This window comes from Rhincodon typus, chromosome 35 (genome assembly GCF_021869965.1).
Source record: "Rhincodon typus isolate 14 chromosome 35, sRhiTyp1.1, whole genome shotgun sequence".
In the NCBI taxonomy this organism is placed as follows: Eukaryota; Metazoa; Chordata; class Chondrichthyes; order Orectolobiformes; family Rhincodontidae; genus Rhincodon; species Rhincodon typus.
Window position 1 is genome coordinate 24,163,238 of NC_063366.1, and position 71,556 is coordinate 24,234,793.

General features: G+C 43.2%; 4 protein-coding genes across 8 annotated transcripts in view; 2 read left to right on the forward strand and 2 right to left on the reverse strand.

Moving 5' to 3' along the window:
- Positions 1-13,046, forward strand: part of kifc1 (kinesin family member C1) — a 26,307-nt gene extending 13,261 nt beyond the window's left edge. For 3 of the 4 annotated variants that reach the window (XM_048616627.1, XM_048616628.1, XM_048616630.1), the window contains 11 exons: positions 28-226; positions 824-991; positions 2,309-2,437; positions 2,839-2,955; positions 4,044-4,217; positions 5,224-5,391; positions 7,089-7,227; positions 9,096-9,235; positions 10,476-10,549; positions 11,435-11,510; positions 12,182-13,046. In XM_048616627.1, coding sequence (XP_048472584.1) covers positions 28-226; positions 824-991; positions 2,309-2,437; positions 2,839-2,955; positions 4,044-4,217; positions 5,224-5,391; positions 7,089-7,227; positions 9,096-9,235; positions 10,476-10,549; positions 11,435-11,510; positions 12,182-12,226 — 1,429 coding nt within the window. In that variant the 3' untranslated portion in view covers positions 12,227-13,046. The remainder of the gene's footprint in view (positions 1-27; positions 227-823; positions 992-2,308; positions 2,438-2,838; positions 2,956-4,043; positions 4,218-5,223; positions 5,392-7,088; positions 7,228-9,095; positions 9,236-10,475; positions 10,550-11,434; positions 11,511-12,181) is intronic. The other variant, XM_048616629.1, reaches the window with a different exon arrangement.
- A 4,645-nt stretch (positions 13,047-17,691) lies between these two features.
- On the reverse strand, positions 17,692-24,305 carry c35h11orf98 (chromosome 35 C11orf98 homolog). The gene is made up of 4 exons (XM_020537043.2): positions 24,173-24,305; positions 23,078-23,202; positions 20,682-20,779; positions 17,692-18,074 (listed from the first exon to the last, which is right to left on the reverse strand). Exons 1-4 carry the CDS (start codon positions 24,206-24,208, stop codon positions 17,956-17,958), a joined length of 378 nt encoding a protein of 125 aa, XP_020392632.1. The 5' UTR covers positions 24,209-24,305; the 3' UTR covers positions 17,692-17,955.
- A 25-nt stretch (positions 24,306-24,330) lies between these two features.
- LOC125486970 lies at positions 24,331-48,910 on the forward strand. Its single transcript, XM_048616632.1, has 7 exons — positions 24,331-24,597; positions 30,810-30,917; positions 32,083-32,184; positions 33,945-34,061; positions 40,957-41,040; positions 42,830-42,922; positions 47,568-48,910. Exons 1-7 carry the CDS (start codon positions 24,522-24,524, stop codon positions 48,908-48,910), a joined length of 1,923 nt encoding a protein of 640 aa, XP_048472589.1. The 5' UTR covers positions 24,331-24,521.
- A 12,454-nt stretch (positions 48,911-61,364) lies between these two features.
- LOC109938698 (death domain-associated protein 6-like) overlaps positions 61,365-71,556 on the reverse strand; it is a 25,005-nt gene continuing 14,813 nt past the window's right edge. Inside the window, exons 5-6 of one of the 2 annotated variants that reach the window (XM_048616633.1) lie at positions 66,682-66,862; positions 61,365-65,821 (exon numbers count right to left, since the gene is read on the reverse strand). In XM_048616633.1, coding sequence (XP_048472590.1) covers positions 65,762-65,821; positions 66,682-66,862 — 241 coding nt within the window. In that variant the 3' untranslated portion in view covers positions 61,365-65,761. The remainder of the gene's footprint in view (positions 65,822-66,681; positions 66,863-71,556) is intronic. The other variant, XM_048616634.1, reaches the window with a different exon arrangement.

A 71,556-nucleotide genomic window follows, 5' to 3' on the forward strand; every position in this document is an offset into this window, starting at 1 on the left:
CCTTGACCATTCACTTGTTCTGCTTAGGGCAATGGAATTACTGCTGAAGAACAGAGAAGAGGAGCTGGAGAAGTGCCGAGCTGAGAATTCTGCCATGCAAGGAGTGTTGGAGGTACGGGGAACTGAAATAGAACACTTAACTGCTCAAGTTACAGAACTGAAGACCAGCAGGAGTGAGCTCCAGAGCAACTATCTGACACTCTCCATGGTGGCTGAGAATACTGAGGTAGTGTCATGTTCTGGATGTTTGACAATTCTTACCTCCACTCCTCCTCTTCAAGGGATCCAGGTGCTTTGAAGGCTGTCAAGTTTAGAGAGTAGCTGGATCTACGAGTAGGTCACTAATCTGATCCCACCAGTGACTCAGTTCTACCACCTTGGGCCGGTCCATTTGGCTTCTATTCACCTCTAAATGGGTACCAGAGAGGCAGTATGCTGCCACACCTGAACCAGCCCTCCAAAAGATTGCAACTGATAATGGGACATGGCATTCATCGGACCAGACTCTTGGGGTGTGTTAAGAACATCTCTGGGTGTTACACTATTACAGAGAGAGCAGTGTTAATTGTGAGGTCCTCATAGGTCAGTTCTAGCAAGCCTTGCAGCTAGAATTAGAAATAGCCTCAAGTGCAGCAGATTTAGTTAGTGTTCTCTTTAGTTCTAATCTTGAATGACAAGCTAAGAGGGATATATCATTTCAGTTCATGGTGACTAAACTGGTCTTGCATTCTTTTACTTGGAGCAAATGATTTGGGGATAGTTGCATGTTGTTTATAAATGTGCCCAAAATAGTAACACTGTCTTTGTTTCCACATTCTTCTAGAACAAGCTGAAGTTGACAGAGACTGAGCTTGCACAAAAGGTTGCCTGCATAGAGGAGCAACAGTCGACCATTGCATCTCTGCGTGATGTGATTGTGGATCGTGAGGAAAGGCTGCACCTGACCGAACAGGAGAGGCGCAGACTGCACAACACTGTGCAGGAACTCAAGGTAGATCAGGGCCACTGCAACCAGTGTCATTCCCATTCTCTTCTACAGATAACTTGGCATGTTGGATACATGGCTATTTGAGACTTGAAAACTGGGGAAATGGGAGCAGGGCCATTGCAAATGGGTAGATGACGGATGGAGTAGACGGTTGGGGGGAGCGCGGTGGCACAAAGGAGTTAGGCTGTAGTAGGGAGGGATGGCCTTGGGAAGAAGGCAGCAGTTTGGTGGGGGGATCAGCCCTGGGGAGCGGAGGGACAGCTAGTGGCTGATGAATGTGTACAAAGCATTGACTGACTGATTTAAGATTGGCCATGAGGAGCTGTCCCCTGTTGTAGCTCTGTCTCCACAAGTAGAAGGTCGCTTGAGGAATACTTCCCCTTTGTCCAGTGTGTAACCAATGTAAAATCCGTATCTTTTTATTGTTCTGTAGGTTGGATTATGGACTGAAATAGGGAAAGTAATGTTTTAAAAACCAAGGGTTGTGGAAAGGATTACTGAACTTTTTAAAAACAAGTTCTTGTTCTCCCAGTGAGCCAAGGTTCCTGCAGACAGGCTGGTACTAGGGGCTGTGTATGAAGTAAGATTCGGCTGACAACAAGAAGCTGATTGGTCTGTGCAGTAGTGACCAGTGGTCAATGACAAAGCCCTCAGCCTCCCAGCAACTATGTGTTTGGTTGCTGGGTAGCTGAACACCATTATGAATGTGAATGATATGGTCAGAAGCCTTCAGACTTCTAAAGAAGATGGCATTTCTCCCTCTCTCTTGGCAGTAAAGCCTGAGAAAAACCAGATTATCTTCCCCTCACCTGTAGCTGTAAACTGTGATTTTTAGCCTGTAGCTAAGGGACTTTGTGAATCCGTTGTTCTGTGCCTCCTGTGTGGAAGTGAAAAGCATTTGGAGAAGAGAGATCAATGAACAGCAAATCTTGACGATCTAAAATCATCATCTCGGTGAACCCTGTGAGCAGGAGCCATTGAACTATCTTCCCAGTGTTTTCACTCTGCCCATAACACCAATTTCTTTTTTCACGTGTGTGTCTGTCCCTGTGTGTGGTGTGAGGAGTTTTGCAAGGGATTTAGATTTTAACCAGACAACAGTTCATGGTTGTTTCCCTGTAGCTAGAATCTATTTGTAATAAATGGTAATTCTTGTTGAGTACTGACCCATGTTTTCTGTTAACCTAGGTCTAAAAAGATAGCTATATTGGGGAATGTTGCTCACTTTGTTAAAATCTTTTAACTTTTGTGATGACTTCAGGAACAGTGGGACTTAATTTCCGACGTGGCCCCCAATAATTTGTTCCTCTCGTCTCACAGGGTAACATCCGTGTGATCTGCCGTGTACGGCCAGTTCTCGATTCAGAGAAGGAAGGTTGCGGTGAAATTGAACACGTTCAGTTTTCTCACGATGATGACAAGGTGATCACTCTGACCAAAAAGGAAGAGGTGAGATTTCCATTTACAGTGCATTTGATCCTTCAAACGTGGTGACCACTTCATGGAGCTGTGGAGAGTCCGATTCAGACATAGAACAGGAAGGTTCTTCTCTTTCAAAGTGGAAGAATTGCCCCACTGACTTTACTTGGCCTATGAAATGATGTGAAAGTACTGTCCACTTCTTGCAGAGAATTTGAGCTAGTGGAGGGCATGCAACCTATATGCAGCCTGCTCGCTGTGCTTCCGTAATTTCCATTGGATTGTGAGACCTGCTATCTCATGGCAATGGGAATTATTTCCAAAGCAGATGCAGCAATGGGGTCAGATTCTGGTCGTAACTCTACCGCCTGCTGTCTTCTTTTTCTGGTTTACAAACTTGACATTTTCCCCCTCTCTGTCCCTGTTTATAGTCTCACATTGGTCGTGATCGGAAAGGCGAGGTGAAATATGACTTCAGTTTTGACCATGTATTCCAGCCAATGGCAAAGCAAAACGATGTATTTGAGGATATCTCACAGCTGGTCCAGGTAACGTTGGTGGAGAATGGCTCACTACCAATAATTGGTGGCAATTTATTACTTCAGTCTGTTTAATCTGAATAATCCTTCACATCTCAAGTATTTAAACTTTCAGAGGGCTTTCTGTGCATTGGTATACAAATTTAACTTTTCTATTAAGTTATTTGATTAAATCAGTATTATGAATGCTCATAGCAAACTTTATCACTCTTAGTGTCACAATAGTCAAGGAGGAGGCTGTGCAGCCCTCTGATCCTGTTACATAAAACACTAGGAGCAGGAGCAGGCCATACAGCCTTCAAGCCTGCATCATTCAATATGATCATGGCTAATCTCATGTTGGCCTCCACTCCAATTCCCTGCCCGCTGTCCATAAACCATTAAGCCGTTACTAACTAAAACTCCGCCCACTCTTTAAGGGTTAGAACAAAAGTGCATTACTGCAGCCTCAGTGGTAACAATATCAATCACTCCTCCAGCTTCCATTGCCTTGGTTGGAAGAAGTTCTCCCTGAGTTTTGTTTCCTTCATTATATGATATGGGCTTTACTGACTGCGTCAACAATTATTGCCCATCCCAGGTTGCCTTTGAAATTTCACTGTGACCCGGGGCTGTCTGCCAGACTACAACTACTTATTTCCTGTATCTACCCTATTGAATCTGTTTATCCTGTTAAAATTGCTGTGGCTGATAAAGGCATCAGTGCAGAATCTGAAAGCTCAGGGTTTGATATCCAAGCCCTGCTAAGTTACAGCAATACAGACACTACCACTGACCTCAGTACAGCCCAGGCTTTGGGAGTACAGTTGCCCCGGTTCTTTGTGTTTGCACACGTACTGCCGAGTCAAATTTCAATCAGTCACATACCTCCCAGTGTTTCTGCCACTCATAGATAATGGATGGTATCCATTGCATCTCTGGTTCTGTATGCAAGGAGTTGGTGTTTTGGACGAGGACAGGACAGAAAGCTGAGCTATTGGCACAGAAAGTTAGGCAGTGAACAGAGTGACTGGCCTGAAGTGGCAATGCCAATCCATCAGAATGGAGGGGATATTCTTAATGAAATAACTTTTTTGCCTTTCTTCCTTTCTTTTCAGTCTGCCTTGGATGGATACAATGTGTGCATCTTTGCCTATGGGCAGACAGGCAGTGGAAAGACATTTACAATGGAAGGGCCTGATGACATGACACCAGAGAACATGGGGATGATTCCTCGAGCTGTTGATCAAATCTTTGCAACAGCAGAGAAACTGAAGACCATGGGATGGACAGTGAGTTACCACAGAGATTGCACACAACAGACTGTATTTGGGTGCAAAACCACAGTCAACCCTTTCCTGGTAACTTCTACAGCTGCCAGGCTGAGCAGGAGATATTAGGACCCTGTAATTAAACAATGTGCAAGGTTTTCTTTTCATTTCCTGTGGGAGGGCACAAATGGATGAACTTTCAGAAGCTTCCTACTAACCACTCAAAACTAGTGATGAAGTGCGAACGTGAGATTAAGGTGTGTCCGTAGTGGGAGATTTTGTGTTCGAATCGCTTCTCTTTAAATTACGTTCTCCCCATCTTCTCTCCTGTTGTTTCTGCCTCGTGGTTAAATTTGATAGCCACCTGCTACCTTCTGAATCTACAATGAAGGGGTCATGTGTGTGGCTTTTGATATTAACAACCTCTGAATGTTTTGTTGTTCTCCTTTTGCTCCAGTCCGGAGATGCAGGGCCCCAGTGTAGCATCTGTAACCTTGGCTGTCTTGGCAATGTTCAGTGAATTCTAGATGTAGCCTGTGTAACTGTCTTCTTTGATGTTACAGTTTTCGAAGGAAAGAGCTTACATTTCTGTGACTTGCAGGTGTCTCCGAGTATTTGAGCTAATGTAGGAAAGTGCCTTGGGCTAGGGAGGAATTGCTGTGACCTGCTTGCTGCATCATTCCTTCATCCAATATGCATGGCTCTAAAATCCAGAACTTGTAACACATTCATGTAATCTTCTGAAGTGAGGGAAGGAAATGGATCCTGTACCAATTTCAACGCTTTCAATCATTTGGCATTGTGAAATGCTTTAAAAGCACAAAACTTGACTACAGGTTTCCTGAGAGTCTACTTCACAAAGTGATGCCAACAGTCAAAGGCACAAAGGTTAAAGCTTTTGAGGAGTATGGCTATTAATTCACCTTTTTACTTTCTGACCAAGCAAGTAACCGGGTATTTATTGCTTTGAGTCATTTGGCTTCATTGTCTACTTATTCTATGAGCACTTTATTTGGATCTGTTTCAGTATAAATTCACTGCCAGCTTTCTGGAGATCTACAATGAGACACTACGGGACCTCCTTGTGACAAAACCAGAAAAAAATGTCGAGTACGAGATCAAACGCCTCAACAATAAAAGTGAACAGCTTCATGTCACAAACCTCAAATATGTTACTGTCACTGCAGAAGACCAGGTGTGTAATGTTGTGTACTCGATTTCTTCAGCTAAACTGTGTAAATGGTGCACTCTTAATTGGACCCAGTAGCAGGAGCTGACACGACTCTCTCTATCTTTGAGCAGAGCCAGGTAATCTCTTTGACAGTAAAAGTTGCCAAGGGAAGTGTCTTAACTGTGCGGGATCCTCATGCTGACTCCGCACTAACAAATTGCCATTGGTTCAAAACAAATATTGTTGAAACACAGATCACTTGACTGAATGGGAGAATAACTTAAGGGCTCCGCAGTCTACTCCTGTTCCTGTGTTTCAGCAGGTCTTGGGCACCATTTAAATTTCTTTGAACTCATCCACTTGGGTTAACATCTTTGGGGGAGAAATTTGAGATGCAAAGGTGGTGGCATGCTGATATTGTTACTGGATTAATAATACGGAGATCCAGTCTTTTGGGGTATGGATTTGAATCCCAGCAGGGCAGATGGTGAAATTTGAATCAATGAAGATCTGGGATTAAAAGCTAGCCCAATGATGACTGTTGTCATTTTAAAACAACATCTGGTTTACTAATGTCCTTCAGGGAAGGAAATCTGTCATCCTAACCTGGTCTGGCTATGTAGAATCATACAGTACAGAAGAGGCCCTTTGATCCATTGAGTCTCACCAACAAAAAATACCCATCACCTATCTACACTAGCCCCACTTTCCTGCACGATGCTCATAGCCTTGAATGTTATGACATTTCGAGTGCTCATCCACATACTTTTTAAAGGTTGCGATGTGTCCTGCCTCTACTGCATCTCAAGCAGTGCATTTCAGATTCCCATCGCCTTCTGGGTGGAAAAACCTTTCCACAAATAGTCTCTAAACCCCCTGTATTTAACCTTAAAATATACCTCTAATTACCGACCTTTCAGCTAACGGGAACACCTGCTTACTATCCACCCTGTCTGTGCCCCACACAATCTTGCACACCTCAAGCAGGTCCCCTCAACCTGAACCTGTCAAGCTTCCTTTCATAGCTAAAATGTTCCATTCTAGACAAACATCGTGGTGAATCTCCTCTGCACCCCCCTCCAGTGTAATGACATCCTTCCTATATTATGGTGACACACTACTCCAGCTATGGCCTAATCAAAGTCTGTACATCTCCAGTATAACCTCCCAGCTCTTATAATCTATGCCATGACTGATAAAGGCAAGTGTCCCATATGCTTTCTTAACCATCTTATTAACCTGTCCTGCTGCATTCAGAGTTCTGTGGACAAGCACAACCAAGATCCCACCCCACCCCCCACAGTTCCTCTGATCTTCCTAGTGTCCTGCCATTCATTGAGTACTCCCTTGTCTTGTCGCTTCTTCCAAAGTACATCGGCACACATTTATCAAGGTTAAATACCCTCTACCACTGATCTGCCCATCTGTAACCTAAGACCATCCTTTTCACTATTAACCACCTGGCCAATCCTAGTGTAATTCACAAAATTACTTATCCCTCCACATTCAATATAATTTATGTATATAAACATATATATCATAAACAGTAAGGATCTGTGTGACTCCAGACCCATCGATTCTTAACTGCCCGCTGAATGGCCACCCAGTTCAAGTGTAAATTAGGGATGTGTGATAAATGTTGGCTGAGCCAGTGAAACCCACATCCATGAACAGTTCTTTTTAACACATGGCTTCACTTAATCTGATCCTGTTTTCCCCAGGTTCACAACTTAATTGCTATTGCAAAAGCCAATCGCTCAGTCGCAAAAACGGCAGCAAATGATCGTTCCTCTCGGAGCCACAGTGTCTTCCAACTGATGATTGAAGGGAACAACTCTAACCGTGATCTCCAGTGCACATGTGAGTCTATGTCCCATGATCTACCTGCAGTAAATGACAGGCAAAGTTTTAGTTTCAAAATATGGTCATGGTGATTTTATATGCATTTGAAGTAGAGGGGTGATCCTGGCAGCTTCTTCCAAACCAAGTACCTAAACTCCTCACCCTGGAACCCCCTCCATATCCTTTCCAGGAATCTCGTGTGCTTCCTAAAGTGCAGTGACCAGAACTTGATATCTTTGTGGCCTACCTAGACTTTCTACAAAAGTTCAGCATAACTCCCCTCTGTTTTTGTACTCAGTTCTTCTGTTTATAAATTCAGTCCCATGTGTTTTGCTAACAACCCTCTCAATGTGTCCTGCCATTTTTTGAATGATAAATGGTGGAAGTCTGTCTGTTCCTGTTGACACTCAATAAAACTGTGCCATTAGATTTTTGTTACCTGACCTACTGCCAATTTGGGCCACCTAACATTTTCTCTATGAGATTCTATCTGTCCCGACTATGCTCTGCCTTTTCTGCTAGCCTATGTTATAGCATCCCTACACTATAGATAGAGGCCATTTGGCACATCAAGTCTGCACTGACCCTCTAAAGAGCATCACATCCCACCCATCCAGTAAACCCATGTTTACCATTGTCAATCCACCTAACCTGCGCAACTTTGGACTGTGGGAGGAAACCAGAGCACACGGCAGAAACTCGGAAACGGGGAGAATGTGCAAACTCCACACAGACAGGAGCCTGAAGGTGGAATCGAACCCGGGTCCCTGCTGCTGTGAAGTAGCCGTGCTATAACCACTGAGCCATCGTGCCATCCATTCCAGTGTCCTGTTACACTCATTTAGTATCCTTCTCACTGGTCCGTAACAGCATTCAATAATACAATTAGTCAAACACTATAATCTTCATTTTACAAATTCATGCTCCTTCTCCTTAATTAACTCCAACCTTTCCAAGTCTAATTTTTCTTCTCTTACCTGATTCCTAGTTTTAAATTGACATGCCTGTAGTTGAGAGGAATGCTGCTAAACCCTTGAAAGAAGTCTCACATTTGCCATTCTTCCATTCTTCAATTCGCTGGCACTGCTGCCAGACCTGGAAAGATCGAATGTTTATGGCAAACTCTTCAATATCTATCCCCACTTCCCATTGTTTCCATTACATTGTGCATATTAGTTTTAACCCCATCCATTAACTTACCATCTTCACTTGTGTTGATATTGTCAGCATCTTCTTCCTTTGTAATCGCAAAGTGTTCACTCAGTCTCTTAGGCTTGCTGTATACCTAAGTATCACCACTTTGTCCCTAATAGGCTCTAGTCACCTCTTACTACTTTAACAAGGTTTCCTTTTATGTTGACTGATATTCTGTTTTTCTTTACTCTTTATTTTCCTTCCAACTCTCCCTCAAACTATTGAAGAATTCGTCTAACATACACCTTTCTATCTCCATGACTGACGTTACTTACCCTATCTTTTCTTCCTCGTTGGAATGTACCCATCCTGGGCCCGGAAACATCTCCTTCAAAATCACTACTGTCCTATTGTTTTTTTTCTCGTCAGTCTCTGGTGCCACTTTACCCCGGCTGGATTTCCCTTTCATCCCATTAGGCCTCTGCTGATTTCAAAGTTTCAGAAGCAGCACTGTCACTTAAAAAGCACTACAATGGCACTTACTGTCCACCAAATAACTACCACTTTTCTCCATGTGGTACTTCTGAATCCTTTTACTGGTGACCTCTACTGTGACACTGCCAACATAGAACATGGTTCCTGTCTTCTCCAGATTTTAAGTTTGTTACCATGCCTAGCAAGTTTTGATGTTTTCATGCCTGTGCTTTAACCTTACTTTTGTTAATGCTTGTGTTTTTCCTCAATGGGTTCAGCGACTTTGAGCCTGGTGGACCTCGCTGGCAGTGAGCGCCTGGATAAATCTCACTCGAAGGGTGATCGTTTACGGGAGGCTCAGGCTATCAACACCAGCCTTTCCTGCCTCGGGCATGTCATCATGTCGTTGTCGAACAAGGTAAAATGAAACAAGGCAAACTCTCCATTTTAGTCAGGTTAAAATTTAAGGTGGTGTTTCTGTTCCATTTTGCTCTTTTTTTCAGAGAGGTCACAGTTTTAGAATAAGAGGTGGCAGATTTTAATCACAAATGAGGAATTACTTCTGTCAAAGGGTTATGAAAATGGAATTCACCACCACAGAGTGCGGTGGACACTGGACACTGAATAAATTTGAGAAGGAGACAGACAGATTAGTAGCGGGTTAAAAGGAGAGTGGTCAGGAAAGTGGAGTTGAGGCTGAAATGAAATTAGCCACGATTTTACTATTTCATATGTTTCCCTCAACCCAATCAAGATTTTAAGCTTTTCATTTGTATCCAACCCAGTGTTCTGAAAGAACTGTCTGACCCAGTCTTTTATTTAAATTTTGCAGAAGTAATTAACTGTCATGTCATATTTTGAAATTAAAACTCTACTTTTTATACATATGTATAAAATATACATATATAAATAAATTTTTATAAATCATGCTATGAATATCGTGATGTAGATGAACAAACACCTACAATCATCTTTCTTTCGGGTGTTTTTTAAAAAGTTTCATTGTGTGACATTGCTGCTTCTCTTAATGAGGATGGGAAGAAGAGAACCAATCTTATATAATTTTACCTTTTGGGTGCAACAGGAACTTGGTGAATGTTTACAAAATTGAATTGTACATTCAGGAGATTAAGAGCTGAGCTCAAACAGCTTATTTTCTTCCTTGCAACGTTCAGCATTCCTTGTAGTTATGTCTGAAGGGACCTGCTATTTTATATCCATTGCACATAGGTATGAAAAATAAGATTTATGTTTATATAGTGCCTTTCACAGACTTGACATGCCAAAACACTTTAGTTTTAAAAGTACTTAATTGACTGTAGATTTTCTGACTTGTGCACAGTAAGCTCCCACAAAGAACTATATATTTGCGAGGTCATTTGTTTCATGATGTTGATTTGTGGAATAATTGTTGGCCAGGATACCTGGGAGGGCTTCCCTGCTCTTCAGAACAGCGTCCTACAATTGTTTGCGTCCATACGGAGACAAATATTTTATCTGGAAGCCATCACCTCTGTGTGTAGCTCTCCCTCCATACTGCACTGGAGTGTCAGTTTGGGTTGTAGTACTCTAATCTCTAGAGTTGGACAGTGTGGCATATTAGTTGAAGTTATTTCCCTAATAATCTCTCATCACTAAAGAGGTCTTATATTTTCTAGGAATCGCACATCCCTTATCGGAACAGCAAGTTGACTTACTTGCTTCAGAACAGTCTCGGAGGCAATTCAAAAACGTAAGCTGTTATATCTGTGTTCCACAAAGAAGGGAGAAAGAAAACAGGAAACTAGGCCAGGTAGCCTAAGATCTGTCACTGGGAAAATGTCGAAACCCATTCTTAAGGAGATAATGGCTAGAAATTTAGAAAATCACAATAAAATCAAGCAGTCAACATGATTTTGTGAAAGGACAACCATGTCTGATAAACATATTCTGGTTCTTTGAGGTAAAGGGGAATTCCAATGCACAAAAGCCTTCGATGAGTGCCACGTAAAAGGTTACTGCACAAAAACTCATGCTGTGGGATGCACATTTAGCAGCATGACTAGAAGGTTTGTTAGCTAACAGGAAACAAGGCAAATGTGTCATTGTCAGGATGGAACCTGTAGAAGACAGCAAAGGGATCAGTGCTAGGGCTTCAATGGTAAACTTGGACGAAGCCAAGTCTGCTGATGACACAAAGAAATGTAGAAAGGTAGTTGTAAAGAGTTTGCGGAATTATAGCTAGGTTAAGTGAGTGGGCAGAAGGAATATAAACTTAGAAAATGTGATTTTGACCACTTTGGCAGTATTTAGGCTTAGAATAGAAAAGCAGAATGTTTTTTAACTGGAAAAATGCATTGGAATTTTCTTCTCGAGAACATTGAAGTCTAGATCATTGAATATATTCAAGGTTGAATTGGATATATTTTGAATCAAAAGGGGTTTGAAGGTGATGGGGCAGAGTGCAGACAGGAAAAAGGCATTGGGGCCACAATCAGATCAACAATGATCTTATCAATGGTGCAGCAGGTTCAAAGGCTGAATGCCCTCCTCTTCCTATGATTTCCTTTGGTCTGACAATAGTATTCTATTTATTTCACATGGTGGGCTTTATTAATTGGGATCCTTTTCTCCATAGGCTCATGTTTGTGAATGTCTCTCCTTTGGAAGAGAACTTCAGTGAGTCACTCAATTCCTTGCGTTTTGCCAGTAAGGTATGTTGAGAACTCAATCATTTAATACGTGTTACAGTAATTGGCTAATACAAACACACACACATACACTGTAGTGACAGAAATTAATGCAAGAATTCAAGACAGCCACAAATGAGGAGCTGTTTATCTGTGACACAAGGCTTGTGTTAATTGTATAACAGATGAATCTCTAGTTATGCTGTCGTTCTTTGTGATATCTGGATCCTTAAGATCAGTAAAGCATGACCACCAAAGGTTAATGCTGGACTTGCTTATCACCAGCATGCTCACTGCTGTCCTGAATTGGCATGGGTGCCGGTATGTGTATGCTTGCTACTTGAGATTTGAAAAGCTGTTTTGTACCACCCAGTACTAACTAGCGGCAGTGCTGACGTATGAGCTCCACTCTGAGGGTGACCCATACAAGAACTCACCTGTAGGTTAGTTTGTGAAAGTAAGAATGCCACAGCTGTTCTCTAGGTTTGAGTGTGGAACCACATCTAGCATTCTCTGTTATCTGGGAAAGCTGGAATCCAGCTCAGGCTGTTTGTCCTGCCCTGGAATGTTTGACACTGCTTCTCAGCACACCAATTAAACTGCAAAACATCTCAACAAATGGAAGGGAAAGGGGACATAGATATCACTTTGACAATACCTCTGTTCAGCTTGCTAAACTGGATGTTTTCTTTCAGGTCAATGAGTGCGTGATTGGGACAGCGCAGTTGAACCGGAAATAGAATTGGTAACCACAGCCAAAACCTGTAAATAATGTTCAAAGTTTTTTTTCTCAAATCTGCTTTTTTAAAAAATGGTCAACTTCAAATGTTGTAAAACAGAATCAATCGCCAAATGAAATGTTTCAAATGTAGCTAATTAAAAGTTAGTGTAATCACTAGTTTTTCTGTATTTTGGAAAATATAGTGTAGTATATTTTTCAGGTGAGTGAGGTGGGGAATCAGGCTGTCTACAGTCTGATTTGTGGTTAGTGCCTCCTGGAGGTCGTGATGTTTGTTCATTGTCCTTTAGCAGCAGCTACAACTGTTCGAATGGATTTGAGGCACCTTTAGACCAATCCAGTACACTTAGGAATCGGTGCTGCTTGTATGAGGGTGAATTTATTTTACAAAACAAATTACTGATTTTAATTGTGCATTGGCTGTAGCCATTGTTGGACCGACAAGTGTATTTGGACATGTTCAGCTTTAGTCCATCTTAAGAGGTCCTGTCATGTACATTTCAATTATTGTTGATTTTTAACTCTTTATATGTCTAACTAGTAAATGCTTTATTTTTAAAGACTGATTGATTGATTATTATTCATGCTTATGTTCTTTGGCTGTTGCAAAGTCCCTCCTTAGTATTCTGCAGTATACAATGCTTTGTACTATGGATGGCCTTCACTCAATACATGCCATGTCATTGAAAAAAGAAACCCAATGTTGCGAATCTTTACAATCGTGGTGCAGAAGTAAATTGATTATTTTAAATCTTTTCAAGACTATGTCAACTCTCACTGTATTCAATAGGTTTCATTTTCAGAATGTGCTATTAAAGTTCTAATGTCCCTTTGGCATACTTGAATTGTTTAGTCCTGTGTGACCACCACTGTCCCAGCATCCTTTTTAGATCACCCTCTCCCTGTCACAAAGCCTCAACACCTTGTTTTTCTGAACCAGAAAGCATTGTACAGGATCCATAGGTCTGAGCCTGGGAATTCTGTACTGAGTAACCCATCTCCTGTCTCCCGAAAGCCTGTTCACTATTTACAAGGCACAAGTCAGGCAGTCTCCACGAGTGTGGGTGAGTGCAGCTCCAACAACACTCGAACTCCACACCATCCAAGACAAATACAGCCTGCTTGAACTACACCAACACTTTCCATATTCACTCCCTATATTACTGACTCCATGGCATCCACAAGGGGCAGTGCAGCAACTAAGGTTCCTTTGGCGGCTCTTTTCAAATGCAAGACCACTACCACTTAGGACAAAGGAAGTAGATTCAGGGGAAAATACAGCTGGTGATGTTATATTCCAAGCCACTCATCGTCCTGACTCAGAAATATATCACTAATCCTTCAGTGTAGCTGGGTTAAAATCCTAGAATTCTCTCCCTATCGGCACTTGGTGTATCTTTTCCAAATTGATTGCAGTGGTTCAAGAAGGCTGTCCACCATCTTCAAAGGACAATTAGGGACAGGAAACAAAACACTGGCACAGCTAGTTCTTTGGGGTTTCTCATGTTGTCCCTCCACCTAATTCATCAGAATTTGGTTGTCTGAAATAGTCAATAATCAGCTCTATAATTCAGTCAGCAGGACTATGTTGATGGTATTATTAAGTAGTGGATGACCCAACTTGGCTTTCTCCAGTGGTCCACAGATGCCAGTTCGATTTACTCCACATAAGGAGAAACGGTTGGAGGCACTGGATACTGCAAAAGCTACAGGTCCTGACAACATTCTGGCAATAGTACTGAAGATTTGTGCTCCAGAACATGCTGTTCAGGTACACTGGTATCTACCTGATGATGTGGAAAATTGCCCAAGCGTGTGCTATACATAAAAAGCAAGACAAATCCAACCCGGCCAATTACCTGGCCCATCTACTCTCTATTCGTAAAGTGATGGAAGGTGCCATTAGCAGTGCTGTCAAGCAGCACTTGCTCAGTGATGCCCAGTTTGTGTTCACCCAGGCCCACTCAACTCCTGACCTCATTATAGCCTTCGTTCAAACATGGACAAAAGAGTTGAATTCCAGAGGTGAGGTGAGAGTGACAGCATTTGATATCAAGGCTGCATATGACCGGGATCCATTTGCATCCAGGAGCCCAAACAAAACTGGAATGGGTATCAGGGCAAACTCTCCGGTGTCCTACCTGACACATAGGAAGGTGGTCGTGGTTGTTGGAGGTCAGTCATCTCAGCTCCAGGACATCTCTGCAGGAGTTCCTCAGGGTAATGTCCTCGGCCCAGCCACCTTCAGCTGCTTCATCAATAACCGTCCCTCCATCATAAGTTCAGAAGTGGGAATGTTCGCTGATGATTGCGCAATATTCAGCACTATTCGTGACTCCTCAGATAATTAAGCAGTCCATGTATAAATGCAACAAGATCTGGACAGTATCCATGCTTGGGCTGACAACTGGCAAGTAACATTGGTGCCACATATGCCAGGCTATGACCATCTTGAATAAGAGAGAATCTAACCACCACCCCTTGGTATTCAGTAGTGTTACGATCATTGAATCCCTCACTATCAACATCCTGAGGGTTTTCATTGACCAGAAACTCCTCGCAATATAAACACTGGCTACAAGACCAGGTCAGAAGCTAGGACCTCCTGACTCCTCAAAGCTTGTCCACCATCTACAAGACACAAGTCCAGGAGTGTGATGGAATATTTCCCACTTACCTGGATGAGTGCTGCTCCAACAATACTCAAGAAGCTTTACACCATCCAGGACAAAGCAGCCCACTTGATTGGCATTACATCCACAAGCATCCACTCCTCCTCCACTCACGCTCAGTAGCAGCAGTGTGTACTATCAACAAGATGCACGCGGAAATTCACCAAAGATCCTCAGACAGCACCTTCCAAACCCACGACCACTTCCATCTAGAAGGACAAGGGCAGCAGATATGTGGGAACCACACCACCTTCAAGCTCCCTTCAAAGCTACTCACCATCCTGATTTGGAAATATGTTGCCATTCCTTCAGGATCGCTGGGTCAAATCCTGGAATTCCCTCCCTGAAGGCATTGTGGGTCAACCCACAGCAGGTGGGTGGCAGCGGTTCAAGAAGGCAGCTCACTACCACCTTCTCAAGGGCAACTACGAATAGGCAATAAATGCTGGCCAGCCAGTGATGCCCACATTCCATGAACGAATTAAAAAACACCCCATGACCCAGTCTGGAATTCACTCAACTGTTCAACTGTCTCACTCTTCTTATTGACTTGCTCCATGCCTCAGTTCAATTCAGAGGTAAGTGACAGCCCTTCACATCAAGGCAGCCTTTGACTTGTGTGTGTCTTCATGTAGTCTGAGTTCACCTGAAGTCAGGGGAAAACTGGCTGATTGGTTCTGTGGAAAATAAGGAAAGCCCCTTGCTGAGATATTTGTATCATCAATAGCCACAGGAGAGGTGCCAGAAGACTGAAGGTTGGCAAATGTTGTGCCACTATGTAAGAAAGGTGGTAAGGAAAAGCCGGGGAACTATAGACCGGTGAACTTGACATCAGTGGTGGACGAGTTGTTGGAGGGAATCCTGAGGGACAGGATTTACATGTATTTGTAAAGGCAAGGACTGAGAGGGATAGTCAACATGGTTTTGTGCGTGGGAAATCGTGTCTCACTAATCTGATGGAGTTTTTTGAAGAAGTAACGAAGAGGATTAATGAGGGCAGAGAGGTAGATGTGATCTATATGGACTTTAGTAAGGCATTTGACAAAGTTCCGCATGGCAGACTCGTGAGCAAGGTTAGATCACATGGAATAGAGGGAGCACTAGCTATTTGGATACAGAGCTGGCTCAAAGTTAGACAGGGTGGTGGTGGAGGGTTGCTTTTCAGATTAGAAGCCTGTGGACCAGTGGTGTGCCACAAGGATCAGTGCAGGGTCTGCTGCTTTTCGTCATTTATATAAATGATTTGGATGTGAACATAGGAGGTATGGTTAGTAAGTTTGCAGATGACACCAAAATTGGAGGTGTAGTAGACAGCGAAGAAAGTTACCTGAGTATAACGGGATCTTTATCAGATCAGCCGAGGAGATGGAGTTTAATTTGGATAAATGTGAGGTGCTGCATTTTGGAAAGGCAAATCACGACAGGACTAATACACCTTAATGGTAAGGTCCTGGGGAGTGTTGCTGAACAAAGAGACCTTGGAGTGCAGGTTCATAGTTCCTTGAAAGTGGAGTCACAGGTAAATAGGATAGTGAAGTGATTTGGTAAGCTTGCCTTTATTGGTCAGTGTGATGAGTATACAAATTGGGAGTCATGTTGCAATTGTAAAGGACAGTGGTTCAGCCACTTTTGGAGTATTGTGTGCAATTCTGGTCTCCCTCTTATAGGAAGGATGTTGTGAAACTACAAAGGGTTCAGAAAAGATTTACGAGGATGTTGCCAGGGCTGGTGGGTTTGAGCTACAAAGAGAGGTTAAATAGGCTGGGGCAACTTTCCCTGGAGCAGCGGAGGCAGAGGGGTGACCTTCTAGAAGCATATAAAATGAGGAGCAGAGATAGGGTAAATAGCCAAGGTCTTTTCAGAGGGGTAGGTGAGTCCAAAAGTAGAGGGCATTGATTTAAGGTGAAAGAGGAAAGATATAAAAGGGAGCTAAGGGGACTTTTTTTCACAGAGGGTGCTGTGTACATGGAATGAGCTGCCAGAAGAAGTGGTGCAAACTGGTACAATTACAACATTTAAAAAGCCACCTGGATAGGTATATGAATAGGAAGGAAGGGTTTAAGAGAGATATGGCCCAAATGCTGGCAAATGGGACTAGATTTATATAGGATATCTAGTCGGCATGGACGAGTTAGACCGAAGGGTCTGTTTCCATGCTGTATATCTCTGATGTGGTTGTTGAAGGCTAATCCTTTCAGTTTCAGGGTATCTCTGCAGGAGCTCCTTTTGAGTAGTGTCTAACTGTCCTTTGCTGCATCAATGGAATTCTGCTGTCAGACCAGGGTCCCAGTGGCTTGTTACATAATTACATTTAGTATAGCTGAAAAAAAAAGTGCTACCAAAGTTTTTCAAAGTACAGACCACAATTACCATACCAGGAAAAAAAATGACCATGGTGGGCAACAGTTGCTGTTCAAGCTGGGGTGTGCCAATAGCTACACTTGTTATCCAATTTCAAGATCAGTTAACTTTGGAAGATTTAATCAACTGGAAGTGACATTCTTACACTGGTCCATCTTCTTCAAACGAAAGGGATATATTCAAGCCTTATGCCTTTAATTATACAGAAGCTTGGGCTGCTTATTGCTTTTTCCAAGGCAACTGCTCAGCCAAATGGCGTCAACTTGCCAAACAATCAGCACCTTATTTTCCAGTGAGATAATTGTTGAGATTGTTTGAAATTTGACATTCTTGTGTTTGCCTGGAGTACCAGATGACAAGTTGCAGAAATGTCTCCTTTCAGTGATGTTATAATTTGTGCTTCAGTGACTACAGTAATAATATGAGTAGGTGGTTTCTTTGTCATCGATTAATGGTCTTTATTTAAAGTTGCAGTATTTGGTGCTCCATATGCACTTAGTCAGATAAATAGTCATTTGATATACATTCAGACAGCAGAGCTCTATGCAGCCAGTATGTGGACAGTGGGAGCAGTCACACTGACAGTAGATTGTGAAGGACCTTTCTGGATCATCACCATCAAACCCTGTCATGAGCTCTGCACTGCAGCAACTGCCATAGAAAGCAGGCCCTTTGTACATAACTTCCTTCGTTCTTTTCAACCACACTGTTCCACCATTTCTTCATCTTTCATTTCCACATTCACCACTTTGCCTCCTGTCTTGTCCACCTCCCTGCTGTCTGATGGTCTGATCCTCTTCGATGTGGCAGGTTCAACTAGAGACACAAGAAAATAATTTATTTGGGATTGCCAGGGAGGGGCTGTGTACAAATCACCTATGCGGAGCATAAATTAGAAACAGATGTTCTCCGGGAAATGCACGACGGAAATGTGGAGGTTGTTTAGGGAGCAGTTGCTTCAAGTATTTGGTAGGTTTGTCCCACTGAGGCAAGGCAGGGATGGTAAGGTGAAGGAACCTTGGATGACAAGACATGTGGAACATCTAGTCAAGAGAAAGAAGGAAGGTTACTTAAGGTTGAGGAAGCAAAGATCGGACAGGGCTCTAGAGGGCTACAAGGTAGCAAGGAAGGAACTGTGAATAATGGATTTAGGAGAGCTAGAAGAGGGTATGAAAAAGCCTTGGCGAGCAGGATCAAGGAAAACCCCAAGGCATCTATGCTTATATGAGGAACAAGAAAATGGCCAGAGTGAGTGTAGGGCCAATCAGGGATAGTGAAGGGAACTTGTGCATGGAGTCAAAGGAGGTCCTTAATGAATACTTTGCTTCAGTATTCACCAGCGAAAGGGACCTTGACATTTGAGGACAGCACGAAACAGGCAGATGTGCTCAAACAGGTTGATGTCGGGAAGGAGGATGTGCTAGAAATTTTGAAAGACACGAGGACAGATAAGTTCCCTGGGCCAGATGGGATATACCCAAGGTTAATGAGGGAAGAGATTGCTGCCCTTTTGGCGATGATCTTTGCGTCCTCGCTGTCCACTGAAGTAGTACCAGATGATTGGAGGGTGGCAAATGTCATTCCCTTGTTCAAGGGAGGGAATAGGGATAATCCTGGAAATCACAGACCGGTCAGTCTTACTTCTGTGGTGGGCAAATTATTGGAGAGGATTGAGAGATTGTGCTTTTCCAAATAATCAAATACTGTTTGATTAGAAATAGCATGGCTTTGAGAAGGGCAGGTCATGCCTCACAAGTCTTACTGAATTCTTTGAGGATGTAACAAAACACATTGAAGGTAGAGCAGTGGATGTGGTTATATGGATTTTAGCAAGGTATTTGATAAGGTTCTCCATGGTAAGCTCATTCAGAAAGTAAGGAGGCATGGGATTCGGGGAAATTTGGCTGTCTGGATATAAAACTGGCTTTCCAATAGAAGACAGGGTGGTAGTACATGGAAAGTATTCAGCCTGGTGGTTGGTGACCAGTGGCGTTCTGCAGGGATCTGCCCTGGGACCTATGATCTTTCTAAATGACTTGGATGAGGAAGTGGAAGGGTGGGTTGGGAAAGTTGGAGTTGTGGATAGCGTGGAGGGCTGTTGTAGGTTGCAATGGGACATTGACAGGATGCAGAGCTGGGCAAAGAAGTGGACCCAGAAAAGTGTGAAGTGATTCATTCTGGAAGGTCGAATTTGAATGCAGAATACAGGGTTAATGGCAGGATTCTTGGCAGTGTGGAGGAACAGAGAGATCTTGGGGTCCACGTCCACAGATCCCTCAAAGTTGCTACCCAAGTTGATAGGGTTGTTAAGAAGTGCATAGTGTGGCTTTCATTGGCAGGGGAATTGAGTTTAGGAGCCACGAGGTTATGCTGCAGCTCTATAAAACCCTGGTTATACCACCCTTGGAATATTGTATTCAGTTTTGATCGCCTCATTATAGGAAGGATGTGGAAGCTTTAGAGAGGGTGCAGAGGAGATTTACCAGGATGCTGCCTGGACTGGAGGGCAGGTCTTACGAGGAAAGGTTGAGGGAGCTAGGACTTTTCTCATTGGAGCAAAGAAGGATGAGAGGTGTACAAGATGATGACAGGCATAAATAGAGTGGATAGCCAGAGACTTTCTCCCAGGGTGGAAATGACTATTATGAGGGGGCATAATTTTAAGGTGATTGGAGGAAGGTATAAGGGAGATGTCAGAGGTAGGTTCTTTACAGAGTAGTGGGTGTGTGGAATGCGCTGCCAGCAGTGGTAGTGGAGTCAGATACTTTAGAGACATTTAAGTGACTCTTGGATAAGCACATGAATGATAATATAATGCAGGGTAGTTTGATCTTAGTAGGATAATAGGTCAGCACAACATCGTGGCCTGAAGAGCCTATACTGTGCTGTACTGTTGTGTTCTTAAAAGCAGCATTCTAACTGTGGTTCCCCGTTCCATGCTCCTAACTCCATACCGCTTTCTTCTCCACCTCCACCTTCCCCCACCCGCTCAAAACTCTAACTCAGCTTTGAGTAAGCTTAGTGACCAATGCAGATACAGTCAACATACAATACCAAAAGTGAACCCAATACTCCATTTGAGGTTTATACTGGTTTAATATTACTTGCTCCTCACATTCTGTACCCTTGTTAAGACAGTGTAAGATACTACAGCTTTATCAATCGATCCTTTTCTTAAAATGACTGATTCACTGTCCACTCCCTCTGCTCCTGTACCATGAAGAGACAGTCGATTACCTTAAACATGGGGATACATAACTGTGAATTTGCACCTGTCTTTATTAATTAGCCCCACTCTCCCCCCGGATATCACCTCACGTCACCACCAAGATGCACGTTTGTATGTGAAAGTCTGTTCTAGAAGGAAAGAAGTTGCTGGTGAGTTATGAGGTAGAAGAGAGCCCAGAGGTACCGTAACCATACCATCCATGGCTGATCGCTCCTTCTGACTGTGCTGAATCTGTTTCTGTAACTTTCTCCTTTTCTTCCCTGACAGTGTGATATTTGCCCTCTTACTCGAGCTAGAAAGAGAAACAGCGAGTAATTACAACAAACACAGCCACATTCATGGATTCACTATCGACTTTTAATGAACACACACATCCCATCAACGTGGAATCAAGGCAATCTCCAAAGAAGGAGCCAAACGTGGCTTGGGTGGGAGCATCCTTGCCTCTAAATCACAAGATTCCAGTCCAGGGCAAGAGCAAAAACATCAAGGCCAACAAACTAGTGCAATAGGTAGATTCAGCGGAGAGTACACTGCACTGTCAGAGGTGCTGCCTTATGGATCGATGTTCAACACTCAGCTAGATGCAGAACATCACATTATTTCAAAGACTAGCAGGTGAGTTCTTCTCTTTGTCCTCCTCACAAGCCTGTCCAGTTAACCCCATTTCTCCCAACATTCCAGTATCATGAATGCAAACCCTGTTTCCTTTAATTATATGGTGCTGAGGAAGGTCTCACTGCCTCAACAGTGAGCTCCAAAGTCCCCCGGTTTGCCTAGTCCTCATGTTGAGAGCAGACACTCGGATGACATTTTAAATGTGTCTTTTCTGCTTCCCTGCAGTTGGATTCTACAAAGTGAGGTCCAAGCTGCTTTATCGAAGATAACATAGCAATTGAGAATATCCACATTCATTAATGCTATTAATAAATATGTCTGTTAATACAGTTGCATGAAAGGGGCCCTCTTGAAGCACAGTGGTAATATCCCTACCCCTAGGACAGGAGGCCCAGATTTAAGTCCCACTTGTTCCAAGGGTGAGTAATAACATTTCTGAACAGGTTGATTAGAAAAACAGGTTAATTTTTAAAAAAAATACAACTGCATGACTCAATTGTGAAAGTCAACCAGCACAGTGTCAATAATGGTGAGAAGTGACCACTTCAAGACACAGCCACAATCATTAACTATCCATGGTCCAGAGACTGCAGAAACAGAAATGCTGGAAAAAAACTCAGCGGGTCTAGCAGCATCTGTGTTAACATTTCAGGTCCAGTGACCCTTCTTCAGAAGATGGAAGAACCCTGGGAAACCCAACGCTAGAAGTAACATGTCAGCAACCCATCTGCCACCCAAAGCAGGAGGTGCATTACAGCAACTTTAACACACATCACAGGATGGGTCCTGGAGACCCAGTCATTGAGTTGTATAGTGTAGAAACAGACACTTTGGTCCACCTCATCCATGGTAACCAGATATCCCAAATTAATCTAGTGCCATCTGGCCTATGTCCCTCTAAACCCCTCTTATTCATATACACATCCAGATGCCTTTTAAATGTTGTAATTGTACCAGCTTCCACCACATCCTCTGGCAGCTCATTCCATACTCACACCACACTCTGCGTGAAAAAGTTGCCCCTTAGGTCCCTTTTATATCTTTCCCTTCTCAACTTAAACCAATGCCCTCTAGTTTGGGACTCTCCCAACCTGGGGAAAAGACTTTGGGTATTCACCCTATCCACATCCCTCATGATTTATTTCAGACAAGATGGTAGCAGGGTAAGTTGCTCCATTCAGATGTCCACTCTGCTCACCAGTTCCCTTTCTTTTTCCATTTTTATTTCTCCTTCCTTCTCTCTCCTCTCTGCAGTAATTTTATGCCCCACCCTCCGCTCTTTTAACTATCCACTACCTACCTAAGGAGTCAGATCACAACCGGGAACCACGTGGGGGGAGCTAAACGTGCGAGCTACTTCCTGCAGCAGTGGGTGAAGCACGGGCCGGAGCAACAGCAGTGGATCAAGAGTGGGCCGGTTCGGTGGCAAGAGCGGGCTAGTGGGGCGGCTGCAGTCGGCGGTGACGAGAAGCTCAGCAGCCTCCTGGGTGTCCTAGCGATTGGAGTGGTGGCGGCACGGCTCCTACACGATCAGAGGTGGCACCATAAGCACGGTTCCTCTGGGCAGGACTCACAGGCTGGCCTAGATTTTGGTCTGTGGCTGGGCCCTGGTGCCTACATCATTATGGAGATGGGACTTAGGACTCAGATCTGAACTTTTTTTTCCTTTCTTACCTTGGCTCTGTTAGGTCTTTTAATTCTGGTTTTTGTAACCAGGTTGGGCCAGTGAACGGTGACTGTGTGCACTTTTTGCTGTACAACTCTATTCCTATATTTACTGCATGTGACAAAATAAATCTAAATCTAAAGCCTCTGACGCACCAGAGAAAATAGCCCCAGTCTAGTCAGCCTCTCCCTACAGCTCAAACCCTCCAACCTTGGTAACATCCTTGCAAATCTTTTCTGAACCCTTTCAAATTTCACAAAACTCTTCCTATAGCAGGGAGGCCAGAACTGCACACTGATTTCTCACCATCTCTTCTTCAGGTGATGAGAAGTGATGAGTCCTTTGTCAATAACCGCACCAACAATAACATGCCTTTTCCTCTTCTCCTTCCTCGAAAGCCTCCGTCTTTTGAAAAGATTTCTCTGTAATTCCTGCAAACAAAGATCACAGAAGGGTAACAATTAAATATGTTCCAAAAATGACAGCTCCCTGAACTATTTAATATCTTACACAGTCACTCCCTAAATCCTTAATATCAAATCCCCACCAGGCTAAACCCACTCACTCCCAAAACATTTATTACATACACCCCCCCCCCCCCCCCCCCCCCACCACCCACCAACCCCACGCAAATCCTACTCAGTCACTGACCTTTTCGTATGAGAAATAAGAAATAGGAGCAGGAATAGGCCATCTGACCTTTTGAGCCTGCTCCACCATTCAACATGATCATGGCTGATCTTTCTGTGGACTCAGCTCCACTTGCCCACCCGCTCACCATAACCCTTAATTCCATTACTGTTCAAAAATCAATCTCCGCCTTAAAAACATTCAATGAGGTAGCCTCCATTGCTTCAATCGGCACAGAGGTCCACAAATTCACAACCCTTTGGGTGAAGAAGTTCCTCCTCAACTGAGTGGAAAATCTGTTCCCCATTAATTTGAGGCTCTGCCACCATCCCCGCCCTCCCTTCTAGTAATGCCAATGGTGCAGGGAGAGGGTGAATTGGGGTCTCTCCTCATGGGCTGGGAGTGGGAGATGGATGCGGTTCCTGTTGGGTGTGGGGAGTAATGCCGGGGGGGGTCCCTCCTTATGGTCTGGGAAGGGGATGGAGGTTCAAGGGGAAAGAGAAAGAGTTGTTCCTTGTAGTCCAGGCAGAGAGGGGTATAATGGAGTAGGGTTCGCTCTCCTGAGGGTGTAGTGGGAGGGGTAATGGTGGAGAGGGAATCTCCTCACTGTTGTAGTACTTGCTGGGGGGGCGGTGTGGTGTGTGGGTATTGCTCATGTCTGGAGGAGGGTCTCCTCTCACAGTGTGGAGCAGGAAGTGGGATGGTAACAACTTCAGTTCCGGGTAGGGAGCTGGTTATGAGGAAGGGGCAAGGGAGTGCCGCGTTACTCACGGTCCGGGGCCGGTTGATCCTTCCTCCCGGTGCCATCCTCCATCCACGTTGGGGAAGGCCACTCCACCGGAACCGGAAATAACTGCGGCAGCGGCCGGTCAATCCCCGGTGGGAAGAGGAAACTGGGGCGGGGCCACTGACGTTATGGGTCACGTGCCGCGCCGCCAGCCCGCTGTGGGGGCGGGGGTTGTCAGGAGGTGAGGCGCCGTCCTTCTGATAGGCTGAGGGTCACGTGCCCTCTCCCGCCCTCCTTCCCGCACGTGCCCGCCTGTCGGGCCGAAGGTGACGGTTGGTGGCCGCCATTTTTGTTTTGGCACCATCCGACTAAACACAATCACAGAGACTATCAATGGCCGCTGGGGGCTTGGCGCCTCGTTATCTCACCTACCAGGCGCTCTGCTCTCTTTGCCTGATGAGCTTCAAAGGTAAGGGCAATGCTCAGCTGCTCCCCCATACACCCACTATCTATTGGACCAAAGTCACCCCTTCCTCTTTACATCCTCAATTGGGGGGATCCAACATGTCCTAGACCTGGTCAACGGATACTGCTACCGCTGTCAGAGACCTCACGAAGGTTCATCGCAGAGAAAAAGGGCCCGTGGCACTCAGCCCAGTAAGGACTAATTAGCCCTTTCACTCCCTTCCAGGAGGCACAGAGCGACTGGCTCACACTTTGCAAAGTCTCTTGACGCCTACTTGGAAGTCACAGCCTACAGCAACTGGCCGCAGAGGTCTACAGCACAGAACAATGGCCCTTTGGCCGAGCGAGTCAGTGCCGGGCAAAAATGACTAAAAACAACAGATGCTGGAGATCACAGCGGGCCAGGCAATGCCCATCAGGAGAGAGCAAGCTAACATTTTGAGTCTAGATGACTCTTCATCAGTGAAAAACTAACCACCTAAATATTCTAATCATAGCCATGGCATGACAAGTGCATGTATAAATATTTATTGAGTGTGATGACAGTTTTTGCCTCTCCCACCCTTACAGGCAGTGAGTTCAAGATTCCCACCATCCTCTGGGTGATGAAGGTTTTTTTCTTACATCCCCTTCCAAGCCTCCTGCCCTTTACATTCAATCAATGCTATCAGGAACTGCCAGTTATGCAGACGTGTCCATTTGATTTTGCAAAGGTAACCCAACCCCCTCCCACCACTGCTGTCCTTCCCATTCACCTCCATGCTCCAAGAAAGCAATCTTTGCCATTCTGTGTGTTCTCGATTTATGTTTTATTTCCCCTCTTCTTCTCTACCCTCCCCACCCCACCTCCAGTCTTGTGATCTTCCCATGTTTTTAACTGAGTCTTACACTGGGTGCTTGGGAATCAGATAGCAAGGAATCACCCACTCCAAGTCACTGTCCAAAGGGCTTCTCAGCAGAGAATAGATGCCTCGCCGGCATCAGACAAAGTGTCAGATCTTCCTGTACTGCTATCCCCAGAGTCTGTTATCAATGATAAAGATTTGTGCGTTTCGTCTGTTCCTATTTTCCTGTGTCATTCTATTGCCCCCTTGAGCTGTTGCCATTCCTATGTTTTTGATACCATTCAAGAAGGGAAGACTTCAACAACAACAGCCTACATTGAAAGAGCACCTAGAATGTAATCCAGAACGTTCCAAGTGGCTTCACAGGCACATTATAACGCAGAGTGTGAAAGTGAGCCACATAAGGCCTGGTGACACGAAAAGCTCGGGCAGGGTTCAGATTGGTTTGAAGAAGTGTCAAATTGGAGGAAAGTAAAGCATAAGGAGGGAATCCTGGCATCTAGGACCCAGGTATCTGAAAGTATGAGTGGTGGGGATGCTCAAGAGGCCTGAATTGGAGGGCGCAGATATTTCGGATGGCGCAGGACCAGGGTGGGTTACGGGACGGGTGGGGGGGCGGGGGGGGGGGGGGGGGTTGCCAGTGGCGGTGGTGGTGGTGCGATGGAGGAATTTGAAAACAAGGATGATGAGAATTTCATGTTCATCTTGACCGGAATCTTATCTGTGTTAGTGAGCAATAGAATAATAGGGGAATGCGAGCTGGTGCAAGTTCACATGGGCAACAAAGCTCCGGATGACCTCAAGTTTTATGAAGGGTAGAATGTGCGAGAGCAGTCCAGAGTGCATTGGGATAGTTGAATCTGGATGTAATGAAGTCATAGATGAGGGTTTCATTAGCAGATGAGTTCAGATGGGCAAATTTGGACCAGATGTTTTTTAAGCCTGTAGCTCCATTGTTGTCATTACTAATAGTAGCCTTTTCTTTAATTCCTTTAATTTTATTTAGTTAGCTGAATTTAGATTTGACAGCAGATAAAGTAGGATTTTAATCCACACCTTTGGATCATTAGTTCGTGCCATCTGGATTGCTTGGTCAGTAATCAATTATATCTTGGAAGATAACCACTCTACTAATGTATTCCAATCTGGAGATTTATGTAAGAGTCTGGTTACCTTAAAAGGTGTAAAAAAAAGTAATTTACACACAAATAGACAGGAACACTTTAAAAATACATTTTAAAATAATGACATTTATTCTTGCTATTTTAGGTGTAATGGCTTCTCTTAGAATAACAAGCAATAGCACCTATGCTCATCAAATGATTGAACTTAGATGCATTTCTTCAGTTCCTGTCACAAGATATGAATGGATGAAAGGCAATGTCAGTGCTGTGACTATTTACAGACTGTCCAAAGACAATACCACTCTATATATTCCTGATGCTGTGTTCGAGGACTGTGGACTTTATATCTGCATTACAGAACATAATGGCAAATTACAGCAAGCAGAGTATGAATTAATTATTGATGGTGAGTTTTGATATGGCCCGATAATGACTGGTAGCTCTTCAAGTGGGTTGCCCTCCCAATCACACATATAATGGCTCAAGGCCTCAAATGGCCTAGTTGTTCAAAGTGCGATCTTCTCAGCCATTAAATCACCAGGTAAAATAGGAACTGGATGCTGTTAGAAATGCATCTTTTATCCTTGGAAGTTGGATTCAAATCCAGCCCAAACAACTGCTTTCTCTTTATTTTGTAGTTTACTGACTAGGGGCAGTAACTGTCTTTCAGAAATAACTCATTGGATGTGGAGTGTTTGGGGCTTTTGTGAAGATGTGATGAAGATTCTGTATACACATACTCATTCAAGTTTGCTTCGTCCTACACGTGGGAAGATACAGTAGTTCGAAGTAATTTATGTTTAGGAGGAAGAACACCAAGCAGGAGGAAAAACACAAACAGTTGGGGTCCGAATTCATAGCGGGAAAGGGTTTTGAAAATAAGAGGAATCTAAGCAGAAGTGCAAAGGTATAACGTCTAAAAAAGTGACTACCAAGGTGGAGTAGAGGGGACTGATCAAAAAGAGTAGTCAGTGTGGGTGTGTGAGAAACAGCAGCTGGAACATTGGGGTAGGCTATTCAGCCCATTGAAACTGCTCTGCCATTTAATACATTCACTGGTGATCAAACACATAAGAACATAAGAACTAGGAGCAGGAATAGGCCATCTGGCCCCTCGAACCTGCCCCACCATTTAATAAGATCATGGCTGATCTTAACACCTCAGTGTCTTTTACCCACACTATTCACATAGCCCTTTATGCCATTGATAATCGCAAATCTATCAACCTCATCTTTAAATATATTCAAAAAAGGGCAAATTAATAATCTTGTTATAGAAGTACCTTTAGGGAAGAGTGATTATAATGCGACTGAATATTACTTCGGGTTTGGAAGTGAAAGTTCAATCTGAAGCAAGGGTCTTATAGTCGAATATGGGAAATTATGAAAGCATGAGATACAAATTGGCTGAGGTAGATTGGGAAAATGCATTAATAGGCAGTGACAGTCTTTAAATAATTATTATATGGCTTACGGCACTATAGTTTCATACATTCCTTTGAGGTGCATAAAGTTAAAACGTCGCGCAACCATGGTTGACAAAGGAACTTAAGGATTATAAAAGATTCAAGAAAAGTCTTAAAAAGTACCCAAAAATAGCAATAGATTTGAAGATAAGGAAGTTTTTAGAATACAGCAAAGGAGGACCAAGAAACTAATAAAGAAAGGAAGAATAGAATACAATGCTTTTAACAAAAATGGAAATGTGTATGCCCATGATTTCTCATGTATTGCAAGATGTACATTCCACGTGTTCCCGCTGACTCACCATCCTGAACCTGTGGAAACGATTTATCCTACTTATACTTGTTGGTAACTAAACTTCACTTATGTTAACCTTATTTTCCTCTGGTGTTGCTTTACTACTTTAGTTTATTGATTTGATTTATTTAAATCCAAGTAGCTATTTCTCCTTTATAATTTTTTTTAAATTTTAAGCTATTTAGACTCATTTATGGTTTTGTGTAGACCCCAAGCTGCAGTGGTAATGTTGGGGAAAGTACTAAACAGGAAATCAGGGAGGGAAGCAGTAAAGGTACAACTGTAATTATAGGCTAGGGATGGGCAATACATGCTGGCCAGCCAGGGACTCATGCCCCTTGAGTGAATAACTATTAAAGAAAAATAAATGGACGATTTTAATCTACGTATAGATTGCGCACATAAAATCAGTAACAATATCACGGAGGAGGAATTCCTGGAGGGGGTACTGAATGGTTTTCTGAATAATACATTGAAGAACCAACTAGAAAACAGGCCATCCTAGACTGGGTATTGTGTAATAAGAAACGAGTACTTGGCAATCTAGCTGTGTGAAGCCCTTAATTTTTTTTTTATTCATTCATGGGATGAGGGCATCACTGGCTAGGCAGCATTTATTCCCATCTGTAATTGCCCAGAGGGTTAGAGGGCAGTTAAGAGTCAACCACATTGCTGCGGGTCTGGAGTCACATGTAGTCCAGACCAGGTAAGGATGGCAGTTTCCTTCCCTGAAGGACATTAGTGAACCAGATGGGTTTTTCCGACTGAGAGAGAGATAGTAGGTACTGCAGATGCTGGAGAATCCGAGACAACAAGGTTTTTCTGACTGTCCACAATGGATTGATGGTTATCGTTAGATTTTTAATTCCAGATATTTATTGAATTCAAATTCCACCATCTGCTGTGGCAGGATTCAAACCTGGTCCCCAGAAAGTTGTCTGGGTCTCTGGATTTAACAGTCCAGCAATAATGGCACTAGGCCATCACCTCCCCATTCTTCATTAGGATGGAGAGTCACGTGGTTGATTTGGAGACTAATGTCTCACATCTAAATAAAGGACAGTACGGTAGTATGAGGCATGAGCTAGCTATGATAAATTGGGAAATGTTGTTGCCTCCTTTCTTGGCACTGTGTTCGGAATGAAGCCACTATCTGCTTTCCGCGCTTCTTCTAAATTTGCTGCCTCCTCTCTCGGAATGCGTTCAGAATGAAAAGCTGGTGAATATAGTCTGAATTGATCCAGTCTCTCTTCATATGTCAGTCCTGCCATCTCAGAAATTGGTCTGGGAAATACTTGTTGCATTCCCTCCATACTAAAGTATCCTTCCTCATATAAGGAGCCTAAAAACTTTACATAGTGCTCCCAGCATGGTGTCACCAAGGCCCTGAATGGATTAGATAGGGTAGGTGCTGAGAGGTTAATGTCATGGGTCCAGGAATCTAAGAAGTGGGACAATCTCTGGACAAGGGATTGAGTTGAGGAAAAAAAATCTTCATTCCAAAAATGGTGAATCTTTGGAATTCTCTGCCCTAGCAGGTTGCGGATGCTGTGTCATTGAATCCATTCAAGATTGGGATAGACAGATTTCTGGTGTCTCAGGAAGTCAAGGCAGATGGAGAATGGGCAGGTAATTGGAGTTGAAGCTCAGAATCTGCCATGAGAGCATTAATGGCAGAGTATGCTCGACAGGCTGAATGGTCTACTCTGCTCCTCTTGGTTACATGTTCCATCTGTCTGCAAGATTCTTGAAGCCAAAGGGATTCAAGTATAATGCAATTTGGAGAAGAAAGTCAGATTTAATTTAAACGTCTCTATGAAGAACAATGGGCAAGTTTAGGGATGCCCTCTTGTTTAAATTACAGATATTTTCTGTAAAATATGATTCATTGTAGTTGAGCAGTGTTATTAGTTTCAATTGACAAGAAAAGTCATTTTGTGGAAGCATCTGAGAGCAGAAGATGCAGGAGAGTGAAAATAAAGTAGAATACAATAAAAAAAATTGATCAATTTCTTTCAAAATGTTTATAACATTTGTCAACAGATTAAATAGAAATTATTTACTTATTAGTTAATTGGCAACCTAAATAATGGTAACTTTAGAAGTAATCTATTGGTTTAAATACTGTAGGACATCTGATCTAAAAGATGATATATAAATGTATATTCTTTCATTATGTTACTGTATTTAGTCTCACTCTATCCTTTCTCTTAACAATTCCCTTCCTGTGCCAAAGCATAATTATGAAATACAGAATTATTAGTGTTGTGATTATAAAGCAGTGTTTTCTTTTTTTCTGGCATTACGTTACTGTTCTCCTAGGCATTAATGTACATTTTTAAAATATTACACAAAGAAATGTGAAATGTTCATATGTTGGATTCACAAGTCATTTTAGACTTAGGTTCATGAGCTTATCTGATGCAGCATTGGTCACTGCCAATATTAACGATATTGAGGTGTATTTTGTTTTTCAACTGCTTTAGGTATCCTTCCATATGAATATAGGATAATAACAACAGCTATCGCAGGTCTTGGGTGCATGCTGACATCAGTTAGTGCCTTCATGCTCTCAACTATATTTCGAAACAGAGGTATTAATTAAGAGATTTTTTTTGTATGCATATTGTGTGGGTTACTTCCCAGTATGAGTTGGAGAGGAAACCATGCTCTAATTGAGGTGGAGCTCAGAAAATTAAAAGCAAAACCCAGGTTGGGGAGATTATTGTGCAGCCTTTGTCACTGTGACAGAGTATGTACGCTGCATCATTTTGATCTTTCTCAAAGGCAGTATAAGTAGATCAAGAGCTTCCCAATGGACAATTCTGGATATGAACCTGCATTCACTAATTTGTATCACTCATGTTTTTTAACAATAAAACCATTTTCTTTGTCACTGTGTGAAAATGGCCATATAATCACTGTGTCAGGTCGCTTCCTCATAGCTCACATTTATCTGCAATTGATACTGGGATGGTGGATATTTAGAGTCCTGTTTTCAGAATTTCTGTTGTAATTCTGATTGTGGAAGGTTTTACTGTATCTTCTTAAGAATTTTGCACTTTTTATCAAGCTTTCCAATATGCATAAATTGTAATGTAATAACCCTTCTTTCATTTTCAAAAGATGAGTCTTGGTAGAGAAATTCAACTATTGGCTTCTCTTTTCTTCCTTGGAGTGCTCATTTACTGCTCAAAGGAACTTTGTAGAACCCAGCACCACTGCCCAAAAGAGATGAGTTATACAGTTCAGTGTCCTATACCTAATGTAGGATGGTGTATTGCAACTTTCAAAGAGAAATGTTGGTGGTTCATATCAGGTAGAGAGGCTTGACCAGTGATTCTTAAAGAGAATGCTGGAAATCTCACCGCAAGGGTCAGTTTTGTGCATTTCCTTTGGGAATAGAAAAACTGCGGGTCTGTCCTGTCGCCCTCCATAGTGTCAGCACTGTCTTGTCTACTGATGACGTGCAGCAAGGCATCCAGCGTGTTGCATTGGACAGATGCCTAAGTGCCCTTTTGGCTCTAGAACTGAAAGAAATGTAGGCTGTGGCAGTAATTCGATGATGGGGTGTGAAAACCTGAAAGACCTTTTGGCGGGTCTGTCTATGGCATTTTACACCAACAAATTAATGATAATTCAATTTCTGGTTTTGGTTTGAAATGGGCAGCAATGGTGTGGATTCCCAAGATACAATCTTTCAGCCCAGAGATTTAAAGGACAAATCTGCTAAAACATATTTTATCCTCTTTCCTTTAGATCAGAAAACACAGAAATTCCTGATTGCCCTTTGTGTGCTCTGCCTGATGTCATCACTGATATTGCTTGTAGCCGCAACCACTTTGTGGATCTTTATTGATGGTAAATGCTATGAATATGTTTTCCTTTATTGTGCTTCTCTTCAAGCATTTAATAAAATGTTGCTTATTTTACTGTTGAGCAAGAGGTTTAGATTAGAACCTTTCATGAAAGGATAGAAAGTAATATTGTAAGCTGTTTTCTCAAATTTCTTTCTTTAAGTAAACTCATTGACATTTAGGTTTGGAACATCTCAAGCTGCCTTACCTACCTGCAGGTCAGATATCACACAAAATTGTCAGGGAATAGAGAATATTTATTTACTTGCACTATGTTTCATTTTGTGTGGGCTGTTGACATAGGGGAAGGTTTTTATTTTTGAAAAGGCAGTAATTCTATACTTAAAAAAGAAAGGTCAATAAATCATTTAGGAAATGTGCGACTGACGGATCCATCAGAAATGTTCAAATGTTCATTGACTTTCTGCACATTTCTGTCCCTACCTTATGTTTTTCGTTTTTGTTTTGACTTTCAGCAAGTTAGTAAATTCTCAAGAGAATCTGCACTCACTAATGGTAAACTATATGGATTACGTGGTAGACTCCAAGCTGTAAATAATCTTATCCACTTTTGTGTGTCTCCTTGTGTCTGAGTGTGAATCAGCATGGTACTTGTGGTACCTTTTACAATTGCTGCACCTCTGGCCTTCCTGTAGTCATGCCAGATGTTGCAGGTTTGGTGTAGATGGTTCTTTAGCTGTACTGAAGCAAATCTCAGTGCTAACCTTAACATTGATTGTTGTGTGTTCCCAAGAAAAATGTAGCAGTTTGTAAGGCTCTCTTTCTTTCGAAGTGACCTTTATGGCTTGTGCCAAAAAAGTCAAGCTGGTATTTTCATAGACCTCGGGCAAGTCAAGATTAGGATTTTTCATAGTGTCGATGTGTGGAATTGATCTCCAGCTAAGGCAATAATGTCGTATTGATTTATCCTTTAAAAGAGCTGGATGTGGAGATGTTGGGTGCTATATTGAACAACCTGGTACTTAAGCTTCTACAGAAATAGAATTGTCATGCTGAGGAAATTGATTTGTTCTGAGATGAATAATGTAGACCACCTTGGATAAAAACAGAAATATTGTGAATACCCACTCAGATGTTCACTTTAACGATTAAAATGAAACAGCTTGGGGACTTAACCTGCTCCTTGGTCTGGCTGACTGCAGCAATAAATTACAGAGGCCAAGGGCACTTGAAACTAGTGTGGTTCGTCAGGCATTGATCATTTTGTTGGGGCCTGATCTGTCAATTTAACCTGAAGCCTGAGCATTGATGCCAGGAGCAGCAGCCAGGGCCAGGAGAGCCCAGCAAGGATAAGTTTTTAATTTTTTAGTTTCCTTGTGTGCGAGGATGGGGAGCAGCTGTGTTCCTCTGGCTCTGTAAGTAACCCTCAAATCTCCCTGACCTGGACTTTCTCCTCGAACACTTCAACTGATTAAGCCAAGGATGATTGCCATAGGACCCTGTGCAGGCCAGCCTCTGTCTCCCCATTTTAATAGTCAGTGAGCCACTTTCCAGTCAATTTATTGTGAAATCAGAAGTGTGTTTTAATGAAAGCCAACCATTAAATCTGGCCAAGTTTCTTGCTGCACTCAACCTTATGCACTTTTTTTGTAGTGTTCCTGGGAGTTAAAATCAAGCTCACTGTGCTCATCAACAACTATAAGGTGACAGTGTGGCTAGTATTATTGTGGTTACCATCAAAGAGTGCTTTTTAACCCAAATATCATTTTCCACAATGACTTTGTTAATAAACATCTTTTGCAGGTTGGTCAGTCGAATCAGTGGGTCTTCTAACAGTTTCACTTGTCTTCATGATAACACCAATGATAATGTATATTGGCAGAAGGATAGGTCCATGTAAACGGGTTTGGTCAAATACCTGTAAGTAAGAGGCTTAATTTTTGTGTATTATAGCTACATGCTCTAAGTATATGTATCATCTTTTCCTACTCGTATTAACAGCTATAAATTATATCAAGTGTGACAAAATGTAGCATCTTGTAACTTTTGACTGTAGCCTAAGATAGGCTTCACACTAATAAAAACTGAAAGAACTGCAGATACTGTAAATCAGGAACAAAAACAGAAGAACATAGAACAGTACAGCTCAGTACAGGCCCTTTGGCCCACGATGTTGTGCCAAATTTTGCCCTAATCCTAAGGTCTATCTAACCTCCACCCCTACCTTATACTATCATCCATATGCCTATCTAATAGCCGCTTAAGTGCCCATAATGAGGCCGATTCCACTACCCTCTCCGGCAATGCATTCCACACCCTCTACCTCTTTCTGAGTAAAGAACCTACCTCTGATGTCTCCCCTATATCTACCTCCAGTCACTTTAAAAGTATGCCCCTTCATAATAGCTACCTCCACCCTAAGAACAAGTCTCTGGCTGTCCACTCTATCTATACCTCTGATCATTTTGTACACCTCTATCAAGTCACCTCTCATCCTTCGTCGTTCTAAAGAGAAAAGCCCGAGCTCTCTCAACCTTTCCTCGTAAGACCCTCCCTCCATTCCAGGCAACATCCTGGTAAATCTCCTCTGCACCTTTTTCAATGCTTCCACATCTTTCCTGTAATGAGGCGACCAGAACTGGACACAATACTCCAGATGTGGTCGAACCAGGGTTTTGTATTGCTGGAGCATAACTTCACGGCTCTTGGACTCAATCCCTCTATTGATGAAAGCTAACACACCATACGCCTTCTTAACAACTCTATCCACCTGGGTGGCAGCTTTCAGGGAACTGTGGACATGAACCCCAAGATCCCTCTGCTCCTCAGCACTGCCGAGAATCTTTCCGTTAACCCTGTATTCTGCTTTCAAATTTGTCCTTCCAAAATGAATCACCTCACACTTTTCAGGGTTAAACTCCATCTGCCACTTCTCAGCCCAGCTCTGCATCCTATCAATGTCCCTTTGTAACCTAGAAAGCCCTCTGCACTATCCACAACGCGACCCACCTTCGTATCCTCACGAACTTACTAATCCACCCTTCTATTCCTACATCCAAATCATTTACAAAAATCACAAATAGAAGAGGACCCAGAACAGATGCTTGTGGTACACCACTTGTAACTGAGCACCATGTTGAATATTTTCTGTCCACTACCACCCTTTGTCTTCTAAAGGTCAGCCAGTTCTGAATCAAACTGCCACATTTCCCCCTATCCCATGCCTCATTACTTTCTGCATGAGCCCACCATGGGGAACCTTATCAAACGCCTTACTTAAATCCATGTATACTACATTCACTGCTCTACCTTCATCTACGTGTTTGGTCACCTCTTCAAGGAATTCAATAAGGTTTGTGAGGCATGATCTACCCCTCACAAATCCATGCTGACTATCACAAATCAAACTGTGCCTTTCCAAGTGATCAGAAATCCTATCTCTCGGAGCCCTTTCCAATAAGACTAACTGGCCAGTTAATTTCCAGGGTTATCCCTGTTCCCTTTTTTGAACAAGGGAATGACGTTTGCTTCTCTCCAATGTTCCGGCACTATACCCGTGGACAGTGAGGACAAAAAGATCATCGCCAAAGGCCCGGCAATCTCTTCCCTCATTTCCCATAGAATCCTTGGATAAATCCCATCAGGCCTGGGGGACTTATCTATCTTCAAGTTCCTCAAAATTCCTAGTACATCTTCCTTACTAACATCCACCTCCTCTAGCCTACCAGCCTGTTTCACACTATCGTCCCCTACAGCTCGGTCCTTCTCAGTTGTGAATATCGAAGAAAGGTATTCATTAAGGACCTCTCCTATCTCTTTAGGCTCCGTGCACAAATTCCCTTTACAATCCTTGATCAGCCCTACCCTTTCTCTGGCCATTCTCTTATTCCTCACATACGTGTAAAAAGCCTTGGAGTTTTCCTTGATCCAATCTGCCAAGGTTTTCTCATGCCCCCTGCTGGAAAAGCTCAGCAGGTCTGGCAGCTTCTGTGAAGAGAAAATCAGAGTTAACATTTCGGGACCGGTGACCCTTCTTCACACTAGTTTTGTTGAAGTACAGATTTAAGTAGCAGATTTGTTATGGTGTTACGTATTTTATGCTATAATTTTACTCGCTATCACATTCATTCAATTTTATTGTGGAAGTCTCGAAGCTCCTGTGTCTAGAATTGCTAACTATGATACAGTTCAACAGATTGATAATCAGACTACTAATCCTTCCAACACCTCCCCAAGTGGGGAAAAACATGTTTGATGATACCAAGCAGTCAATCAGTTCTGTTGTTACAAGTCCATTTGTATATTGGTAAAATATTATATGCTGTGGAACGACAGCTCCCAGCTTTTATAAGATAATGAAATTGTAAAATAATTGGTTGCCAACACTGTTTGTAAGTACATCCACAGTTCTCTTTTGACTAATTTGTGCTGCTTTTTGAGTTCTGATTTCCTCCTTTGATACTATAGAACAGCTTAACAGTCAGGAATAGGAGTAAGCCCCTCACTGCTGTTCTGCTATTCAGTTAGATCTGTAGATCCCTCCTTTTATCAGGCATAGTTCTATATTCACTAACAATAATCTATGCATCTCCATGTTAAAATTTTCAATTGCCCATCTTCTAGAGCCTTTGTGAGGAAAATAATCTAGATTTTCCTACCTTTCTGAAAGAAAATGCTTGTGATTTCCCTCTTAGATGGCCGATTCCAACTCTAATTTTAAGATTATGTCCCCTTGTTCTAGATTCCCATACCAGAGGAAACAGCTTCAGGCTGACAGTGTGGTGGTGCACTTTCATGTACTGGAAGCTACATATTTTAATACACAGGGCTCTATTCTTTGCAGACAGTAAGAACATGTAGGTGCAGTACACCTGTTTCAGTTCAACAAAATAGGTGATATTCTTGATAGTCAAGAGTCCACCCGCCTGGTTTAAAATTTAGACAAAGGCTGGCAGTTAACTGTCAAACATTATTAATTGGTGCATTCTACATAGGAATACCTCTACTGAGTGGAATCCACTTGTCAACCATTCAAAACTCTCCTCTTATACAATATAAATGTTGGTTTTCCCCTTAAATTGATATTCTCATGAGTAGTTCTGATGAGTGCAAGACAAAAAGCTTTGATAAAATGTGCCTTTGTTCAGCAATATTCAAAAAACTTATTGCTATCCAACCTATTGAAGCTTTTTAACACTTTAAACACCTGATCTCTATATTTAGAGGAGCATAAACCAAGTTAATACAGTTTATCCTCATAAGTCATAAGGAGGACTAAAAAGATAATAAAAAGACAGAGAAAATAAACTGAGGGCAAACTAGCAAGGAATATGAAAGCTGACAATAACAGATTCTTTAAATATATAAAAAGAGAGGTCAAAGTGAACATAAGCCTGTTAGTAAATGAATCTGGGAAGATGGTGTTGGGGAACAAGGAAATTGCAGAAGTGTTAAACTGATATTTTGTATCAGTCTTTACAGTGGAAGAGTCAATACAGTGTGGAGCTGGAGGAACACAGTGGATCAGGCAGCATCAGAGGAACAGGACAGTTGGCGTTTCGGGCCTAGACCCTTAAAGACTGGGGAGGGGGCAGGGAGCTGGGAAATAGAGAGAAGAGACAGGGTCTGGGGGAGGGTAGGTGGGATGGAGATAGGTAGATGCAGGTAGGGCTAGTGGCGATTGGTCAGTGGGAAGGGTGGGGCAGATAGGTGGGGAAAAAGATGGACAGGTAGTGTCAGGTCAAGGAGGCGGGGCTGAGAGGGATGGTTGGACATGGGATGAGGCCAGGAGTGGGGAGATTTTAAAACTGGTGAATTCTATGTTTAGGCCATCAGGCGGAATATGAGGTGTTGTTCCTCCAGTTTGCATGTGGCATCATTGTGGCACTGGGGGAGGCCCAGGATGGACATGTCATCAAGGGAGTGGGAGGGGGAGTTAAAGTGGTTAGCGATTGGAAGGTGTTGATTGTAGCATGCAGAGCTCAAGTGCTCCGCAAATCTATCACCGAGTCTACATTTGGTCTCACCGATTTAGAAGAGGTCACATCGGGAGCATCAGATACAGTAGACCAGATTGAAGGATGTACAGGTCCTGTCGGATATGGAAAGTTCATCTTCCGTTTAATGGAACTTGTCCTTCTCTCCCGCAGGCCCAACCAGTCCCCCTCCACTGACACCCTCATCCACTTAACATAACTTGTCCTTGATCACCAGACCATCATCTCTCAGACCATCCATAACCTTATCACCTCAGGAGACCTCCCACCCACAGCCTCCAACCTCATCATTCCCCAATCCTGCACCACCCATTTCTATCTCCTTCACAAAATCCATAAACTGACTGCCCCAGTCAACCCATTGTCTCTGCCTGCTCCTGCCCTACTGAACTCATCTCCACATACCTTGACTCTGTCTTCCCCATGCCTGGTCCAGGAACTCCCCACCTATGTTCGGGACACTACCCATGGCCTCCACCTCCTCCAGGACCTTCAATTCACCGGCCCCCAAAACCTCATCTTCACCATGGACATCCAATCCCTGTACATGTATCCCCCACGCAGATGGCCCAAAAGCCCTCCTTCCTCTCCTGCAGACCCAACCAGTCCCCCTCCGCCGACACCCTCATCCGCTTAATGGAACTTGTCCTTACACCAGTTTCAAAATCTTCCCACTCCCGGCCTCATCTCAGGTCCAACCCTCCCTCTCATCCCTGGCTGCTTGATTGGACACTACCTGTCCATCTTCTTCCCCTTCTTTCTGCCCCACCCTTCCCACTGACTGATCCCCACTACCCCTACCTGCGTCTACCTATTGCCATCCCACCTACCTTTCCCCAGCCCCATCCCTCTTCCCTCTATTTATTTCTCAGCTCCCTTCTCCCTCCCCAGTCCTGATGAAGGGTCTAGGCCCGAAACGTCAACTCTCCTGCTCCTCTGATGCTGTCTGATGCTGCCTGACTTGCTGTGTTCTCCCAACTCCACACTGTATTGACTCTGACTCCAGCATCTTCAGTTCCTGCTATCTCCTCTTTATAGTGGAAGATACTTCAGACATCCCATTAATACTGAAGAATACGGGGAAGGAATTCAGGACCATCACTATCACTAGAGAAGTAGTATTGACAAACCCTGGCCGTAATGACTTGCATCGTAGCAACCTGAAAGAGGTAGCTACAGAGATAGTGGATGCATTGGTTGTAAATTTCCAAAACAAAACATTGCATTCTGGAGAATTACCAGAGGATGATGAAAACTGCCAATGGGACACCCCTATCCAAAAAGGGGACAGAGGTAAAGAGTGGGTAACTATAGGCCGATTAGCCTAACATCTATTGCCAGAAAAGTATTCAAATCAATTACTAAGGAAGTAATAGTAAAACATTTGGAAAATTATAATCTAATCAAGCAGAGTCAGCATGACTTCGTGAAAGAGAAATCCCATCTGACTAATTATTTTTAGAGATTTTCAAGGAAGACTCAACCAGAATGGAAAGAGCAGAACCAGTAGATGTATTTGAACTAGCAGAAGGTGTTTGACAAGGTACCTCACAAAAGGTTAAGTTATAAAATAAGAAATCTTGGTGTTGGAGGTAGTATATTGGCGTGGGTGGAGAATTGGCTAATGAGCAGGAAACAGTGAGTGGGGAAAAGGGGTTCTTTTTCAAGTTGGCGACCTAGCCTGTGGGTTTCCACGGGTACCTGACCTGGGACCACAACTGTTTACAAAATATATCAACGACTTGGAGGAAATAAGTGGATGAACTGTAGTCAAATTTGCAAAAGACAAAAATAAGTGGAAAGGCAGGTTGTGAGAGGATATAGACAACTTCCAGAGAGATATTGATGGGTTAAGTAAGTGGGCAAAAAGTTGGCGAATGGAGTATAATGTGAGAAAATGTGAAGTAGTTCATTTTGGAAGGGAGAGTTAAAGAGTAAAACGGAGAAAATCTGCAGAAAGCTGCAACACATGGGGACTTAGGGGTACTTGTGCATGAAACACAGAAAGCTAGCGTACAGTCGCAGCATGGAATCAGGAAGGCTAATGGAATGTTAGCGCTTATTTCAACGGGGTTTGAATATAAGAGTAGGGAAATCTTACTGCAGCTGTATTAGATACTGGTGAGACAACATCTGGAGTACTGTGAGCAATTTTGGACCTCTTTCATTTGAGGCAGTTCAGAGCAAGTTCATGAGGATGATTCCTGGTATAGAGGGATTGTCTTATGAGCAAAGGCTAAGCAGGTTAGGACTCTATTCACTGGAGTTTAGAAGAATGAGATGTGATTTCATTGATACATTTAGGATTCCTAAGGGGCTTGTCAGGGTTAAAACTGAGAGTATATTTCCCTTCATGGGAGATTCTGGCACCAGAGTGTACAATCTCAGAAGAAATGGGGTGCCAATTTAAGACTGAAATGAGGAAGAACTTCATCTCTGAGGGTTATGAGTCTTTGGAACACCTTGCTAGAGAGAGTTGTGTATATTTAAGGCTGAGATAAATTCTTGATTAGTCAGAGACTAATCAAGAATTTATCTCAGCCTTAAATATACACAAAGTTGAGGGTTATGGAGAAAGGGCAGGAAATGGACGTGAGGAATGTCAGATCAGCCATGAATCTATTGATTGGTGGAGCAGGCTAGAGGGACTGATTGGCCTACTCCTCCTGTTTTCATATGATCTTAAGTGATATGTTGCACAACTAATGGACTGTTTACTGAAGTGTAATAACTTGTTTGTATTTTGTAATCTGACATACACAGAAGGTAAATGTGGTTGCTACTTAATAACATCTTATTAATATTCTTGTGTTTGGCAGGGTTACCTATTCTAGTTGCTATGTTCGTGCATATAACAATCATCACGACCATAATTTTGATTATGAAGAAGTATGAGTACAGTGGTGAGCATAGTCAGTCAATTTTATTGACTAGAACAAAAATATCTTAAACTGTTTCTAACTTAGACATGCAAGATTCTGCATGAAGGGGAGATTCTGGATTTAGATTTATGAAACAATATTTTATTATCTGGTACAGATTTCCATCATTTCTTGCTACCAGATCTGGGTCTCTTCACTCAGAGGTAGTGATGATATCACTGCACCACAAGGACAAAACAATATCTTTATATTTCCATATTCAGACGTGCCCTTACACAACTGAATGGTTTCATGGTATTTTTCACCTATTAGCCACCAAAGTAAATCACCTGTGTTTTGCAAGTAATTAATTTATGTGCAGAGCCCGTTTAAGATTGATTGATTTATTGATTGATTTATTTATTGTCATGTGTACTGAAATACAGCAAAAAGCTTTGTTTACGAGCGGTACAGGCAGATGGTGGTAGGCGAAGGATGTACAGATCAAAAAGACTTAGCCAGAGGCATACAGGTTATATTGCACAGGGCATGTGCTAAGCAAAATCAGTGTTACCAAGATCAACATTATTTGAGACTAGAGAGTCCATTCATCAGTCTGATAACGGCTGGGATGAAGCTGTTCCTGAACCTGCTGGTGCGTGTGTTCAGGCTTCTGTATCTTCTGCCTGATGGAAGAGGTTGTAGGAGATCATTACTGGAGTGTGATGGGTCTTTGATGATGTTGGCAGCCTTTCCATGGCAGCGAGCCATGTAAATGGAGTCCATGGGTGGAAGGTTGGCTTCTGTGATGGTCTGGGCTGTGCACACCACCTTCTGTAGTTTCTTACAGTCTTGGGCAGAGCAGTTGCCATACCAGGCTGTTATGCACCTGGACAGGATGCTTTCAGTGGTATATCTTAAAAGTTGGTGAGGGACCTTATGGACACGCCAAATTTCCTGAGCCGCCCGAGAAAGAAGAGGCGTTGTTGGGCCTTCTTGACTGATCCATCTATGTGGGAAATCCATGACAGGTTGTCAGTTATCATCACTCCGAGGAACTTGATGCTGTTCACCTTTTCAAACTCAGTTCCATTGATGTAGGGCAGTGCAATGACACAAAGATGAGGGAGAAGTAGAGAAAGAGGGAGGGAACCAAATCAAAATGAAGCTGGAAGGGATAAGAGCAAATATTTCCTAATCAATCTGTTCAGAAATGTTATTGTGCAGCTCTGGAGCAACTCGAGCCTCATAGTTCGGGGTTAGGAACACTATAACTGCACCACAAACACCCTTGTTAGGAATCAGAGATTTCCATTTCCTTGAGGAGATTGAGTGCTCCCTGGCCTGGTTTGGGTTAGGAGTTTTCCTGCCACCTGTATCTAGTTAGTTTACCTGCTTCCATGTTCTAGGGTGCCATCCTGCTGGCATTGACTGAAAACTTCTGAAATTGTGAGAACCCTGTACCATTAACAAAAGGCCCCACTAACTTTAAAGGTTCCTACTCCTGATCCTATCAATTCCACACCACCAAGTTGGATGACAGAGGAATGCCTACATTAGTTAAATTAAGTTGAACACAAAAGACTCTGTCAGGTTGGCAGAAGTCGTAACTCATGCTACAACTAGGCAGGAATTAGTGACTGCTTTAATATACAAAGTACAATTTCTAATTTAACTGTAGCCTTCTTTGTTAACAACAGATAGTCTTGTTGGTACCTATTATTTCACTGAAACAGAAACTTCAGTAGCATCTTGATTTTGTTCATAGTTCTTTAAGCTCACTATTTCTGTTGTTAAAATGCAAATTCTGATATATTTTTATTGTGTTTAGAGGAAGGATGTGCTTCTGAATGGCCCTTGATACACAAGTTATTTGGTGCTGTTGCTTCACCGTTTGTGTTATGTCTACTTGTCTTCGGCTACAGTAAGTATTGCAAGTATCAATGCTTGCCCATTACTGATCTGAAGTGAAAAACTTGAAAAGACTTTACAGAAGTGTTGCGTTAAAATTACGTCAGAAAATTACTGCTCAGTAGAAGGTTGTGAAAACAGATTCATAATTCTTCCACCGCCTTTTAAAATGCTATATTGCACACAATTAGACCTGCTCCCAGGCCACTGCCATTGCCACCCTGAACTACCTGGTATTTATCCTTCCCTGCTTCAGAATTTACCCACTGATTTGTGGCTGAGTGCTACACTAAATGGATTTGTCCATTAACTGTAAGGAAGATACTGCTGTTACCATTTCTGAACCTTTTTCAAAATGTTCCCTTCTTTAGTGTGGAAGAATTGTGTTTATTAACTTTATGAATTAAACAGATAGTTCCACTGAATTGTTACAGTGCAGGAGCAGGCCATTTGGCCCATTGTATCTGCATCAGCTCTCCAAATGAGATCCCACTTAGTGCCATTGTCCTGCCCTTTCCCCATTACTTTGCACATTATTCCCTTTCAAACAACAATTTAATCTGCACTTGAATACCTTGATTGAAGCTGCTTCAATCACACTCTCAGGCAGTGCATTCAAGAATTTAACCATTCATTGCGTGAAAACGGTTTTCATCATACCACTTCTGCATTTTATTTCTGTTTCACTTTATCCTGAGATATTTTTCTAGCTGTTGCTTTAGAACTATTTGAAACTACTACACAGAAATTCCCCCTTTATTCAAGGTATACAGAACAGTGTTTTCTGTTCTTTGCTCTCTATTACAAAACTTTTCCTGCTTTTTCTTAGAAATTTTCTCTTTAAACAAAACATTCAATGCTGCAATCACTGTTACAATTTATCCTACTTCCTTCATTATTATTGTCATAGTAATTTGCAGCAGATTAGGAGACCATTTGGTCATCAAGTCCTTGTTTCCTTCATGACAATTTTAAATCGAAGAATCCCTTATCACTGATTCCACAATGAGAGCCATGATGTGGAGGGGCTGTTTTTGGACTGGGGCGGACAAAGTCAGAACTCACACAGTGTTGTGTGACTTCTGACTTTGTCCACAATGAAACATAGAGTATATTGAGAAAGTGCATCAAAATGTATTATAATTTTAAAACAGCTTTTAAATCTTCATTGTTACAGTGGAGAGAGTCCCATCCCTTAAGTCATTCCTCATGATCACAACTTTTCCTTTCCGAACGGTTTCACTGGCTTTTTGGTCATTTTTATAGTAACACTCCAACTCTGGCCAGACTATTACTTTGTCTAAATTTTTCATTGCTCCTTTACTATGACTTTAACAACCAGTATTTGCACTTTCAGAAAATTAAGTATTTCCTTTTTCTTGTTTGTTGATATCTTTCAGCATCTGGCCATCTTCATTAAAGCAAAAGAAGTGATATTTACCTAACAAATCCTCAGGTTCTCACAAAATACTACACAGCCAGCAAATTATATTTTAATACAGTGCCTGTCCTTCTGCAAACAAGCATGCTGCAAACAACAGTTTACAAAATGGAAAATATTTCAAGTAACTGATAAATCTAAAGTAAAAACAGAAAAGCTGGAACAACTCAACAAATGAGTTGAGTCCTTTGGGTGAATTTTTATCCCCGCTTAAGCAGGTGCAGAAGTGGGCACACATTAAAACATAGTGCTGCTGGCAGGAGTGCCATATCCCTGCACCATAGATGTGGAGGGTGGTAGGGTTGCCTACCTGCAAGCAGTAGACAGTCTATGGTCCTATTAATGGCTACTTGAGAGCATAGACGGGGGCTGACTGGAGTGTCTAGTCAGTCTCCAGGTTCCTGCAGGAAACTCAGATGAGTATTCTGAAGAAGGGTCCACACCCGAAACGTCAGCTTTCCTGCTCCTCTGATGCTGCCTGGCCTGCTGTGTTCATCCAGTTCCACACCTTGTTATTCTCAGACTCCTGCATCGGCAGTTCCTACTATCTCTCAGACAAGTGAAGTGGCTGGGAGGCAGCATTCTGGTGGCAGACTGGGGACTCAGTGCTGCAGTTGAGCTCCTTTGTGGACAAAGGTCAGCATATAGAGGAATTGCCAGCACTCATCCCCACACCAAAAAAATGACATCCCCACTCACTGTTGGAGATTGGGTGATTCTATTTTTCATGCAAGTAAATCACGAGCAGTGTTCCCTGTTGCTGTTTCCAAGCTGGAGGGCATCCTATTGATTGTATTGAGGCCACCCCCAGGCCATTACAACTATCCTGATATGTAGCTCTACCAGTGTGCTAAACAGCTCTGGCAGTGTAAAACTGGGTATCCACATGGTGCTGTGCGCCATTAGCAGCAGAATTATATTAAACCACAGTTTGTAATCACGTGACCCAGCACATCCTTCACTCTTCCATTACTGTCAAGCAAGGGGATTGACCCTGATGCAATGAAAGAGTGCAGGAGGGCATGCCAGCACTAGGTATACCTAAAAATGAGGTGTCTACCTGGTGAAAGTACAACACAGGACTACTTCCATGTCACACAGCAGAAGCAGCAAGTGATAGATAAGGCTACGTTATTCCACAACCAATTCCCTAACCAATCTATGCTCTGCAGTTCTATCACACCCAGTTGTGAGTAGTGGTGGACAGTTAAACTCCCCACTGGAGGAGAACACTCCACAATATATCAATCCTCAATGATGGCGAGCCCAACACATCAAAGACATTGCTGAAGTATTTGTATCCATCTTCAGGCCAGAAGTGACAAGTGCATGATCTACCAAAGCCGCCTCCTGAGGTCTCCAGGATCACAGTCAATTGTTAGTCTTCAGCCAATGCAGTTCACTCCAAGTGATACCAAGAAATGGCTGAAAGCTCTGGATACTGCAAAGGCCATGGGCTGTGACAACATTAAGCAATAGTATTGAAAACTTTTGCTCCAGAGCTTGACACACCCCTAGCCAAGCTTTTACTGTACAGCTACAACACTGGCATCTACTGACAATGTGGAAAATTACCCAGGTATATCCTGTACAGAAAAGGACAAAAGCACAGGACAAATCCAACCCAGCCAATTACCACCCCAACTGTTTATACTGAATCATCAGCAAGTGATGGAAGGCATCATCAACAGTGCTATCAAGTGGCACTCACAAAGATATAATCCATTCACTGATGCTCAGTTTGCATTCTGCAAATGCCACTTGGTAGCTGACTTCATCACCGCCTTAGATGAACTCCAGAGGTGAGGTGAGAATGACAGTCCTTGACAGTAAAACAATATTTCACCAAGTGTGGCCTTATGGAGCCTAGCAAAACTATAATCAATGGGAATCAGAGACAAAACTATCCTGTTAAAAATTGAAAGAACTGCGGATGCTGTAAGTCAGGAACAAAACAAAGTTTCTGGAAAAACTCAGCAAGTCTGGCAGCATTTGTGAAAGAAAAAACAGAGTTAACATTTCAGATCCAGTGACCCTTCCTCAGAATCATTAACTCTGTTTTTTCCTTCACAGATGCTGCCAGACCTGCTGAGCTTTTCCAGCAACTTTGTTTTTGTACAAAACTCTCTGTTGGTTGGAGCCATACCTGGCACGAAGGTTGTGGATTGAGGTACAGTCATCTCAGCTCCAGAACATGCTTGCGGAGCTCTTCAGGATAGTGTCCTAGGTCCAACCATCTTTAGCTGCTTCATCAGTAACCTTCTTAAGTGGGGTGTTCGTTGTGCAATCATCAATGTTCATTTGTGACACCTTATAACTGAAACAGTTCATGTCCATATGTAGCAAGGTATGGACAAAAACCAAGGGCAAGCAAAATTCACTGCAAACAAGTGCCAAGCAGTGACCATCTCCAACAAGAGTGATTCTAACCATCGTTGGCATTACCATCTCTGAATTCCCCACTAATATCCTGGTTCAACCATATACATACTGTGGCTGCAAGCAGGTCTGTGGCAAATAACTCACCTCCCATCTCCCTAATACATGACCACCATGTATAAGGCTCAAGACAGAACTTTGATGGAATACTCCCCACTTGCTTGGATGAGTATAGCCTCAGCAAAACTCAAGAAGCTTGCCATGATCCAGCCCATTTGATTGGACCACACTTCACTCCCTCACCATTGACACTCCGTAGAACCAGTGTGTATTATCTGCAAGATGCACTGCAGTAACTTGCCAAGGCTCCTCTGACACCTCCTTCCTAAACTGTGACTTTCACTGTCTAGAAGGACAAGAGCAACAAATGCTCAGGAAAAACACCACCTCCAAGTTCCTCTCCAACTAACATGCCATCCTGACTTGGAACTGTATTACTGTTTCCTCATGGTCACTGGCTCATAGTCCTGGAACTCTGTCCCTAAAAACACTATGTGTGGCCCTACACACCAGGGTCTGCTATGATTTGAGAACATGTGAACATGTGAAATAGAAGTTAAAGCAAACTATTTGACCCCTCAAGCCTGCTGCACCAATCAATAATATCATGGCTGATCTGTTTGTGTTTTGAAATATAATTTTCCATTTATCCCCATAACCCAGTCAGACATGAACTACTCTGTCATACCTTCATAAAGTAATTATGAATAATTATTTACTTATTATGCTTGAACAATGGTTACCTCAGTACATAAAGATTTTTTAAATCTATATACAGAAAAGCCAGATCTACTGGCAGAACAGAAGCCTGCAAGACAACAAACAGAGATTGCTGCTACCATCACTTCTGCCTCCACTACTGGTGTTGTCATGCCAATCACTGCTGCCAGTGATTCTGTATCTACTTCCGTCACCACAGTATCCACATGGGCCACAAGTTCCAGCTTTGTCACCAATGCCATGTTCACTAATATTATCGATTCCTCTGCTGTCACCAGTCTACCCAACTGTATTCATGTCACACCCAGCACAGATACTATTCTCATCAAAATCACATCTTCTTCTACCCCTGCAACCAGCATCACCTCGAACATTCCCAAGAGCACATGTGCTGACACTACCCTTACCACTGCTGTCATCCACACCACTACCCTTGTCACTCCTACCAAAATCACACCTACTACCCTTGCCACCACCCGACCCACCAATACTTTGACTGTGGCTGTTACACCAACTGTCACAACACCCATCACCTCCGGGTATTCTGCAGGGCCTTATCCTGTGATAGTCACACACGATGAACTGGCACAGCCGTCCAACTCCACACCAGTAGTTGTGGCACAGCAGGAGGATGAAGCATTCGCTGGAACTTCTGGAAGGCCACAAAGACGTTGGCGTGTACCAGTGCGTAGTGTAAACACAGCATCACAGCAGGATCTTCTGGCCCTGATGTTCCATGATGAATTCTCCAGGGTACAGCAGCTGGAAAATCTGAGTGTTGGAGGCCTATTTAGTGACATGCAGTCTGCCATGGCAGACATGCAGGCCTCCTTCCATACTGATTTACACAATGTACACACAAGTATGCAGTCAGGCATTGTAGACCTGGAATCCAAAATTCAGAGAGGGCTTACAGGATTGCAGAGTGTCTTACAGAGTGGCATAGCTGAGCATCTAACAGCTGTAAGGACAGGATTAGGCAACATTCAGGATGTTCTTTGCAGAGGCTTGTCAGATATAAGGCACACTGTTCACAGTGGCCTAACCCAGGGAGATTCAAGCATTCAGAAAGTACACGCTACAGTGTTAGAGGGTTTAGCTCAGATCAGTGAGGAAGCTGACTCTGTAGTCAGCCTCCTCACTGAAGTGGTGGACAATCAAAGCTCTGCACAGTTCAGCAGGACCGAAGCCTTTGAAACACCAGGTGACTTAAGAGAACAAGAAGTGAACTCAGAAACTAATGAGGGTGTAGCTTCTATTGAAACTGGGTTCACCAAATGTGCTTCAGGTAGACCAGCCCGTACTTCCTCTGCCAAAAACATCTCAATAACTAAAGAACTATTGGTGCCCACAAGAAGAAGTTTACGAAAGAAAAAGTGGAAGGGTAGAAAATATAAATAGTAACCACACATTGTTTAATAAAATTACATTTTTCATGAAGCTTTGACTTACATTCATTATTCAGTTGCATTTTCATGTGTATTGGAATTGTTGAAAGCTATGTCAGAATGCACTGAGTGTTATATTCCAGACTTGTTTTACACCTGGGACAATTTAGAATGTTCTATTTGTCCATATCAATTAGTTTTGAATTGGGTTGAAATATTTCCTGTGTTGATGTAGTTTGACGTGAAGTTTGAGTAAATTGTCTCTCGTTTCTCACTGTAACATTGCTGTTTGGAAAGATCTGAAATGATACTGCCTGATGGCAATGTTGTACAAGAGATGCACTGCAAGTAGTTTGCAACCATTTTCAGGGCATGTAGAAAAGAAAGCTAATCTAGAGATGCTGTAAGATCAATGTCAAGTACGCGAAATTAAGCTCTATAACTCCAAACTATGTGGCGCAGAGACAGGCCCTTCAGCCCACTGAATCCATTCTGACTCTCCAAAGATCAGTCCAGTCAGCCTCATTCCCTGTTCTGTCCCTGAAAGTTTACTTTCTTCAAGTGCCCATCCAATTTCTTTTTGAACTCTTAATAGTACATTAATGTGACCCATGATATTTTCTTCAAACAATCCTCAGACTTCATTGGGAAATCATTAACCATGTTTTGCTACTATTTTGTAGTAAGTTCTCCATGTCTCTCCAGGGAGGTGGTACATCACCAATTAAGCCTCCAAGAAGATGAAGTTTTATGAATCTTTATCCCTGGCTGATCAAAAGTTCAACATGAACAAAAATAGGTTATGAATCTAGTTTTGCAATTTTGATGTTATACCTGACCACAAGATGACCTATTGATTCACCTACCCATGCTGTCTCTAGAACTCCCAATTTCTATCTCTAACCCTAACATCCCCCTTAACATCTGTTTCTAAAGTCCTCCTCCATCCCTTTGTTACATCCAGATATACTATTCCAGTGCATTCCTGTCTGGCCTCTCACACTCTAACCTCTGTAAACTTGAGATGATTTAAACTCCTTTGCCCTTGTTCTTACTTAAACAAAGTTCTGTTAAGCACTGCTCCTCTGCTTGCTGACCTGTTGGCTCCGTGTCAAGCAATACTTTAAATGGAAAATTCTCATCCTTTCAAATCGTTCGTATGGTCTGCTCTCTGTAATCTCCTTCAGCTCCACGACTCTCCCAAGATATCTATGCTCATCTAATTCTGAAGTCCTGACCACCCCTGACTGTAATGGTTCTGTCATTATTGATCTTGCCTTTGGGTAACTAGGTACTAATCTCTGGAATTCTCTTCTTAAACTTCTCTGACTCAGCCTCTCATTCTTTGAGACTCTCCTTAAAACTTCTTTGACTAAACAATGACCTAACATCACCTTATGCGTGGCTGTGTCTAATTTTAATTCATAATGTGACTGTGAAGTGCATCGTTAGATGTAACCATGTTAAAAGTTCTATACAAATGCAAATTATTACTGTAGTTTTTAATCGCCATTGTTCTGCTGTTGACAATTATCTTCCAAAGGTTACATCTATGGATTCTCATACTTTCTAACAGTGTGAAGGATTTGCAGTTTCCCTTAAATATGTGTTCAGCTTTTTGAGCAAATATTTACAATATTAGCCATTTCTGCTGAAAGCCTGTTCCCAAAGAGCAATGTTTTCAGCAGAAATCCTTGGAAAAACATCAGCTGTGACTTCCATGCACCCTACTTAAAAGAAAATGTTTAATTCTTGGCTTGAATCAAGGCTGTTTTTTTTTAAATTTACACCTTCCAAATCAGAAATCCCATTCATTTAAACTGAACAAATTGTTTACAGTATAAAAACTGAAAGAACTGCGGATGCTGTAAATCAGGAACAAAAACAGAAGTTGCTGGAAAAGCTCAGCAGGTCTGGCAGCATCTGTGGAGAAAAAAATCAGAGTTAATGTTACGGGTCCGGTGACCCGAACTCAGAAATGTTTACAGTAATTTGGTCTGACAGAACAAAACTCATTTTCAACTTATCAGTACAATCTTCTTGTACAGTATACGTATTGTTTTCCCTTTACATGGATATTTCTTGCAAATTGTCCTGATGAGTGCATGACAAAAAAAAACTTTGACAAAACAATAATTGTTTCAGCAATACACAAATTTGTTTAAATTTACAGTACCCACAGCTTTCAGCCTTTGGACCATTTTCCTTTCTTGGGTTTATGGTGAATCATCAGTCTGTCTTACAATGTGCTCCAGTCCCTTTCACGTCAGGCAGGGCAGTGCACCCAATGTCTGCTTCGCACTAATGAAGTTACCCAATTGCATCCCCATACCGTGTTATACCATAAAGAGGCTTGATGGTTTCCCCCTCAAGGTTTTGTTCATGTGGATCACAGTTTAACCCATCTGCTCTTTCCACTTCTAATATTGTTCTTTTTCAAGCACCTGTCTAATTGTTGTCTAAAATAATTTATAGAAACCGCTTCAGCAATGGTTTGTGGCAGAAAATTACAGATTCTAGCCACTTGGCACCATTATCTTTAATGGTGCCCTTCTCTTACTGCCTCACCAATCACTGGAAACAATCCATAATTATTTTCCCTTCCACAATTTTCACCTCGTGGAAGTAATTTCACCTCAAGTGTTTGAACAGCAGACCGAGAGCTGATTCCCACTAAGCCCAAACAGGGCTTTTCATTTTTTGATACTGTTGCCTGGCCTAGATTCTGTCCATTTTATTCAGGCTGTACTCAGTTCCATTAATGTTAATCTCTATTGATGGCCTTACATGTTGGGCCTTACCAAATGAATTGTGTATGTCTGAGTAAATTGGTTTAAAATGATCTTCAACAAAAATCTAGCATTGTGCTCAGGTGAGTTTAAGCCTATGGGCTCAGGTGTTCCAATGTCACCAAAGAGAGAAAGCAGGGGAGGACTTTATTCTTGGAGTGGCCATGCCAGCCATAGAGTCAGACAGCACAGAAACAGACCCTCCAGTCCATGTCAACTATAATCCCAAACTAAACTAGTTACACTTGCCTGCTCCTGGCCCATATCCCTCCAAACCTTTGCTATTCATGTACTTAGCCAAATGTATTTTAAATGTTGAAATTGTCCCCACATCCACCACTTCCTCAGGAAGTTCATTCCAAACACGAAAAACTCTGTGTAAAAAATTTGGCCCTCATCGTTTTAAATCTCTCTCTTCTCACCTTAAAAATATGTCCCATAATCTTGAAATCCCCCATCCTAGGGAAAAGACAAATACCATTACCTCTGTCTATGCCCCTTGTTATTTCATAAAATTCTATAAACTCACCTCTCAACCTCCTACGCTCCAGTGAAAAAGTCCCAGCTTCTCCAGCCTTTCTTTATAACTCAAACCTTCCATACCTGGCACCATCTTGGTAAATCTCTTCTGAAGCCTCTCCAGCTTAATAATATCCTTCCTGTAACTGGGTGACTGGAACTGCATACAATATTCCAGAAGAGGCCTCACCAGTATCTTGTACGATCTCAACATGACTTCACAAATCCTATAAGATTGGCATTTTAATTTACGTATATATTGAAAAGGCAGCAATATTCCAACTTTCCCTTGTTCCAGTTACGTTTTATGATGATGTGCAAACAAATGTTGACATTGAAATCACTTTGGGAAGGGGTAAAAGAACAAGCCAGGGTAGAACAAAATAAGCCAATCTCTTTGAACTTAAACCTGCAACTTTTTGCTGTCCTGAATGGGTTTGTTTTTCTCTTTGTAGAAAAGTTTACCGAATTGATAGAAGAAAATCAGGTAATTACTTTTACTCAAACTTTGCTGTTACATAATTGCTATACCCTCAACTGTCCTTCATTAGTTTGCAAATTTGATGATTTAAAAAAAAATTATACATGACAATGACTGATGGTTTCAGTTCTATGTTTTAATGTTATTGAAGAGCATCATGGAGGCTTTTCTCCCCAAAATTTCAAAAGATAAATATTTCAAAATCTACTTAATATTTTCCCCACTTAAGAAGCACTGCAGTGAATGTTTAAATGGTTAAGCGATTTCACCCAGGAGTGTAACCTTGTTGAATTTGCATTGCTTGGAGTGCGAGCTTTTCATTTTTATAGTCACACACTTGAGCTTCATCCAGCAGCCACCAGCAATCCAGGCTGTGGAAAAACATGAATGCAAACTTACTATTAGGTGTTTCCATCATCACGCTCAGAGGTTTTACGCTCGAGGAATTTCATTATCCCTGGAGGTGCCAGCAATGTTCCTTTTAATCTCCTCAGGTTGAGTTGAAAACGATATTTAACTCACAGTCTGAAGTGGAATTCTTGGCACTGACAGCAAAGTGTTTTCCAAAAAAAACAAATGCGACAGAGTGCTATTTGGATCTTTTAAAACTGGACACTTCTATTAACATATTACAGAGCCAAACATTAAGCATTCTTGTGGTGATCTTCAAAAATACAAAAAAAAATTGGGCTGTCCTTTTCAATCTAGCTATTAATGAAAGAATACATCGCTTTAATCCACATGATCAAATTATATTAACAGATCTATATATTAAAAAAAAAGCTAACTTCCATGATTGATTTGTTTATTTGTCCAAGTGATAGTTCCCATAACTCATTGGTGCAAGCAGTCATCAAAAAGTAAATGACACATTTTGCCTGCGGGATTTCCCACCAGCAGATTTACATTATCCTCTTTGGTGATACTGAATTCTAACAATCAGTGGCCACCTTACAAAGACCATTCCAGAAAGACTGGAAATGGTAACATTCCCACTGCTGGGAGAAAAGCAGCAGGGTGGCAGATTCAGTTGGTGAGTGGAGTGAGGAGGAATTTGCTGGATTATGAGCCCAGCAGAGTCTGGGACGGCTGTGACAGAACATTGGAACATTCAGCACAGGAAAACTCCAGAAGCCATGGAAAAGACGTCAGTGAGTAAAGCACTGCGCCGAAGACAAGTAAAACACGGTGGGAACTAGAGGACAGTGAATGGAGTTGAAGTACAGAACAGAGCAGGATGTAGCAGTCAACATTGTCTGTCTTAAATCTGATATTGTGCAATGAGAAACGTTCATTAATTTGTTTGTTGTAAAAGAACCTTTAGGGGACTGTGAGCATTGTATGAATGAAGTTGGCTGTGGTGGTTTGGAAAAATACACTAGAACCTTTGATGGTAGATTGGCAAGGGTAGTTTTCTTTCTTAAAAAAAAACTTTGGCTTTCAACAAAAAAGGCAAAAATATCCAGCAGGAAAAGTGAAAGAATTGTGGCTAAAAAAAAGCTAAAGACAGTACTAGATCAAAGGAAGCAGCTTATAAAGTTGCCAAAAACCTGAGGATTAAAAATTTTAGAATCCAGCAAAGTAAGACCAAGAAATGATAAAGAAAATGCAAATAAATTATAAATGTAAATTAATGGGGGGAAAAAACATTAAAATGAATTGTAAAAGCCTCTGCAGATGTGAAACTGAAGAGATTAGCAAAGACAAGTGCTGGTGCAATACAGACAGAGACAGGAGTTTATCATGGACACAAAGAAATAGCACAGAATAGTTTGTGTCTGTTCTCATGGAAGAAGATGCAAAGATTCTCACTGAAACAATGGAGATCCAAGGGAGGAATTGAAAGAAATTAGTATTAGCCAAAGTGTAGAACTGAGAAATTAATCAGGATGGAGGGTGACATATCCAGGTCCCAGTGTCTTTCACCTTAGAGTGATGGTATGGTATATCTCCAACTTAGGAGATGGTAACAAGAGATAGAGGATGCATTAGTGATCGTCTTTAAAACTTCAATTTCATCTACAATGGTGCCTGCAGATTGGAACTGCATTGTTTAAGAAAAGAAAGAAGAAAGGAAATAGGAAGCTACAGACCTGTTCATCTGATATTAGACTTGGGGAAGTGCTAGAATCGAATAAAGGATGAGATTACTGGATATCAAGAAAACAATGATCTGAATGGACCGAGACAAAATGGATTTGTGAAGGGGAAATCATGTTTGACACCCTGATAGTTTTTTGTTAATGTTACTAGCAGAATCAATAAGGGAAAACAAGTGGATGTGGTGCATTTATATTTTCAGAAGGCCCACATAGGAGGCTATTAAATAAAATTACAGCACATGGGATCTACCAGCATTAACTATGGATTAGTTAGCAAGCAGAAAACAGAGAGAAGGAATGAACGGGTTATTCTCGCATTGGGAGGCTTTGACTGGTGGGATACCAAAAGAATCAGTACTTAGGCCCCAGCTGATCAATGATCTTGATGTGAGGACAAATTGTGATATTTCCAAGTTTACAGATGACAACAACTTGGTAGGATTGTGAGGAACATTTGAAGAAGCTTCAAGGGTATTGAGTGAGTGGGCAACAGCATGGCAGGTGGAATATGATGTGGATAAATAGGAGGAATGAAGGTGCAGAGTGTATCTTAAATGGTGAAGAACCTGTGTGCCCTTGTTCAGAAGTCATCAGAAGCTACATGCAGGTTGCCAGCATCACAGATACCATACCCAGATCTCCTTGGGCTCGATCCTATCGTTTACTCCCTACCCCACCCACCTCCCTATTTTCTGCATAGAAACTGACATTTTACCAGCCGCTATCAGTTCTGAGGAAGAGTCACCGGACCCGAAATGTTAACTCTGTTTTTTCCTTCACAGATGCTACCAGACCTGCTGAGCTTTTCCAGCAACTTTGTTTTTGTCCCTGATTTACGGCATCCGCAGTTCTTCGGTTTTTATCACAGATACCAGCCTACAGCCACTTCAGCACACTCAACATGATTTCAAGAAAGGCACTGGAGACTGCAAAGGCTATGGGCCCTGACAACGTTCCAGCAATAACACTGAAGACTTGTGCTCCAGAACTTACCACTCCCCTAGCCAAGCTGTTCCAGTACAGTTACAACACTGGTATCTACCCGACAATGTGGAAAATTGAAAATTGTGAAAGAAATAGGACAAACCCAAACCGGCTAATTCCCGTCCCATCAGTCTCCTGTCGATCATCAGTAAAGTGATGGAAGGTGTCACTATCAAGCAGCACCTGCTCAGCAATAACCTGCTCAGTGACGCCCAGTTTGGGTTTCGCCAGAGCCACTCAGCTCCTGACCTCATTACAGCCTTGGTTCACACATGGACAAAAGAGCTGAATTCCAGAGGTGAGGTGTGAATGACAGCCCTTGACATCAAGGCTGCATCTGATCGAGTATGGCATCAAGGAGCTGTAGCAAAACTGGTATCAATGGGTAACAGGGGACAAACTCTCTGATGCTTGGAGTCATACCTGACACAGAGGAAGGTGGTTTCTTGTTGGTCAGTCATCTCAGCTTCAGGACATCTCTGCAGGTGTTCCTCAGGGTGGATAATTTTTAAACAATCTATTCAGACATGTTGTGATGCTTCCAGAGCAGGTAGGAGCTTGAATGGTCCCTCAATTGGGACCATTACCAGTGTATCACAAGAGAATCAACCATCTTCAGCTGCTTCACCAATGACCTTACCTCCATCTTTGTTAAAGATTGCACAATGGTCAGCACCATTCGCAGCTCCTCAGATACTAAAGCAGTCCATGTCCAAATGCAACAAGACCTGGACAATATCCAGGCTTAGGCTGACAGTCAATTTGCACACAGGCAGCTCCCACAAACAGGGATGTGGTAATGATCAGCTTTGTTTTTTGTGATGCTGGTTGAGGGATAAGTAATGATGAGGACACCAGAGATATCGTCATGCTCTTCATTAGAATAGTGCTGTAAGACCATCAAAAAATAGGAACAGGAGTGGCCCATTTGGCCCCTTGAGCCTGTTCACCACTCAATAGGAGCATGGCTGTTCCAACACTCCTCACGTCCAATTTCCTTTCCCTCAATTCCCTGACTGATCAAGAATCTCTTGATCTCAGCCTTAAATATACACAAGGACTCTTCCTCCAGAGCTCTCTATGGCAAGGAGTTCCAAAGACTCTCAACCCTCTGCACATGGCAGTCGGTTCCTGGCCAATTAGTTTCATTTGTAAAGAATGCAAGAGAATAGAGAATGTAGAGAGTAGCTCTAACCCGATGATGTGTAAACAGTCAGGGAGGTCTGTGAAATAAATGTTGAAGAACTGTGAGACCATCTTAATCTCTTTCTCACCATGTTGTAATTGTTCTTCCCCAACATAGAAAAGCTACCAGGACGAGGATGAAGAGAGTGAAACGGATCATGAGAAAGAAGTTGCTGGACCATCAAAGACCTGATGTACAATTCAACTGAGGAGAAGAAGCTTAAGAAACCCAGCTGTAGGGATAATCTTCAGTGGTTTCCTCCTGTTACAAAGATTTGAATTTTATTTTGCAGTGGAGGTTTGCAGGCACATCAGTTTGTGCTCTGGGTTTCTGTCCTCTCTCCTTCAGGCTTGGCTCCTGTCGGTCGCAAAGGCAGAACCCGCGGTAAGAGCTGGAGGACAGAGGCTTTAGCTCAGCTCTGTGCCCCATGCTGTGCAAGTGTCAGCTGTCTGCAATACATGAGGCAGGGCAATGAGTAAGTCAGCTTTCCAGAGAAACATAAGACTGACTTGCCATAGTTACAACAGTGGCTGCTATGGTGACAGCCTCATGACAAGAATGAACCGATCTGAATCCAAGTTCAGAAAAACCGCTCGCTGTTTGATTTTGCATTTGTTCTGTTTTCTCTGCTTTGTGAAAGCTGAAGGATACTAACTGGGGTGGGGGTGGTTCCTGGATTCTGGAGGGAGGAATATTTTAAGAAGGAAAAGGCAAACCCCTCACCATTCCCCAAATATTCTAGAGATCGGTGGACACAAGGAAGGTATAATTTTTTAAAAACATCAGGCATGAGCCAAAATATGACATATTTGCAAGCAATTACACAACAGCTTTCATTGTAATTTCTAGGAGGTGGAATAAAGATACGATTCCTAGAATTTTGTTTCTACAATGTGGAGTTCTGTCTAATTTCTTCACGTGAAATAGTAAAGCTGCAAGATGTCTCTGAGCAGAATTGTACAGGAGTCTGACAGATGTGGGCTAAAGCAAGGTGTATGGCAGATTCAGACAAAAAGACCAGTGAGGTGCATATCATCTGGAACTTCTCATTTCATCTTTTATGCTTTTCACAAGTAACGGGGCAAGACTCTTGTTGGCTGGGCAGCAGTGAATTGTCAATTAAAGAGCCAAGAAATGCATGGGCAGGAGGCAGGAAGCTAAGTGTCACAGGCTTAGTGGAGCAGTCATCATTAAAGGTCATGAAGTCACCCATCAGGCAACAGGTCATTGGCAATAAGTCATGGGTCAATGATTTGAATGCACAAATTAAGGGAAATGGATATAATTTAATTTCTACTACAGAAACATGGCTGTAAGGTGACCAAGATTGGGAACTGATAATCCAAGGATATTTGGTGTTAAGTTTAATGTCCTTTCTCTTTCTTCAATCCTCTACAGTACCAAGCTGTATGAAACTGACATAAACTTCTCTTTCTGGCTCCCATCCTGTATCCAAGGTGCCGCACAACTGTGAGAACTGAATCATTTTGCACCTTCGCTGACTGACACCAATTCAATGTCCTGTCTCTAGGACAGTCGTTTTCACTACAATACTGTACCAATGACACACCTCCCCACTGTCCAGCTCCATTCCTTCAAACATAGAAGATAGGAGTAGGCCATTCAGCCCTTCAAACCTGCTCCTTCATTCAATAATTATAGCTGATCATTCAACTCAGGCCTCTGTTCCTACTTTCTCCCCCACACCCTTTGATCCCTTTAGCCCCAAGAACTATATCCAACTCCTTCTTGAAAACATTCAATGTTTTGGCCTCAACTATTTTCTGTGGTAGAGAATTCCACAGGCTCACTACTCTCTGGTGAAGACATTTCTTCTCATTCTCCTCATTTCTTCATTCTCCCAGTTCCTCTGTCTCCATCGCATTTGTTCCGGTGATGCTAACTTTGACAAGGGAGCCTCTGAAATGTCCACCTCCTTCCTCAATCGAGGATTCCCCAGCACCATCGACAGGGCTGTCAACTGGTCTGAACCATCACCCACACTTCCGCCCTCACCCCCTCTTCTCTTCCACAACAACGATAGGGTCCTCCCGGTGCTCACCTTCCATCCCACCAGCATCCACATCCAGAGGATCATTAGCCGCCATTTCCGCCACCTCCAGCGAGATGCCATCACCAGACACATATTCCCCTCTGCTCCCATGTCCACCTTCCACAGGGACCATTCCCTCAGGACACCCTGGTCCACTCTTTCTAACACCTCCCACCCTCCCAACTGGGGAAACGAAGCACAGACTGTGTGACTGCTTTGCAGAACATCTAATTTCTGTCTGCAAAATAGACCCTGAGCTTCCTGCTGCCTGCCACTTCAACACACTACCCTGTTCCCTGGTCAACATCTGTGTCTCAGGCTTGTTGTAGTGTTCCAGCAAACTCAACGCAAGCTGGTAGAACACCATGTCATTTCCCACTTGGGAATCCTGCAGCCTCTGGACTAGTTATTGAGTTCCATCATTTTCTGGCCTGAGCACCTTCTCCCATGTCCTTACCCCATTCCCGACACACCAGGCCTTGTCATCATGTAGGCTGCCATCACAAACACTCCATCTTCAGCATATATACCAACCTTTTCCAAGCTACAATCAATTCTGAAGCAGGGTCACTGGACCCAAAATATTAACTCTGCTTTCTCTCTACAGATGAAGCCATAACTGCTGAGTTCTTCCAGCAATTTTTGTTTTTCTTTGATTTCCAGCATCAACAGTTCTTGTTTTTTGTATATATTTCTCCTCATCTTAGTCCTAAATGTCCAACTGAATATACTTAAACTGTGATCACTGGCTCTGGATTTGCCGATCATCCTTTCTGCGTTAACACTGTCCAATCCTGTTCGAATTTTATAGATTTCTAGACCCTCCTTCACTCTTAAACTCCAGTGAATTGAGCCCAGAACTGACCCACCGCTACTTATTGCAGTTAAAGGGGTGGAGAGGAGAACCCCTCCTCCTTTCCATTTTAAACATTTAATTCTTCAACTTGTTTGGAACAGATTTAAAGTTTTAGGCATGAGTGAAGGAAAGTGAGGAGGGAGAGAACAGCGAACAGTAATAAGTTGGTCCTCACCATCTAAGGAGGAGATGGACGCAGGAGATGAGGAATCAGAGACATCCAACATTTTGCAGGTCACTACCAGTCTATAAATAACAAAACTTGAGGGTGTTCATACAGTAGAGATCAAAGCAATAAGCTCAGTACTCAGGATTCATGCGATCAACATTCACAACAAACTGCAAAACATTCCACAAAGCTAAGCTCATAAATCAACACAGGTTTCAGTGTTTGGTTCTCATGGGTCTGTTCTGATTCTGTAATAGATTCCTGCTCCTTAACCTACAGCTGAGCAGTTGTCCCAGCCCATGGGCTATGCCCTACTCCAGAATACAGCATCCAATTGTATTGAGGCAGGAGTGTCACAGTGGCTGAGGCAGACAAACCTTTCGACTCAGGTTAATCTAACAGCTCAGAACATTAGTCTATATCTTGCCTGCACCGAGAGGTTTTCAGGGAACACTCAATGTGGAGGAGTTATCCCTTCACCTATAAATGTTTCCAACTGCGACAAATTTTGCTGCATCCACTGTCATTTCAAGTGGTTCCAGAACCATTCACCTCAGGAATGAAAACCAGAATCCTTAGTTCCACTCTAATTCTTCAACCAAACATATTCAAACTGATCCCTGAGCCACGCCACTAGCTACCAATCCCCAACCAGAAAAACATCCATTTTTGTAACACCGTGCACCTTTACCTTATGCCACAGCCTTTTGTGTGGCATCTTGTCAAGTGCCTTCTGGAAATCCAGATACACCACATCCATCCTCAAAGAATTCCAATAAATTAGTCCGACATAATCTGTCTTTCACAAACCCACGCTGCCACTGCCCAATGGGACAATTTCTATTCGGATGTCTCGCTATTTCTTCCTTCGTGATAGGTTCAAGCATTTTCCCCACTGCAGAGAGTTAAGCTAATGGGCCTTTTGTCTACCTCCTTTTTTTTTTAAAAAAAAAGTGGTGTCACATTTGCAGCCTTCCAATCTGTCAGAACTGCCTCAGAGGACAGCGAATTTTGGTAAATTACCACAAATGCATTTCCTCTTCTCCCCACCACCCCGACCTCCCGCTGTTGGCATTTTCAATATTGAGGATGGTGTTGGATTTTCATCTTTAATGGCTGGTGTTGTAATTTCTAGGAGCTAAAATACAGATACAATTCTGGCACGTTCTTTAGCAACATCTTCATGTGATGTAGCAATCTGCAGTTCTCAATCCTGATGCACCGGCGGGTGGTGGAACAGGGGAGCAAGGGGTCCTCTACAAATAGGAATTCTTCCACCCATCCCTCGGATTGTGGTCTGCACAGTTTCCGAAAAATCAAGACACTCGCTGTTCAAAAACAGTACCTTTAATGAGACACTAAACCAACAATTGAATTGCTCATAAGACGTCAATAGAAAATTAACTTTGGAATTAAAAAAAATCTTAAAAGATATACAGCACATTTGAGGTAAACACTTAATCCCGGTTTATTTCCACCCCCCCCCCACCCCCCCCGGCCCCCCCACCCCTGGGTCTCCCCCCCCCCCCCCTTCCTTCAAATCAACACAGCATCCTCCAAGTTTGGTGGTTTCTGCTGTTTTGTGAAAAGTAACACAATCTCTCATCTCCCTGTGATGGGCTCTTCCAACCACTTCTCAAATCTCCTTTGCTTTGAGCTCAGGGACAGGCTGGTCTTGTGCAGTGCAGTGGGTTCCTTGTTTCACACTGGGCCCCAGGAAATCACGCCAGTGTCTCTCACAGAACAGGGCAGTATCAGCGACAGTCCCTGCACCAGCCCAACATCAAACTACTGGAGGAGAATCTAAATGTGTCTGATTGCCCTTTGAAAAAACAGTCCAGCCAATGAATTTTTAAGGGAAGCAGCAAACAGATGCTGATCGCCCTCAGGCAGCAGTACATTCGTCAAAGAGCAGGGAAGGCTGAGACAGGAACAGCAATAATGGGGACAGAGGAATAAATCCATCTCGAGCAGAGGGAGGAGGAACAGCACCAGACAGTGGAGAGTGACAGGAAGACAGGGGCTGCAAAGGACAGTCAGGGAGCAACACAGACAGAGACAAATTGGTGCACTGCGGCGGGGGGGGGGGGTGTCTCTCTGAGTGCATTCAGAAGTTGGCTCTGGTTGTCAGGGAATAAGCTGCTTTTGTGTTAAATCAGGGAATCGGGGGGGGGAGGGGGAGAGAGAGAGAGAGAGAGAGAGAGAGAGAGAGAGAGAGAGAGAGAGAGAATAGTGGAACAGAAAGAACATTTCTCAAAACTCCTGCTAGCAGATTAGAGAACGGCCTGCAGGATGGGGTGGAGCAGACACAGTCCTAGTGGGTGGAATTGGGCATGTGTGACAAATCTCAGCATGGCAAATGCCACTACTATCCCAAAGTTCATTAAATATTTTTTAAAGAGCTTCATAAAAATACACAAACCCCACCACACATTATATGTCAAAATGTATGTAAACTGCTGGGGTCTTTAAGATGTTTAGTGGAGATCGGATGGGGGGGTGGGGGGGCAAAGGGGAGTAATGCAGGGGTTCCCTGCGCTGTCCCACTCCCCATATACATCAACCTTGTCACTCAGAAAATTAAAACAATCCTGGATGTTATCACTGCCCACAACCAAACACTGGAGACAGCCCTCTGATCGGACCCTCTCTAGCCCCTCCACGTTACAGCGCTACATCTCTGCCTCTCACTGGAGAGGACCCTCTGATCAGACACTCTCTAGACCCTCCACGTTACAGCGCTACACCTCTGCCTCTCACGAATTGTGAAATGGGACTGAACTCTGGCCAAACAGTTAACTTGCTGTAGACACAAGTTCAGGACCGAGTAGAGTAAATGCTGTTCTCCAGCTCCCTTCACTTCACTCTGGAGAGTCCAACAAGGCCATTTCGACCCAGTGCGAGACTGGGACTGTGTTAATGTGGCTCCCACTCCCTCCACAGCTGCTGTCTGACCCATGGAGTGTTTCCATGATCTTCGTTGGCGGAGACATGTCATAAACATGGGGCTGTTACCAAAGAGAATTCAGGAGAGACCTCACTTTTCAGGAGAGAAGGTGAACTCTTCGAGAGGGATGCTCAGAGCAAAAAGCCATGGGGGGGACAAAAAAAGGGGCAGAAGGATACACTGATGGGGTTAGATGGAGGGGTTGGGAAGTTGGGGGTTGAATAACCTACTTCTGGGCTGTGTATATCTTACTAAAACTCGATCTGAGCTTACAGAGGAGCGCATAGCTCCGGCAGTTAAATTATAACTCTCTTATTTTGTAAATCTATATGTTTCAACACTAGGGGTTTTGAGGAGGAAAAGAAAAGTAAGAAGTGAAAAGGAAACTAAACATATTGCACACTGGGAGAACAATGGTGTAAACCTGAAGCAATTATTAACAAGAACAGAGCGGGAGAGGAGAGGGAATTGGGCCAGAGCTGAGCATGGGGTCGATTGGGGTCCCAGTCACAGTGAAGTAAAGGGGGAGACGTCCTCCAATTTGGAAGGACCCCCCACTTCGTAGAACTGGGAGTTTGTGGCAGAAAATTGGAATAATCGCTGTCTAGCGCAAACAAACGCTCCTCGCAGAAAGGCCGTGGGCTCCGGGAGACTTGCAGCTTTCCTGCGAGGTGCCAATGCAGCCTGGTGTCAAACTCCATCAGTCAGTGTTTGTACAAATCAAGAAGTCTACCAATCCCAAACAGAGTCACGGGGGGGAGGTGGGGAATCATACCAAGGAGATGGAAGTTTAATTATGGAGCGGCGGGCAGAGAGATTCCTTTACAGAGTGGCAGTGGGGCCGAAGCGGATTGGCCACAGAGTATGGTTGAGATGGAAATGGGGAGGTAGGGGTTTTGGAAGAGGAGCTGTGAGAAGAGACAGCAGACTGTAGCAGCCAGCAGTTACCTGGGGACAGATGGCAGTCTCCTATGCGCTGGCAGTGTTTCTTAACGTTCTGAAATTACAGACACTCGCTGATTTGCTACTCATTTTGGAGACGGTTCTTCAGTGGATCATTAACGGTGGAGAGAAAGTGCAGGCACTTCTTGGGGCGCTGTGACACAGTGGTAGTGGCTCTGCCTCTGGGTTCATTAAAGCAAGGCGATTTTAAATAGCGCCAGGCACTTCTGTCACGAGATAAGAAGGAACTCGACACATCGATTAGACAGCTAGTGAATGTCCTGAGCTGCTTCAAGCAAACCTCGCCACACTGCTGCGTGAATGATCATCTCCAACCTTCAACCTGTGTAAGTGCAGACCTGAGCCATTGGGAACGCGGGACGATTCCCCCCCACTATGTACCGACAGTGGTAGAAGGAGACGGCACCAGAGACAGGAGATACCAGTCAAAAATACAGCACTTCAGTTCCGCTAAACTCAGCCCACCTCCACTCTTTCCCCCAGCTCCCCCCACCGTTGTCTTTAAAACCACAGTAAGCCTCAGTAAGGAGAACACAGAGGGTCCTGAGAAAAAATCTTCTTTCCAAACCCTTCTCTCCTGCCCCACCACGGGTCAAGAACAGCTCAAGGCAGTGAGCACGTTTCTATTCATAAGACATTTCAGTAAAATCACCTCTATTTTGTTAATTCATCTAGAGGCATCACTGCCTGATAACTTGCTGAACTCTCTCTCTGTACACAATACATGAGACATTATTCTCTGGGATTAGCAAAAGCCACATCAAAGCGTGTTTCAGCTGCTTTGTTGCGTGCAACCACTTTTTATTTTTGCAGGTGGGATGTGGGCCATCACAGCCTCACCATTTGCCCCAACTGAGGGGAAGTAACAAACAGCAGATTGCAAGGTCAGGTCAGTGAGCCATGAAGTTGGTGAGTCAGCTCCACGTCTCTTTTTACAAATGTCAATCTTCGTCTTTGCAACTTCTCTTAAAGGTGACCGAGGCTGTAACTAATACAAATGAGCTGAAGGGACAAGGAACTGCAGGACAACAGAAAACAGTGTCCCAGGCAGGTGCAAAATTTTCAGGACAGCAGGGGAAAGAAAATTGAGAACTGTAAACATACTTCTGAAAATGCACACAGGAGCTGCGCAGTTAATTATAAAAATCGCCTTTTAACATTACAACTCAGATTGGAATTTAATTTCAATGTTTTCTGGTTAATCCATTCTCAAGGTGTTTTGAAAAGGATGAAGTGAAGCACTTGATCAGTCCACAAGTTTTTTTAAATATATAGAGATATATTTTTTTCTTTTAAAAAGTGACGCTAACCTTTCACTATCTGAAAATGCATCAACAGCACTTTGCACAGTGCACTTTGTAGAAAGCACTGCTAACAAAAGACGGTAGATTGATTTATACATCAACTTAAAAAAAAAAAGCCTTCCACCTCAAAACAGGAGAGATTCCATCTCCCCCCAACCCCCTCCCCTGCCAGTTGATAGGAGCGATCCTTGAGGATGAAGAACCCATCCGAGTTACTGGGCCTGGCTCCAGACATTTCCATTGACAGGAACTTCCTGAGGCCCGAAACAAAGCAAAAATTTTAAAAAACTGACATGTTGCTTGCAGTTTCTCTTTTGTTTTTCTCTTGCAACACTTATATTTTATACCAGGGACATGGGCAAAGGGAGAGTGTGAGGGGGACAGAGAGAGATAGGCGAGTGAGAGAAAGCAGCGCACAGCATCAGTGCAAGCTTTCTCCTGCTCCAAAGACAATTTACAGTACTGCCTGCAATTGAGGAACCCAGTCAGTGAACACCTTCCCTCTGGGGTGTCAGTCAGAGTCCGAGAGAACAATAATTTCTTCCGGGTCACACTGCGTGGCCACGTTCACCTGAAACAGAGGAACAAACACCAAAAGAGGGTCAGGAAACTTGCTGCACACAGTTACTCCACATGAAAGCTCCCCTTCCCACTCCTCGCCGCGAGGAGAAGGACCTACAGCGTTTGAGATGAAAGGCGGCTACCGACAACAGAGGGGCAACTTGAAGAGCGGTCGGATTTAGGACACGCATGCAGCCAGATTAGGTGATAACGCCCCCCTCCGTCACCACCAACCCCCAGTATTTACAGCCACAAACACATTGCCTTAGAAACATGGAGATGGAAAAGGACCACCTGTGGTCACTGCCTTCAGCAGTGAAGGCTCACAGGGAGCACCATCCGTGGCCTGGAGGTCCCAGGCTCCATCACCTCTCAGCAGTTCAGCACCCTCCCCCACCCCTTCATCCAAGCAAGAAACTATGCCCACAGCTAGGCAAAGTACTCCTGGGTGTTTAAGCATCTTCAGGCCCCGTCCTGTACTGGGGTCACACTTTTACAGGGGTGCACGGGCACCAAAGGAGATTTCTCTGATAACAGTTCAACAGGCAAGGAATTTCGGACACGTGGATAGATCGGAGAGGTCGGGATTGTTTTCCTTGGAGAGGGGGTGGCTGAGAGGAGGAGGGAGGTGCTCAAAATCACGAGGCGGCTGTGTAGAGCAGCTCAGGAGAAACTGTTCATAAGTATTTTAATCCTGTGTTCCACTAGCACCAGTGAGTGGGCAGCAAATCTAGCCTCACCTGCCAGGGAATTTTACACAAAAAAAACAGCCACAGGCATCAGGTTGAACACCGGGACACCGATAACCCACTGCCCCCCCTCCCTGTGTTTTACACGAGTGAATGGTGAATGAAAGAGTGATGTTTTTACCCTGGGGTGCCCGACAGGACTGGGCTGAGAGCTGGTGACCACACTGACAAGGGGAGAGTCTGCTCGGGTTGAATCGACAGCTGGCAGCAGAGACTTGACACCGACTGCGGACTCAGCACAATCCATCAGTGAATCCTCCAGCCCTTCATCAGACTCCATCAGTTCAATCACATCCACACTTCTGGTTTCCAACACGAGTAACAAACAAAACACAAAGTAAAAAAAAAATGCAAGATTTCTTTCTTTAAATCATTCAAAGTTGATTCGAATAATTAAAACGGTACTCAACTGCAGTCAAAAAAAGGGACAGTTCTTTATCAACATCCCACACATTAAATAACATTTCCCAATCGAACTGGGGATCTGTATTTACTCACCTGTTGAGCAGGCCTCCTTACGCTGTGCTCTCTCAAACAGAGGGTGGTGCGTGTATGGAACGAGCTGCTAGAGGAAGTGGAGGAGGCTGGGATAATTACAACATTTAAAAGGCATCTGGATAGGGAAATGAATGGGAAGGGTTTAGAGGGACATGGGCTAAATGCTGGCTATTGGGACTGGATTAATTTAAGATATTTGGTCGGTATGGACAAGTTGGACTGTTTCCGTGCTGTACATCTCTGACTAAGTCTCATTTACTATCGAGTCCCTGCCCATGTGATCCCAGTCCTGCAGAACCTTCACTATAAGATCCACCGCTGTGATACCACAGTCGCTTGATGGCCCCACTCCACCCTCGGAGATGATTTCGGAACTCCAACTCAAAGCTGAGCCCTTAAAGGGGTTACCAGCTGCTAGGCTGGACAGGACCACATACAACACAGCTAGGGGTCGGTGGTTCACGGTGAAGAGGGAAGATTTATCAGTCAGAAGAAATACAGACTACTACGTCACTGACAGCTACTCAAGAGAGTGTGCCACACATTAATGGAACACTGTCAAACACAATGACTGTAACCCAGGTGTGGGACTAGCACTGGAATCTGGTGACAGATGCAGACAGTTTTGCAATTACTAAAACTGCCCTTTCCACAGTCATTACAAAAGAGCTGTCATCTAAAACATTATTTTAGAATATCATTGGTTGGACATGCACCCCGAATCTTAGCAATTGAAAGCAGACTCACTTCAACAGCAAAAGATGTTGCAGTTGCAAAGAACAATTCCTTGATGGAGTAATAAGATCGACAATACTTTGTGATTATAGGACCCAGTTTAGATAGAATAAAGATACTGAACTTGATTGCAATGAGAGAAACTTGGAACAGAAATTGCTGGAGAATCTCAGCAGATCTGGCAGCGTCTATGGAAAGCAGTTTCAGCTCCAGTGAATAAATACCAAAAGAACACTGATGCCGGAAGTCAGAAACAAAAACAGATATTACAGCAAGAGTTAACTCTGATTTCGCTCCACAGATGCTGAGCTCTTCCAGCAATTTCTGCTTTTGAGAAGATGAGAGAAACTTGTGTAACACCACAGCTTTCAGTTGAAAACCCACTGGAGGATCACAAGCAGAGAGCTTCTACAGGATAATTCTAAAAGGACAATCCCCAATCAGTTCTCTGTCTAAGTAGGAATAATTCATCCAGTAATACCTGATGCAGGCAGGAATACCAGTGCAAACAGACAATGTGGATAACTCTACAGTCAGATTTTCAGGATTCCTTGGCAAAGTACTCGACGGCATTTGTACCACGTGCCCAGCTCATGTTCTGGTTAGCAGTAACCTTCAAGATGTTGATAGTGAAGAATTCAGTGATGGTAACACCATAGAATGGTTGGATTCTCTTGTTGGAGAAGGTAACTGCCTGGCATGTGTGGCATGAATGTTGTTTGCCACTTACTGGCCTAAGCCTCGCCACCATCCAGCTCTTTCTGCGTACGGGCACAGACTGCTTCAGTCTCTGGAGCGTGGCTAATAGTGAAGGCCCTACATGATCAATCCCAACTTTGATTTGACGATGGAAGGAACATCACTGATAAAGCAGTTTATTTAAGTTTGCTCCTGGGATGTGGGAGACACTGGTTAGGCCAGTGATTACTGCCATGTTGTACCTGGAGTGTTATTATGAAGGGAATTCTAGGAATTTGACCCAGAATCACTGAAGGGACGGTGATATACCAGCGAGTGATCAGAGGGGTATGTGCAGTGGCGGTCCCTTATCTTCTGGACGAAAGGAGCCGCAGCTTGAGAAGGTGCTGGCTGAGCATCTTGTAGATGGTGCACACTGCTGTCAGTGGTGAAGGGAGTGAGAGGTGTTTGATGTGGTGCATTTCAGGCAGGCTGCTCTGTCCTGGACAGGGTCAAGCTTGTGAATTGTGCAGAATATTCCATCACGTGTAACTTGTACCGTGTAGCTGGTGGATAGGCAGTTGGGAGATAAGAGGCGAGTTACAAGAAGCCATTATTTATGTGGCTAGTCCAGCTGAGTTACCGGTCAGAATATGAGAGAGGCAGAGGACTATGATAACGCCAATGAATGTTTCTCTTGTTGGAGATGGTGCCCTCTTGCCAATTATCAGGCAGTAAATTCTGTAATTACCACCCTGGAAGTTGTTAGTATTATTTTAGGTCCTACCTGGTTAGAACAAACATCTTTCAGCCAGAGCATAGTTTGCAGTCCTGTCAATGTTGCTGGTGTCAATGTGAATAACAGTGAATCCCTCTGGTTCTAGCCTGAAGCCTTACACCAGGACGTCCACAACCACCTTCAGGATTCTTGCTCCAGGGAGGGAGTGTCCACCCATGAAGTAATTTCCATTTCTCGCTCCTGCCCGAATGGGTCTCTGTATCGGGGAGTGGGGTCAGATTGCTCACCCTCACGGGAAAGCATGCACGCAGCTTGGAGGAACACTAAGTGTTGGACAACTACAAAGACTCAGACCCCGTGTGGAGCTGCAGTCACACCCCCAGGTCAATTCACATTCAAAAACCTGCACTGAAAACTCTGCCCGTTTCAATAAATGTGTCACTGAAGACAGACAGAATAGCCAGAAAGGAAGGTTCAGCTGAGGAGAAAATGATACATGGGCACAAAACACTCACTGCCCTCTCTACAGAGCCGCTGTCTGACTAAACAGTATTTCTAACATTTCCTGTTTTTAATCCAAACTCCTGACTTGTGCCTTGTAGATGAGTCAAGAGACTTACTCGCCACAGAATTCCTGGCCTCTGATCTGCTCCTGCAGCTACAGTACTTACATGGATGGCTGTTCCAGTTCAGTCTCTGGTTAAAGATAAACCCAGGGATGTAGAAATTGGGAGATTCGGTGATGGCAATGTCAATGAATGTCAAAGGAAGGTGGTCATTTCCTGGCATCTATGTGGCACAAATGTTATCTGCCACTTGTCAGCCCAAGCCTGGATATTGCCCAAATCTTGCTGCACCTGAACATAGAACATAACAGCGCAGTACAGGCCCTTCGGCCCTCGATGTTGCGCCAACCTGTGAAACCAATCTGAACCCTATCTAACCTACACTATTCCGTTATCATCCATATGTTATCCAATGACCATTTAAATGCCCTTAAAGTTGACTGTCTACTGCTTTTGCAGGCAGGGCATTCCACGCCCTTACTACTCTGAGTAAAGAACCTACCTCTGACATCTGTCCTATATCTATCACCCCTCAATTTAAAGCTATGTCCCCTCGTGCTAGCCATCACCATCCGAGGAAAAAGGCTCCCACTGTCCACCCTATCTAATCCTCTGATCATCTTGTATGTCTCTATCAAGTCACCTCTTAACCTTCTTCTCTAACGAAAACAGCCTCAAGTCCCTCAGCCTTTCCTTACAAGACCTTCCCTCCATACCAGGCAACATCCTGGTAAATCTCCTCTGCACCCTTTCCAATGCTTCCACATCCTTCCTATAATGCGGTGACCAGAACTGTATGCAATACTCCAAGTGCGGCCGCACCAGAGTTTTGTACAGCTGCAACATGACCTCATGGCTCCGAAACTCAACCCCTCTACCAATAAAACCTAACACACCGTACGCCTTCTTAACAACCCTATCAACCTGGGCGGCAACTTTCAGTGATCTATGCACATGGAGATCTCTCTGCTCATCCAGACTACCAAGAATCTTACCATTAGCCCAGTACTCTGTATTCCTGTTACTCCTTCCAAAGTGAATCACCTCTCACTTTTCCGCATTAAACTCCATTTGCCACCTCAGCAGTTTATCTATGTCCCTCTGTACAAAGTCCCACCGAATTTGGTGTCATCTGCAAATTTACTGACCCATCTTTCTACGTCCTCATCCAGGTCATTTATAAAAATGACAAACAGCAGTGGCCCCAAAACAGATCCTTGAGGTACACCACTAGTAACTGAACTCCAGGATGAACATTTCCCAACAACCACCACCCTCTGTCTTCTTACAGCTAGCCAATTTCTGATCCAAACCGCTAAATCACCCTCAATCCCATGCCTCCGTATTTTCTGCAATAGCCTACCATAGGGAACCTTATCAAACGCTTTACTGAAATCCATATACACATCAACTGCTTTACCCTCATCCACCTGTTTGGTCAGCTTCTCAAAGAACTCAATAAGGTTTGTGAGGCACGACCTACCCTTCACAAAACCGTGTTGACTATCCCTAATCAAATTATTCCTTTCATGAACATGGATTGCTTCAGTATCTGAGGAGTCACAAATGGCGCTGAACATTGTACAATCATCGGCAAACATCCCACTTCTGACCTTATGATGGAGGGAAGGCCATTGATGAAGCAGCTGAAGATGGTTGGGCTGAGGACACTACCCTGAGGAACTCCTGCAGAGATGACTGACCTCCAACAATCACAACCAACTTCCTTTCCACCAGATATGACTCCAACCATCAATTCCAGCTTTCTTCAGGCTCCTTA

Bases quoted from the DNA above. Each gene is read 5' to 3' on its own strand.
- c35h11orf98 (XM_020537043.2), bottom strand. From the start codon at position 24,208: ATGGCACCGGGAGGAAGGATCAACCGGCCCCGGACC. The intron at 23,203-24,172 runs GTGAGTAACGCG...CTTTGTTTGCAG, and splicing joins GGATCAACCGGCCCCGGACC to GAATTACAGAGAAATCTTTT. The intron at 20,780-23,077 runs GTGAGAAATCAG...TTCTCTTTCTAG, and splicing joins CATCACCTGAAGAAGAGATG to CTCGAGTAAGAGGGCAAATA.
- LOC125486970 (XM_048616632.1), top strand. From the start codon at position 24,522: ATGGCCGCTGGGGGCTTGGCGCCTCGTTATCTCACCTACCAGGCGCTC. The intron at 30,918-32,082 runs GTATTAATTAAG...TCTTTCCTTTAG, and splicing joins AACTATATTTCGAAACAGAG to ATCAGAAAACACAGAAATTC. The intron at 34,062-40,956 runs GTAAGTAAGAGG...TGTGTTTGGCAG, and splicing joins ACGGGTTTGGTCAAATACCT to GGTTACCTATTCTAGTTGCT.